The 72,089-nt window shown below is 41.7% G+C and overlaps 1 protein-coding gene across 1 annotated transcript; it reads right to left on the bottom strand.

The window, feature by feature from the left end:
- Positions 1-35,235: 35,235 nt before the first annotated feature.
- On the bottom strand, positions 35,236-60,913 carry LOC126089871 (uncharacterized). Its single transcript, XM_049906944.1, has 4 exons — positions 60,759-60,913; positions 44,179-44,295; positions 39,465-39,759; positions 35,236-35,365 (listed from the first exon to the last, which is right to left on the bottom strand). Exons 1-4 carry the CDS (start codon positions 60,820-60,822, stop codon positions 35,350-35,352), a joined length of 492 nt encoding a protein of 163 aa, XP_049762901.1. The 5' UTR covers positions 60,823-60,913; the 3' UTR covers positions 35,236-35,349.
- Between the last annotated feature and the right edge of the window lie 11,176 nt (positions 60,914-72,089).

Raw genomic sequence — 72,089 nt, 5'->3', positions numbered from 1 at the left:
CAAGCAGCTCGAAAGACGACTTGTGAAATGCTGCTCGCCAGATACAAAATAAAGTTGTTTCTCCATCGAATAGTGACAGGTGACGCAAAATGGATATATTTTGAGAATGCTAAGCAGTGATGGGTGAATCCAGGCAAACCATCGACATGCACTGAAAGACCAAATCGCTTTGGAAAGAAGACAGTGTTCTGTGTTTGATGGTATCAGAAGGATGTTATCTGTTATGAGCTGCTAAAACATGGGGAAACCGTTAACACTGATCGCTACCAACAGAAAACTATCGATTTAATCGAGCATTACGTGCAAAACGACCGGAATATGGAAAAAGGCAACACAAAATCTGATTGCTACATGATAAAGCCCCATCACACACGCAGCAAAACGGGTCAGGGAAACGATCGAGGCGTTCAGTTGGGAAATACTAGGTCATGCGGCTTATTCTCCAGGCTTGGCGCCGTCCGATTATCGTCTATTTGCATCACTGGGACACGCTCTCGCTGTATAACGCTTCAGTTCGTATGAAAATGTACGAAAGTGGCTCTTCAAAAGAAGAACTGGTTTTTTTTTCTTTTGACATGGTATTCACAGCCTGCCGCAGAGTTGGGAGAAATGCATCAATGGCAGTGTAGATTATTTTGAATGAAATATTGTTTCTCAAGTTTCAAACAACAGAAGGGTGTAATAATTGCAACCAAATTCCGTTTTCATATTTCTACGCCTGGTAGACTTGGGTAGAGGTATCTGCCTGTCACCAATCTTAAGAAAATTGATCTGATGTAGCACACTCATTTGCGATCGTGCCTCGCCAGCGATAAGGACAGAGTGAAATATCTACAACACTCCTCATATTTCATAAACAGTTTCAGATATTGAAATGAGACTGTAGAAATGATAGCACGCAGAGGGGAGGGTATTTAACCATATCGTATTATTCCAATGACTGCAGAATTTTTCTGTGAAAGAACGTAATTTTTAGGGGGCGCCAGTAAGTGGTGAAACGATTTTTTGTACTGCTTTTTCATAAGCTATTGACTTTACTTTTCCTCCGTTCATCACTTAATAAACGACTGTTTCAGAATTCTCTCGCATTTATGTCTGCACATGTTAGTGAGATGAGACTGTGTAAACTATGCTATATTTTCGCAAAAGAAGCAAATTTTGACATGGCAATCAGAGAAATGTGTAGGTTTTACTCAAAATTCGCCACTCGTGACGCTTCTCTGGAAGTTAAAAATGGTTAACAAGCCAGGCGAAAATAAATCGCTGCTTTTCCGGCGGAATCCGTTTTGGATACTAACGAAAGCAGAGATGACAACAGATCTTTTTTAATGGTCACCGTGCATGTGTGGGCGTGAAGGGGCCACACTTAATATTTACAAAACATGTGAGCATAGACTTCAGTCTAGAACGGCACTACCACCTCCAGCACACGACATTTCCCCTACAGCGCTCTGAGCGACCCCATCACTACCCCTGTCACCACGCTTCCCCAGATGACTGCGCATCTAATGGCCACGGCATTTTGCACGCACTGTATTTACTGCTTTGCACTTTTTAAAATAAAGATAGCTTAAAACCAGTACACTATATTAAAAGCTTCTAAGTTTTTACCTCTGAGGACGGTTGCAACAGGTATTACAACGGAAAATAGTAATAAGAAGCGCTGAAATTGAAAGAAGGAAAAAGGGGTAATGAAAGAGATTTATGAAAGGCTACTGAAACGAGTGTTGTGTCTATGTCAATTAAATACCACGTGTGTTTGTGAAGAGACGAGGGAATTCTATGTCTAGTTTCCCATTCGCACTATCGTCAGCCCTTTCTCGATCCGATACCAAGTGGACAGTTTACAACCAATATGTCTCTTCTATACAGTAAATCATTTCGGCACTGTGTTTGTAGAAACGTTCAGTTGCCTTCCTCTACGGCACGCCGTGATTCCTCTTAATTAAGATAACAGAAATGAATAGCAAAGAATGTCATTTAGCATGAGGTAGCAAATACAGCATGTGACAGCACTGTAATTATGACTTCACCCAGACTACTTATTCGATCTGAAAGCACCAGAGCACTTAATCCTTCCTTGCCTCAAATAATTTATTTCAGGAGACAGGTTGGTTGGTTGGTTGATTTGGGGTATAAAGGAACCAAACTACAGGGTCGTGAGTCTCCAGGAGTCAGGTCCTGAGCATACAGAGACGGACTGTTCGTAGGAAAAATAGCAGAACAGCGTCCACTTGTTTCTGATACTAGTGGAGATTATCGCGTCTTTAACAGAACGGCCAAGTCATCCACTTTACTACAGCAAATCGCTTACAGAAAGGTCAGACTCGCTGGTTGACTCAAGCTGCGCCTGTCCCCCTCTGCCTTGTCACGAACTTGAAGAGTAAAAGGCGGAGCAAAAAGCAGCAGAGAAGTGCTGGTTTACTCCAGGCTGTCGGAGACAATAACGGTAAATTGAGGTGGTGCCCTTTTGATCCGTGCCATGAGATTGCCGCAACCGCAAACCACCTTCTGCAGCAGATTTGCCTCGGTAAATGAGATTCCTGCCCGTTCATTCAACTTGTTTATAATGTGCTATTGTCTTGCCTGTAACGGTGCTTACCGCAACACAAACGGTATTGAGTGGAGATTCCCCTGAAAGTAGTCTTTAATTGCACATTACCGCCAGTGGAGAGATGTTACCTACAGAACGTTGGCAGTTCAAAATGGTTCAAATGGCTCTGAACACTATGGGACTTAACATCTATGGTCATCAGTCCCCTAGAACTTAGAACTACTTCCCCTGAAAGTAGTCTTTAATTGCACATTACCGCCAGTGGAGAGATGTTACCTACAGAACGTTGGCAGTTCAAAATGGTTCAAATGGCTCTGAGCACCATGTGACTTAACTTCTGAGGTATCAGTCCCCTAGAACTTAGAACTACTTAAACCTAACTAACCTAAGGACATCACACAACACCCAGTCATCAAACGTTGGCAGTAGTGAGAATATTTATCACTTGTTTTTAAAAACTGAGTATCTTTATTGTTACTGTGGATGAACAAATCAGCGTTTGAGTGTGTAAAACGAGTATTTATAGCGCATTGTCTCAGTCAACTGATAATAAAACCGTATTCTTAGGTGTGAATTGACGAGTAGAGAATTCAGACAGTTTCGAGTTTTGTAAGAGGCACTCTTCAAAAAATTAATATATGTACGACATTATTTGAATTAAAACAACATGTTTAACGACTGGTCGAAATATTTAGTTTCTCTCTTTCCTTTACAATCGCAGTGATTTGTTACAAGCAAACCTCTCATCTTCGTTCTTGAAAATGAATTGCAATGGGCCGCGAAATAATGTTGCTTGCATGACAGATTTCTAACACTAAATTTGTATATGTGTTACGTAAGGAACTTCAAGACTTGAAATCTGATAAACAAGAAACGTACAACATTGTTCTGCGAAGTGTTAGACTATACGTGATCGCAAGACATGACCTAAAATCTGAAGAATAAGTACTCAACATTGATTAAACTCATCACAGTGATAATAAACACCATATACAGGCACACAGATGCTGAACCTCATATGCACAAAGCTTACGTTGACAGATATTCAGAATAAGGAGAAAAAACATCGATTGGCCAAAATGGCTGAATGACTGTAGATCAGGAACAAACTAAAAATCGCTGCTGTGGACTGTCAAGAGGATACAAAAATTTGTCCGAATAATTTCTCTATATAAACCTATGTGGGTACTCTGCAAATCACATATAAGCGACTGGCAGAGAGTTCATCGAACCACCTCCACACTAGTGCTGTATTATTCTACTGATAAACAAAAATGGTTCAAATGGATCTAAGCACTATGGGACTTAACATCTAAGGTCATCAGTCCCCTAGACTTAGAACTACTTAAACTCAACTAGCCTAAGGACATCACACACATCCATGCCCGCGGCAGGATACGAACCTGCGACCGTAGTAGCGAAGCGGTTCCGGACTGAAGCGCCGAGAACCGCGCGGCCACAGCGGCCGGCTACTGATGAACAGCGCATGGAAAAAAAAATATCTATATAGAATGAAATTTTCACTCTACAGTGGAGTGTGCGCTGATATGAAACTTCCTGGCAGATTAAAACGGTGTGCCGGACCGAGACTCGAACTCGGGACCTTTGCCTTTCGCGGGCAAGTGCTCTACCAACTGAGCTACCCAAGCACGAGTCACGCCCCGTCCTCACTGGCGGAATTAAAGCTGTCAGGACGGGGGTATGAGTCGTGCTTAGGTAGCTCAGTTGGTAGAGCACTTGCCCGCGAAAGGTAAAGGTCCCGAGTTCGAGTCTCGGTCAGGCACACCGTTTTAATCTGCCAGGAAGTTTCAAATATCTATATCTTTCCCTATGAGTTCTGATTTCCCTTACTTTATCATGACGATCTTCGTATGTAGGTAGGCGTCGACAAAATGTTTTCGTATTCAGAGGAGAAAAGTGGTGATTGAAGTTTTGTGAGAAGATCCCGCCGCAACGGGAAACCCCTTTGTTTCAAATAGTTCAAATGACTCTGAGCACTATGGGACTTAACATCTGAAGTCATGTCCCCTAGATTTAGAACTACTTAAACCTAACTAACCTAAGGACATCACACACATCCATGCCCGAGGCACCCCTTTGTTTCACTGATGTCCACCACAAATACTGTATCACAAATCCTGTAACGGCAGAGGGCCTATAATACTACCTATGGGGACGCCAGAAATACTTGAGATTTACTCGATGACTTTCTGTCAAATACTACGGACTGTGACTTCTCTGATAGAAAGTCACGAATCCAGACTGAGACGATATTCCACAAGAACTTAATTTAATTACAAGCCTTTGGGGAATCTTGAAATACGGGATCAATCTGAAATCCCTTGTCGATAACACTCAGCATTTCGTGCGAGTGAAGAGTTAATTGTGTTTCACAAGAAGTATGTTTTCTATGTCCGTGTTAAATGTGTGACAATAGATCGTTCTCTTCGAGATAATTCATAATGTTCGAGCACAATATATGTTCAAAAATCCTGCTGCGTTTTGACGTTAGCAATATGGGCCTATAATTTAGTGGATCACTTTTACAACTTTTCTTTCCAAAATGGAAACCCGGTAAATGAAGATGCATACATTTCTCATTTTATACATAAGACTCCAGAAATAGCTGGCATTTAAAAGTTAGAGTGAACGGTAAAGACTACACTGGTATCTAGAAACCAATTTCCCACTGGAAACGACAACCAAAAACTAATAAACGTTCAATATGTTAAGAAATTACGATTCGAAATTTATATTGCACGTACGAGTCGAAACTGAGTTTTAATTTATCCTCTGAATAAGTTCGTGATGGATCTGGAAGAAATATTATTCTTTAAAAAAAATAATAATAAAGAACGGAGAATAATCATAACATACTGCTTCAAAAATTAGAAAATATGTAATAAGGTCCCTTCTTTTGCAAATGTGTAAGAGAACAGAGGCAGTTATGAACCCACAGCCACTATGGATCAGTCAAAACACAAAGGAATGAGCGACATTAGCCTCTAGTGGGCGTTGATTTAAATCTATGTGGAAAGCTGAAAATAGGTGTCTGACATGTCCACAAGGCTGGCTGATGTGGCCGAGAGGTTCTAGGCGCTTCAGTCTGGAACCGCGCCACCGCAACGGTCGCAGGTTCGAATCCTGGCTCGGGCATGGATGTGTGTGATGTCCTTAGGTTAGTTAGGTTTAAGTAGTTCTAAGTTCTAGCGGACTGATGACCTCAGATGTTAAGTCCCATAGTGCTCAGAGCCATTTGAGCCATGTCCGCAAGAACAAATACAGTAATGATCCTGCAGCCCCTATGAATCAATGAGGACGCAAATGAGTGATTGAAATTAGCTGATAGCGGACACTGATTTAAAACAATAGTAACAGTTGAAAATTTTTGCCGGACCGAAATTCGAATCCACGAGTAAGGAGGACAATGGGCAAGGGGCACTACATCTGTACTGAATGGATAAGTTGAGAACTTGGGTCTGACGGGAGACTTGCTAAGGTTGTCCGCGCATTGCTAGGACTACCGTGTTCGGATGGCGCAGTGGTCATCGCATCTGCCTAGCAACCATGAGACCTGGGTTCGAATACTGGTTTGGTACAAGTTTGCAACTTTTCCAATTGATTTAAATCAGTGCCCAAGTGTGTCATTAAGTCCTTTGTGTCTTAAAAATATTTATTTGTCAGACAAAATACTGTTACACAAACCATTTTGAATAACGTTTCAAACCATTGAACAATAGTTTTCTCTGAAAATGAAGACACTACAGTGAAAGAAGCATACAGTACAAATCATAAGCAAAAATAGTAGAGAAGAACCTTCAGCAATATATTATCGTTTATTATTTTGCGTCAACTATTTGATAACACATCTCAATATTCATTATACACTCTGTCTAAGCAACTTGGTCAGGGCAAATTTAGTTTACTTCTTTTATCTGAATATTCCGTGGACAATAAGTGCGATGCGTGCACACACACACACACACACACACACACACACACACACACATTATGCTCTTACACATTCATAAATTTTTCTACGCAGCTACAGGAGTTGTCGTCAGGTTTGATTTCCGTTTACGTTTGGAGCTAATTTTATTATCTACCGAATTATGCTTATGACAGTGCTAGAGGTCAAAGATTTTTTGCGTCTATAAACCTCACTTTTTCTGCGCCACACTAAGTCAAGTGTACTATAACTAACTTTATTCGTTTGTTTCATTTGGACTTCAGAGTGTAGTAACTCATCACTCTAACATTTTTTGTTGTTTTAGAGTTGTGGCTGATCATGGACAATCAATTTCGTATGGAAGAATTAAAGTATCGTGAGACTGTTGAAAGAATGTTCAACAGTCTACAAAGAGGTTCTTGAGTTGATATTACATTATCTTTATTACACGTTTCTATGCAGCAAACGCTTTGCGAGTCACCTCAGTTACATACAGAGCAATGTCAGCAAACAGGCTTATGATGAACATAGAAGACGTAAACGTTGTTAGTTAGTTACCTGTTCCATAGATAATTTGAAATATTTTTTATCCGAATGATAAGCAATGAGTCAGCTCACGGATGTATGTAAACATGATTAACTTCAGTGGATGGCTACATGCTGGCCATTTACACGTTCGTGAATGGCACAATGTCCTAATTTAAAATTAATGAACATATTATTTTTCGGTGCTACACATGCATCTACACTTACAGCTAGGTTTTTTCTACCGGCTACCATATCTTAAATAAAAAACAGAAGTTGTTTCAAGAACAGAAGTGGTTTCAAGTTTAATATAAAACTTGCTTTACTACTTTCAGACATTTTATGTTACTGGGAAAAATGATTATAAATTTTGTTGTTGCATACTGAGCTCCTTTCAAAGCAATTGACAGCTTTAATAATGACTAATAAAGGCCACTTTTTTCTAGTGTTTTACATATGGACATCCCTATTCTTGTCAATTTTTGCTTTATGTGTTAGAAACTTCAGTTATAGATGTTGTGAAGGTGCATTTAAAATACTTAACTGTTTGAGGAGGAATTTACTGGTAGACTTTAAGCTAAAGATAGCATAAGACAAAAACATTTAATGGAACTATTACAAAACTAATTACTTTAAACACCTGTCGAAAAGATATTACGGTGAATTTCTTAAAATTGTATTGGCACTGGTATTGGTACTTCTGGTGTGTGGCAGACAAGTGAGCGTCAGGAAGCGGTGAGTGGTAGGAGGCTCCATAGCAGTGGTTCCCAACCTGCAGGTGATTGCTCTTCTGAGGGGAACATTTAATTTCCTGAGCACTAAAAACAAAAGGATTCATTTGTGTTTCTATACAAAGCTTAACTATTTAAAAATATAATTATCATTATCACTACTTCATAAGACTAATACTGATTACATAAGTTCCCAAAACTGCGTTTTTTTTTTCAAATAGTAGCATTAACGTGAGACTCAATTTGGTTACATCTTTTAAAATTAATGTATGGACAAATCTCCCCAACATATCTACCCACTACACACAAACTTCGTGATCCGTATTTTCTGTTACAGTAAAACGGAGACGTATACCTCACATATCTTTAAATATCTCATCAAAATGACTGTTCCGTGTTGCAGGTAATTGCTGCAATGAGGGAGGGAAGAAATGAAGAAAGATTATGATTTAACGCCCCGTCGACAGTGCGGTCGTTAGAGATGGGCGGAAAGCTCGGATTGTTTCAAGGATGGGGAAGGAAATCTGCCATACCCCATCTCGGAATTTGTGGGGAGTGATTTAGGGAAATAATGGAAAACCGAAATCAGGACTGTCGGGCGCGGATTTGAACCGCCGTCAGCCAGAATGTGAGTCCAGTGTGCTAATCACTGGGGGGTATCGCTCGGTTTCCAGCAGTGGAGCAGATGTTGTTTCACTGTTCACTTCGCAACAGATGGACGATCTAATTGACAGTAATGCCTACTATACTGCTGTAGCGTTTACACTTATTATTATTATTAGTGGCAGTTCTCAGACTCAAACTATTGGTAGTTTGAAGTTTTCCAATGTCTGCCAGGTAAGAAGTAAAGAGTCTAGGCACCAAATGATGTACAAACAATAAGTTCTTCTTCTTCTTCTGTGGCGTTACAGTCCATGATGAACCTTGGCCTTCCCAACGAGCTTCCGCCATCCATCACAGTCACATGCTACCCTCCTCCAGTTTCTGCATCCGAGATTCCGTAGGTGTTCTTATACTCCATCCAGCCATCTTGCTCGAGGTAGACCTCGCCCTCTTTGTCCTCCTGGATTACCAAAGAGAATCTTCTTTATCAGCTCAGACTCCTCCATTCTTGCCACATGACCTGCCCATCTTATCCTTTCTGATCGTATGATTTTTGTTACAGGAGCATCAGAATATAAAGCGTACAGTTCTGCATTGTACCTTTTTCTACATTGTTCTCTCTCATACACAGAGCCAATTATTCTGCTCATAACTTTCCACTCAAATTCGTCGAGCAGCCTTCGTTACCGAATTATAAGTGAGAACTGGTCTAACAAGGGTTTTATAAATAGTGAACTTTGATGGGGGGCTGAGGAGTCTTGACTGGAATAAATTATTCACGGCGAAATATGCCTTTTTTGCTGATATCAGCGTAATCTTAATTTCAGTTGAGATGTCATTAAAGCAAGTGACTGTGGAATCAAGATACTTGAAGGTATCAACTCTTGTAAATGTGTATCCATTCACACTGAAAAGTGACGGAATATTAGGTTGATATGCTTTCCCACAGGACTTGTATTTAGTTTTATCTTCATTTATCATAAGACCAATCTTCCTACTTGCTTGACTTAGGCTGTAAAAGCTTCTTTCAGTGCTGGTACTGTCCGTGCTATGATGTCTACGTCATCTTCATATGCTAAAATCTGCACTGACTTGTAAAAGATAGTGTCCCTGGTCTGTAGGCCTGCTTCCCTAATCATCTTCTCGAGTGCTCCATTAAATAATTAGCATGCTAATGCATCTTATTGAGGCAGCCCAATTTTTATTTCCAGGGGGTCGGAGTAATTTCCTAGAACTCGAATGCAGCTTCTTACATCAGACATCATCATTTTAAGCATTCTCACGAGTTTTCCATGTATCCCCATCTACTGTAAGGCATGAAACAACGGGTTCTATTGATGCTGTAGTATGCAGCCTTAAAGTCAATAAAGAGGCGATGTGTTCCAATTCTGTATTCAACAGTTTTCTCCAAAATTTGGCGCAGGTTGAAAATCTGGCGTACTGTTGACCTGCCTCGTCGAAATCCACTTTGGTATATTCCACTTTCTTTATCCACCTATTGGAGTAACAGATCAAAAATAATATTAGATAATACCTGGTATCCCAAGTTCAGGAGGGTGATCCCACGGTGGTTTCTACACTCCATTTGGTCCCCCTTTTTACACTACGGGCCATTAAAATTGCTACACCAAGAAGAAATGCAGATGATAAACGGGTATTCATTGGACAAATATATTATACTAGAACTGACATGTGATTACATTTTTAAACAATTTGGGTGCATAGATCCTGAGAAATCAGTACCCAGAACAACTACCTCTGACCGTAATAACGGCCTCGATACACCTGGACATTGAGTCAAACAGAGGTTGGATGGCGTGTACAGGTACAGCTGCCCTTGCAGTTTCAACACGATACCACAGTTCATCAAGAGCAGTGACTGGCGTATTGTGACGAACCAGTTGCTCGACCACCATTGACCAGACGTTTTCATTTGGTGAGAGATCTGGAGAATGTGCTGGCCACGGCAACAGTCGAACATTTTCTGTATCCAGAAAGGCCCGTACAGGACCTGCAACATGCGGTCGTGCATCAACCTGCTGAAGTGTAAGGTTTGCGCGGGAATCGAATGAAGGTTAGAGCCTTGGGTCGTAACACATCTGGAATGTAACGTCCACTGTTCAAAGTGCCGTCAATGCGAACAAGAGGTGACCGAGACGTGTAATCAATGGCACCCCATACCATCACGCCGGGTGATACGCCAGTATGGCGATGACGAATACACGCTTCCAATATGCGTTCACCGCGATGTCGCCAAACACGGATGCGACAATCATGATGCTGTAAACAGAACCTGGATTCATCCGAAAAAATGACGTGTTGCCATTCGAGCACCCAGGTTCGTCGTTGAGTACACCATCGCAGGCGCTCCTGTCTGTGATACAGCGTCAAGGGTAACCTCGGCCATGGGCTCCGAGCTGATAGTCCATACTGCTGCAATCGTCGTCGAACTGTTCGTGAAGATGGTTGTTGTGTTGTAAACGTCCCCATCTGTTGACTCATGGCTGCACGATCCGTTACAGCCATGTGGATAAGATGTCTGTCATCTCGACTGCTAGTCATACGAGGCCGTTGGGATCCAGCACGGCGTTCTGTATTACCCTCCTGAACCCACCGATTCCATATTCTGCTAACAGTCATTGGATCTCGATCAACGCGAGCAGCAATGTCACGATACGATAAATCGCAATCGCGATAGGCTACAATCCGACCTTTATCAAAGTTGGAAACGTGATGGTACGCATTCCTCCTCCTTACACGGGGCATCACAACAACGTTTGACCAGGCAACGCCGGTCAACTGCTGTTTGTGTATGAGAAATCGGTTGGAAAGTGTCCCCATGTCAGCACATTGGTGTCGCCACCGGCGCGAACTATGTGTGAATGCTCTGAAAAGCTAATCATTTGCATATCACAGCATCTTCTTCCTGTCCAATTTCGCGTCTGTAGCACGTCATTTTCGTGGTGCAGCAATTTTAATGGCCAGTAGTGTACGTATGGACCATAATATTCCTACATTCCACTCATCTGGCATTCTTTCCTGTTCCTATATTGGAGTGACAAGTTCGAACAGCGACTTCTCCAATGTTGCTCCTCCACATGTTAGCAATTCTGCAGAAATGCTATCATTGCCGGGAGCCTTATTGTTCTTTAGTTTCCTTAAAGCTTTTTTAACGCTCTCTAACCCTGGGCCATACAGTGGCTGTTCATTACCCAATCCTTGCCCACAATCATTGGAAATATCCTCTGCTTGCTCTGTCTCTATATTCAGCAGGTCATGAAAGTATCTTCCCCATCTTTCCAGAGTCTGTTTACTGTCACTTATTAAGTTTCCTTCTTCACCTATAATCAAGATGGTTATTGGAGTAAATTGTCTTCTAGCATCCAGTGCACACATTTTAAGTTGTGTTGCTTTAAATGGGGGTGCAGATTATGGATGAACCAAGTGCCGCTAAGGAGAGAACTGGTGCAGAGAAAGAATATTTTGTAACAAGTGTCCACCGTAAATATGGGTAGTTAGCTTTCTTTTCTGGGGGGGGGGGGGGTTGTAGGTAGCAATCGTGATGCACTGAGATCTGCTTCATTATTCTAAAAGAAAAGTTTGTCAGATATAAGAGGGAGCAGTTGTCCCATTAATTCTTGGTTTAATCAAATGCGCACAAAACTAAATACCGTTTATCTTCGGTCATTTTAAAAATAGCTATGAAACTGAATTTAAAAATGGTGGTAAGTCGCGTAATTAACACAAATACAGATGATATTCAGTGCAACATTGAGCTCATGAAGCATTTCGGGCGTAGTCCATCAGATGATGACCAAGTAACAAATAATAAAGGGAAGTGAAAATAATGATATCACACAATACAGCTTCACCAAACAACTAAAAGTATATGAAACTCAAATGCAATTAAGAGGAGAACCAACATCGGCTTAAAAACATTGAAGACGACATGTCCATTTTCAATTCTGGTAATAAAGGTATAGTACAGGACGTTTTAGAAGACACTGAAATGTATGTGAGTAGTCAAGTAGACCCGTAACTTATAATAAATGAGGAGATTTCAAGCAGTCGTAAGTTCTTCTTTGATATTTCCAATAATTTACTCGTAGACAGGAAAAAAGAATAATGGCGTCCCTCCATCTATTCTTTATTTTATCTTTCTTAATGTTTTACGGAATTCTTAATGATAACTTGTTATTTTTTTAGCTAATTGTTTCCCTTAAGTAATATTGCAAACGTAAAGATGAATGTAACAGTGTGTCTGTTTTATAAAATCTGCACTACTGCACCGTGTTCTACGGTTGACTTTCTTGCACAACTATGGTGCTAAAAACGAAACAGTTACTTTAATTAATTTTGATTTATTGAAAAACTAGTGTCTTAAATAAATTTGTATTGGATCGGATGCCCTCTACTGAAATTATGAACAAATCATACAGAATGTGGTTCTGTACGACACTGTTGTAAGTGGAATGTCTTGTACTATTATACCGTTTTTCCAATCGACTTTCTTGCACATTAGTGCTGATTGAGTTTTTTATTACTTTACTTTAAATTTCTAATTTTATATGTCATCAGAAGTGCTGCCATCTAGCAATACGATATTTCTCTGGTAGCGGTGCACTGACTACTTCTTGCATACGACAGCAGATGTTTTGCTTGACATTTGGACGGTCAATATTCAGCGTCCTTTTCAGTGCATATAATGATCTTACATGGTATGTATGTACACTGATCAGCCAAAACATTATGACCACTGCCCATCACAACGTCGGATGCAGACACATGACGAGGTAACAGAAGCACGTAAACGGAGCTGACACGGACAGGGGATCACCCAACCGAAGATGTGGGCTACAAATTGGGAAATCAGTGGAAATAAGCAACTTTGGCAAAGGGTACGTTATTATTACGCAGAGCCCGTGGACGAGTATCTCCAAACCGGCGAAGCAGGTCGATGTTTACGTGAGCACCTACGGAAAGAGGTAGGATAGTGAAAGTACCATTGGCGCTATATGGTTGGACGTCCACTACTGTTCATAGAACGTGGGGTTCGAAGACTTGAGTGCTCCGTAAAGTGGGATAAATGGTTATCTTGGCATTTATACCGAAAGAGCGCAATGCCGCTGCACGACAAGTGTTTCGGAGCACCAAGTTCATAGTACATTGTTGAACATGGCTCTCCGCAGCATACCAAACCTACGTGTCCACATGTTGACCCAATGACGTCGTCAGTTACGTTTGCAGCGGGCACGGGACCATTGGGATTCGACCTTCGACCAATGGAAAGCTGTCGGGTCTAAGCTACATTAGATCGATGGTAGTCTCCATAAGCACCGTCACCGAGGTGAACGGGTGCTCGAAACGTGCAGCACGTCACGGACGTAAGCTGCTGGGAACAGTATTATGGGAGAAATTCTCCTGCTCCTGAACTATGACAGTTATCAGTGACACCCTGAGAGCTGCGAACCACCTGTATTCATTCATGCTTGATGTCTTCCACGACGGCGATGTGATCTTTCAGCAGAATAATAGTCCGTGTCTCGGAGCCAGAACCGTGCTACAGTGATATGAAGAGCATTATAGTGAAATCACGCCTATGTATAGGCGACTAAATCCGCATGATGTAAATCCTATGGAACCCATCTGGGTTGCTGTCGGGAGTCGTCACCTCATGCGCAAATCAGCGGCCCATTATTTACGCGAATTACATGACCTGCGAGTAGACGTCTAATACCACATACCTCCACAAACCTACCAACAAACTGTCAGATCCATGATACGCAGCATCGGTAATGTATTTCGTTCCATAGGCGGACAAGCAAGCTATCAAGGAGGTGGTCATAAAGTTTTGACTCATCACTGTACAGGCTCTTCAGAATTGTGCACTATTAATTTTATTTTAGATTTATATAAACTCATTTTTTAGTTGAAGCTGTATTGTATATGTTATTATACGCTCTTTATTATTCCTTACAAGCTCATCTGATGCTGGGATGTGCCCAAAACGCACCAAGAATGCAATAAAAGATTCGATACCATCTAGATCTATTTACTTTCTCGATTTAATAGCATTTTCCAATTTACTTTCATAGTTACTGTTTGAATATCAAGAGCCCAGATGGAAACACAGTTCTAAGCAAAGAAGGGAAAGCAGAAACATGGAAGGAGTATATAGAGGGTCTATACAAGGGCGATGTTCTTGAGGACAATATAATCTAAATGGAAGAGGATGTAGATGAAGATGTAATGGGAGATATGATACTGCGTGAAGAGCACTGAAAGACCTAAGTCGAAACAACGCCCTGGGAGTAGACAACATTCCATTAGAACTACTGATAGCCTTGGCAGAGCCAGCCCTTACAAAACTCTACCAACTGGTGAGAAAGATGTATGAGACAGGCGAAATACCCTCAGACTTCAAGAAGAATATAATAATTCCAATCCTAAAGAAAGCAGGTGTTGACAGATGTGAAAATTACCAAACTATCAGTTTAATAAGCCATGACTGCAAAATACTAACACGAATTCTTTACAGATGAATGGGAAAACTGGTAAAAGCCGACCTCGGGGAAGATCAGTTTGGATTCCGTAGAAATATGGGAACACGTGAGACAATACTGACCCTACGACTTATCTTAGAAGATAGATTAAGGAAAGGTACGTTTTGTAGTGCTACAACGATGAAAATTAATATTACGACGATGTCAAACCTTATTTTCATGATTTAAAGAAGTATTCATGATATTAAAAATGTAATTATAATTTCATTATTTTCATTTTTGTGCTCAGTGTATCAAAGACTTTCCAGTGCACGGAATAAATTAGCATTGTTTGTACTACGAAACTATATATGATTGTTACGGGTTAAGCATGTAATAATTCGATGTAAGACATTTTGTTGAGTCTAAATTTTGTTCTCGTACTGGTCGGTAGAGAAGGAAAAGTTCCTTAATCGATGTCAAGGTACAAAGGCTGTAAAAAGGAGAGAGAGAGAGAAGGTAAATACAAGTTATTCAAAACAAATCTCTCCTGTGTAACGTCTTGTGATTTCCTCTACCTAAAAATTGCAAGGTCTAATCTGAGCCTGTCCTGAATAACAGCGAAGAACATTTATGTTATCATATATTTTCTTCGTTTGATCACGGTTGTAATTCGCATGTTTGTTTTTATTACGCGACGTGTTATGAATATTTTCATTATACGCGCAAAGGTGCACACAGCCTTAGTCGAACCTGCGTCTTTCGGAAACGATAACTTTTAATCAGTACAATTACGCGAATACCGTCTAAAACGCAACCGTGATTGCAAAAGTGTTTCCTGGACCAAATAATTCTCATAAAATGTGTATTCTCCAAAGCGAGCAGCATTGCACTATCGCTGACTCGCAACAATCGAAAGAGTAAAATCAATGCTTAAATAAAATTGCCGCCTTTTAATAATTATTATTATTCCATTAAATAAATAAATAGCAATTCAGTGGCTATACAATCAATAAAAAGAGGGGGCAATTCAGTTTCTGACATTTGTAGACTTAGGGAAAGGTTTTGACAATGTTGATCGGAATACCCTGCATCAAATTCTGAAGGTGGCAGGGGTAAAATACAGAGAGCGAAAGGCTATTTACAATTTGTACAGAAACCATATTGCAGTTACAAGAGTCGAGGGGCATGAAAGGGAAGCAGTGGTTGGGAAGGGAGTGAGACAGGGTTGTAGCCTATCCTCGATATTATTCAATCTGTGTATTTAGCAAGCAGTAAAGGAAACAAAAGAAAAATTCGGAGTAGGCATTAAAATTCTTGGAGAAGATGTAAAAGCTTTGAGTTTCGCCGATGATATTGTAATTCTGTCAGAGACCGCAAAGGACCTGGAAGAGCAGCTGACCAGAGTGGACAGTGTCTTGAAAAGAGGATATAAGATGAACATCAACAAAAGGAAAACGAGGATAATGGAATGTAGTCGAATTAAGTCGGGTGATGTTGAGGGTATTAGATTAGGAAATGAGACACTTAAAGTAGTAAAGGAGTTTTGCTATTTGGGGAGCAAAATAACTGATGATGGTTGAAGTAGAGAGGATATAAAATGTAGACTGGCAATGGCAAGGAAAGAGTTTCTGAAGAAGAGAAATTTGTTAACATCGAGTATAGATTTAAGTGTCAGGAACTCGTTTCTGAAAGTATTTGTATGGAGTGAGCCATCTACATCTACATCTACATCTACATCTACATCTACATTTATACTCCGCAAGCCACCCAACGGTGTGTGGCGGAGGGCACTTTACGTGCCACTGTCATTACCTCCCTTTCCTGTTCCAGTCGCGTATGGTTCGCGGGAAGAACGGCTGTCTGAAAGCCTCCGTGCGCGCTCTAATCTCTCTAATTTTACATTCGTGATCTGTTCGGGAGGTATAAGTAGGGGGAAGCAATATATTGGATACCTTATTCAAAAACGCACCCTCTCGAAACCTGGCGAGCAAGCTACACCGCGATGCAGAGCGCCTCTCTTGCAGAGTCTGCCACTTGAGTTTGTTAAACATCTCCGTAACGCTATCACGGTTACCAAATAACCCTGTGACGAAACGCGCCGCTCTTCTTTGGATCTTCTCTATCTCCTCCGTCAACCCGATCTGGTACGGATCCAACACTGATGAGCAATACTCAAGCATAGGTCGAACGAGTGTTTTGTAAGCCACCTCCTTTGTTGATGGACTACATTTTCTAAGGACTCTCCCAATGAATCTCAACCTGATACCCGCCTTACCAACAATTAATTTTATATGATCATTCCACTGCAAATCGTTCCGCACGCATACTCCCAGATATTTTACAGAAGTAACTGCTACCAGTGTTTGTTCCGCTATCATATAATCATACAATAAAGGATCCTTCTTTCATGTATTCGCAATACATTACATTTGTCTATGTTAAGGGTCAGTTGCCACTCCCTGCACCAAGTGCCTATCCGCTGCAGATCTTCCTGCATATCGCTACAATTTTCTAATGCTGCAACTTCTCTGTATACTACAGCATCATCCGCGAAAAGCCGCATGGAACTTCCGACACTATCTACTAGGTCATTTATATATATTGTGAAAAGCAATGGTCCCATAACACTCCCCTGTGGCACGCCAGAGGTTACTTTAACGTCTGTAGACGTCTCTCCATTGATAACAACATGCAGTGTTCTGCTTGCTAAAAACTCTTCAATCCAGTCACACAGCTGGTCTGATATTCCGTAGGCTCTTACTTTGTTCATCAGGCGACAGTGCGGAACTGTAACGAACGCCTTTCGGAAGTCAAGAAAAATAACATCTACCTGGGAGCCTGTATCTAATATTTTCTGGGTCTCATGAACAAATAAAGCCAGTTGGGTCTTACACGATCGCTGTTTCCGGAATCCATGTTGATTCCTACATAGTAGATTCTGGTTTTCCAAAAACGACATGATACTCGAGCAAAAAACATTTTCTAAAATTCTACAATAGATCTACGTCAGAGATATAGGTCTATAGTTTAGCGCATCTGCTCGACGACCCTTCTTGAAGACTGGGACTACCTGTGCTCTTTTCCAATCATTAGGAACCTTCCGTTCCTCTAGAGACTTGCGGTACACGGCTGTTAGAAGGGGGGCAAGTTCTTTCGCGTACTCTGTGTAGAATCGAATTGGTATCCCGTCAGGTCCAGTGGACTTTCCTCTGTTGAGTGATTCCAGTTGCTTTTCTATTCCTTGGACACTTATTTCGATGTCAGCCATTTTTTCGTTTGTGCGAGGATTTAGAGAAGGAACTGCAGTGCGGTCTTCCTCTGTGAAACAGTCTTGGAAAAAGGTGTTTAGTATTTCAGCTTTACGCGTGTCATCCTCTGTTTCAATGCCATCATCATCCCGGAGTGTCTGGATATGCTGTTTCAAGCCACTTACTGATTTAACGTAAGACCAGAACTTCCTAGGATTTTCTGTCAAGTCGGTACATAGAATTTTACTATAGAATTCACTGAACGCTTCTCGCATAGCCCTCCTTACGCTAACTTTGACATCGTTTAGCTTCTGTTTGTCTGAGAGGTTTTGGCTGCGTTTAAACTTGGAGTGAAGTTGTCTTTGCTTTCGCAGTAGTTTCCTAACTTTGTTGTTGAACCACGGTGGGTTTTTGCCGTCCCTCACAGTTTTACTCGGCACGTACCTGTCTAAAACGCATTTTACGATTGCCTTGAACTTTTTCCATAAACACTCAACATTGTCAGTGTCGGAACAGAAATTTTCGTTTTGATGTGTTAGGTAGTCTGAAATCTGCCTTCTATTACTCTTGCTAAACAGATAAACCTTCCTCCCTTTTTTTATATTCCTATTAACTCCCATATTCAGGGATGCTGCAACGGCCTTATGATCACTGATTCCCTGTTCTGCACATACAGAGTCGAAAAGTTCGGGTCTGTTTGTTATCAGTAGGTCCAAGTTGTTATCTCCACGAGTCGGTTCTCTCTTTAATAGTTCGAGGTAATTTTCGGATAGTGCACTCAGTATAATGTCACTCGATGCTCTGTCCCTACCACCCGTCCTAAACATCTGAGTGTCCCAGTCTATATCTGGTAAATTAAAATCTCCACCTAAGACTATAACATGCTGAGAAAATTTATGTGAAATGTATTCCAAATTTTCTCTCAGTTGTTCTGCCACTAATGCTGCTGAGTCGGGAGGTCGGTAAAAGGAGCCAATTATTAACCTAGCTCGGTTGTTGAGTGTAACCTCCACCCGTAATAATTCACAGGAACTATCCACTTCTACTTCACTACAGGACAAACTACTACGAACAGCGACGAACACTCCACCACCGGTTGCATGCAATCTATTCTTTCTAAACACCGGCTGTACCTTTGTAAAAATTTCGGCAGAATTTATCTCTGGCTTCAGCCAGCATTCTGTACCTATAACGATTTCAGCTTCGGTGCTTTCTATCAGCGCTTGAAGTTCCGGTACTTTACCAATGCAGCTTCGACAGTTTACAATTACAATACCGATTGCTGCTTGGTCCCCGCATGTCCTGACTTTGTCCCGCACCCGTTGAGGCTGTTGTCCTTTCTGTACTTGCCCTAGGCCATCTAACCTAAAAAACCGCCCAGCCCACGCCACACGACCCCTGCTACGCGTGTAGCCGCTTGTTGCGTGTAGTGGACTCCTGACCTATCCAGCGGAACCCGAAACCCCACCACCCTATGGCGCAAGTCGAGGAATCTGCAGCCCACATGGTCGCAGAACCGTCTCAGCCTCTGATTCAGACCCTCCACTCGGCTCTGTACCAAAGGTCCGCTTAGAGCCATGTGTGGAAGTGAAACGTGGACGATAAATGGTTTAGACAAGAAGAGAATAGAAGCTTTCGATATGCGGTGCTACAGAAGAATGCTGAAGATTAGATGGGTAGATCACACAATTAACGAGGAGGTATTGAATAGAATAGGTGACAAGAGAAATTTGTGGCGCAACTTGACTAGAAGAAGGGATCATTTGGCAGGACATACTCTGAGGCATCAAGTGATCCCCAATTTAGTATTGGAGGGCAGGATGGAAGGTAAAAATTGTGGAGGGAGACCAAGAGATGAATACACAAAGCAGATACAGAAGGATGTAGGTTGCAGTAGGTACTGGGAGATGAATAAGCTTGCACAGGATAGAGTAGCATGGAGAGCTGCATCAAACCAGTCTCTGGACTGAAGACCAGAACAACAACAACAGATCACACCACTGAGCCAGTTGCTACGTATTACGTCTGTTTAACATTATAAAAATAATAGCTCTCAAGAAACTTCTTGATCATTTCAAAGTTCAGTTCAATGTTGATGACTGGGGGGAGGGTGGTGGGGCAAGGTCAGAGGGGATACTAGCAAACAAACTGACCGGTAATGGTCTCGTGTATGTGGGAATCACAGCCGTAGAGTGAAGCCTTTGTCGGCGCGGGAGGTGCCTCCAGCTGCGCCTAAGGTCACGGCCGCAGCTGAGGCGGCGAGTGAGGCAGGCGGCCTGGAAGTTCATCAGCCCCAGCCTTGGCCCTCCTCTCGCAGAGACCAGGGACCGTGGCCTCGCCGGCTCTCCGCGCCCGGCCGTCTACTGCTTGCGCGCGCAGCCTTGAGCTGACTGCGCGCAGCCCGGTAATCACGGAAGCTGCCGCGTAATTGCGAGGTGTGCCTACTGACGCGCAGGACCCTGTTCTTCCCCGCAATGGACTCATTTAATAAACGCGATAATAAACCGTGACTTGCACGAATCGGCCACTTTTTACCACACATCTGTAGCTCTTTCACGTTTTATTTTTGTTTCTTTTATTCAACTTTTTGTTTAACGATCTCATTCACCATCTCTCATGAAAACAGTACTCAGAACACCACTACTCTTGTTAATTTATCATACTAAAAGTGTGAAAAAGACATTATACAGGGTGGTCAGAAACAGTCTGGAAAGGTTGTAAGGGTATTCAGGATAGGGTGTGCTGAGACATACTTGTTAGGAAGTGAATTCTACACGTCGCGCCGTTTCCAAGTTATTTAGGGTTGAATTTAGCCAAGCAGGTCGTTACTTGCTCAAATTCAAGTGGCTCACCAGACACAGTGTCGATAAACGTTTTGTGTTCTGCGTTTGGTTTCCGAAAACCTAACAAGAAAAAAAAAGGTTCAAATGGCTCTGAGCACTATGGGACTTAACATCTGAGGTCATCAATCCCCTAGAACTTAGAACTACTTAAAGCTAACTAAACTAAAGACATCACACACATCCATGCCCTAGGCAGGATTCGAACCTGCGACCGTAGAGGTCGCGCGGTTCCAGACTGATGCGCCTAGAACCGCTCGCGTACTCCTGCCGGCCCTAACAAGAGAATGATACAAAAACACGACATGGGCAGTAATAAGGATCGAACCCCATAAGGATTCGAAGCCCGAGTCAAAAGCTGAGCAGTCTCTTGCGCTATCATTTATGCTATAAATAAAACACAATAAATGTACCGGGCGATCTGCTATAATTGGCGCACGTAACGGCCTGACTGGTCGACCTCAGTTCCAAAAGTCATGGGATACCTTCCAATATCGTTTCAGACCTCCTTTTGCCCGTCGTAGTGGGGCAACTGTATGTGGTGCGGACAGGTCGTTGGAAGACCCCTCCAAAAATACTGGATGCTGTCTCTACAGCCGTCCATAATTGCCAAAGTGCTGCCGGTACAGGATGTTGTGCAGGAACTGAGCCCTCGGTTACGTCCCATAAACGTTCAGTCTGATTCGTGTCGGTGATCTGGTTGGCTAGAACATTCGCTCGAAATGTAGTGCAGTCAGTGGCGTGATGGAATATAAGTGAAATGCGCTTTGTGTTAACAGTCGTTTAATGAACCAAGTAAGTCCATATGGACTATCAGACCAATTGTGTGATTGGATTGAAGAGTTCCTAAATAACAGAATGAAGCATGTAATTCTCAATGGAGAGAAGTCCTCCGAAGTAAGAGTGATTTCAGGTGTGCCACAAGGTAGTGTCAAAGGACCGTTGCTACTCACGATATACATAAATAACCTTGTGGATAACATCGAAAGTTCACTGAGGCTTTTTGCGGATGATGCTGTAGTATATCGGGAGGTTGTAACGATGGAAAATGTACTGAAATGTAGGAGGATTTGCAACCAATTGACGCATGGTGCAGGGAATGGCAATTGAATCTCAATGTAGACAAGTGTAATGTGCTGCGAATACATAGAAAGAATGGTCCTTTCTCATTTAGCTACAATATAGCAGGTCAAAAACTGGAAGCAGTTAATTCCATAAATTATCTGGGAGTAGGCTTTAGGAGTGATTTAAAATGGAATCATCATATAAAGTTGATAGTCGGTAAAGCAGATGCCAGACCGAGATTCATTGGAAGAATCCTAAGAAAATGGAATCCGAAAACAAAGGTGGTGGTTACAGTACACTTGTTCGCCCACTGCTTGAATATTTCTCACCAGTGTAGGATCCGTACGAGTTAGGGTTCATAGAAGAGATAGAGAAGATCCAACGGAGAGCAGCACGCTTCGTTACAGGATCATTTAGAAATCGCGAAAGCGTTACAGGGTTGATAGATAAACTCTAATGGAAGACTCTGCAGGAGAGATGCTCAGTAGATCGGTACAAGCTTTTGTTGTAGTTTCGAGAACATACCTTCACCGAGGAGTCAAGCAGTATACTGCTTCCTCCTAGGTATATCTCGCGAAGAGACCACGATGATAAAATCAGAGAGATTAGAGCCCACACAGAAGCATACCGACAGTCTTTCTTTCCACGAACAGTACGAGACCGGAATAGAAGGGAGAACCGACAGAGGTACTCAAGGTACCCTCCGCCGCACACGGTCAGGTGACTTGCGGAATATGGATGTAGATGTAGATGTAGAATGTCCAGAATGTTCTTCAAGCCAGCCACGAACATTTGGGATCCGGTTACATAGCGCATTGTCTTCCGTAAAAATTCCATCGTTGTCTGGAACATAATGTCCATGCAAGTAGCCAAACATCCAGAGCACCCAGTCCATTCCAAGGAAACAGCCTACAACCTTATGGATCACCACCAGCTTGCGTAGTGCCTTGTTAACAAGTTAGGACAACGGCTTCGAGCAGTCTCCGCCACACTCGAGTCCTACCATCAGCGCATACCAGCCGAAATAGAGGCACATCTGGCCAGGCCACGGTTTCCCAGTCGTCTAGGGTCCAACCGTTATGATCACGAGGCCAGAAGGGGTGCTGCCGGCGATGTCCTTGTGTTAGCAAAGGCACTCGCGTCGGTCATCTGCTGCCACAGCCTTTATCGCCGGATTTCACCACATTGTCTTGGGCTACGTTCGTCGCGCGTCTCATATTGATTTCTGCTGTTATTTTACACAGTGCCGCTCGTCTGTTAGCACTGACAACTCTACGCAAACGCTGCTGCCTCCGGTAGTTGCCGTGGTGAGAAGTACTACCTGAAATTCGGTATTCTCGGCACACTCTCTAGGGTGTGGCTCTCGGAATAAAGCATTCGCTAACGATTTCACAAATGAAATGCTCCATACGTCTAGCTCCAATTACCACTCCGCGTTCAAAGTCTGTTAATTCCCATCGTGCGATCATAAGCCTGTCGGAAACCTTTTCACATGAATCACCTGAGTACAAATGACAAATCCGCCATTGCACCGCCCTTTTATAGCCTACCCTGTGTACGCGATACTATCGCCATCTGTATATGTGCATATCGCTACCGTATGACTTTTTCCACCTCAGTGTGATTATATTTTAACATTATGTGTTTATAGCTAGCGCATGTTGCGAAAATGAAGAAAAGAAGATTATAACTTAGATTCCTGTCGACGTGGAGAGCGCTGGTGAAGCAGCACTAACTTAGTGGAAGGAAGAAAGCGTAGAAGTTAAGGCTTTGACGAACCGTCGACGATGTGGTCACTAGAGTATAAGCTAGAGTTCTTAAATTAAAAAAAAATATATTTTCATTTCCAATTCATGTATTACATTTTGAAAAAGTAATAAGCTGCAAAAACAAATAAAACAATGAAAAAAAATAAAGAGACTGAAACGAACAAAAACCTGGGCTCCACGTGGCGCAACACGGTCAACTGTGTGATCGGATGTGGGCGCCGCATGGAGCTGCCACTCAGTTCTACTCGGGTCCCATACACCGATCACTGCGGCTAAGAGGCAATAAATGACTCACCGTAAGTAGTTAGGTGGTGGGTCGGTAAAAATAAGCAGCAAGTGAAAAATAAAAAAAAGAGTTCGGACTGGGGAAGGATGAGGAACGAAACCTAAAGTGTCCTTTTCAATGAACCATTTGACCTTTGCGGTTTTGGAAAACCTAAACTAAGATGTAATTGAAAAATGTAAACTTCCGCTACCGAAAAATGTCACAATTAATAAAATATTCCGGACTGTTATGCCGTGGTCGAATGGATTTCACATTGAAACCTAATAATTCCTCCCCATCTGCGGAAGACATTTCCAAGGGAGATCATATCTTCTTTGAGTGTTTCACACCATTACTCGCTGTTGTGATATCGAGCCAGGGTGTGAATCGGACACTCAAATAAACGACAACCCCCCTAAAAAATGTGCTCAGCAGGTGAAGACGTTATGTTGGTTTATTACGCGTAATCCGTCCGACCACAGCAACGTAGCCCTGAATATTTCATTAAATGTGGCTAAATCAGGATGACTGAACGGGGTTTGAACTGCTTTCCTCTTGAATGTGAGTCCAGTGTCTTACCACAGCGATAGTTCGCTCGACTTGGACAAGAAGACTATTTCAACAAACAAATCGTTACTTGCTTTAGATGGTTTATACACCACCATATATGGAGGGGCATTTGAATCTTCCTTCTTGCAGAAACGAAAATCGAAAGGTTTTCTCGCCCTGTATCACATATTCCGGATGAGGGTTCAGAACATTTTCACCAGCAGAGGTCTTGGAAAGAATGAAGTAAAATGGTTAGAAGTTTTATACTTTCTATGATGATCTGCTGTTATCTCAACAGCAGCAGAAAATGGTATGTCGGGAGAAGGAATCGTTATGAATAGGAAGATAGGGCAGAGAATGGGTTACTGGGAACAGTTCTGTGATAGGGTTGTTTTCATCAGAATCGAAAGAAAACCAACACTGCCAACAACCGTTCAGGTATACGTAACAACATCGCAAAAAGAAGATGAAGAGATAGAGAAAGTACATGAGGATACTGAACAGCTAATTCAGTATAAAACCCAGTTGAAAATCTAATACTCATGGCAGATTAGAAAGCGATTGTAGGGACAAGAGTGGAAGAACGGGTTACGATGGAATATAAGCACAGAAGCAGGAATAAAGGGGACGAAGACTAATTGAATTCTGCAAAAAATTTCAGCTAGTAATACAAATACTCTCTTCAAGAACAACAAGAGGAGGAGGTTTACTTGTAACAAGCCTGAAGGTACGGGAAGCGTACAGTTACAGTTAGTTCTCTGAGGCTATAGATTTTACGATAGTGAACAGTTCAATGAGCATTTCAGTTGAAGAGGAATGGTCACGCCTAAAAAGAGCAGTCACAGAAGTTGGAAAGGAAAACATAGATTCAACGATGGTAGCTCAGAATAAACCTCGAGTAACAGAAAAACTGCTTCAGTTGATCGGTCAAAGAAGGAAGTACAATAATATTCAGGATATAGAAATACAAGTCACTTAGTAATGAAATAAACAACAAGTGCAGGGAAGCTAAGGCGAAATGGGAAAAAAAGGAAGTAATCGAAAACGAAATGACTGTCGGAAGAACTGACTCAGCATATAGAAAAGTCGAAACAACCTTGGGTGAGATTAAAAGCAAGGGAGGTAGCACTAATAGTGCATTGGAAATTCCTTGGTTAAATGCAGAGGAGAGAGTCGATAGGTGTAAAGAGTATAAAGAAGGTCTCTATGAGGGTCAAGACTTGTCTGATGACGTGATAGAAGAGGAAACAAGAGTTGATATAGAAAGGATAGTGGATCCAGTATTCGAATCTAAATTTAAAAGAGCTTTGCACGAATTAAGAACAAATAAGGCAGAAGGGACAAATAACATACGATCGAAATCTCGAAAATCGGGGGGGGGGGGGGGAATTAGCATAAAAAAGAAACGGCTATTCACGTTGGCTTGTAGAATGTGTGAGCTCGGTTGTATACCATCAGAATTTCGGAAAAACGCCATCCACACAATTCCGAAGATAGCAAGGGCCGAAAAATGCGAGAATTATCGCACAGTCAGCTTAACAGCTCACGCGTCCAAGTTGTAGACGAGAATAATATTCAGAAGAAAGGAAAAGATTTATGAAGATGTGTTAGAAGTCGATCAGTTTGATTTTAGGAAAGGTAAAGGCACCAGAGCAGCAGTTCTGACGTTGCGGTTGATTGTGGAAGCAAGATTGAAGAGAAATAAATATACCCCCCATGAACCATGGACCTTGCCGTTGGTGAGGAGGCTTGCGTGCCTCAGCTATACAAATAGTCGTACCGCAGGTGCAACCACAACGGGGGGTGGGAGGGGGGGTATCTGTTGAGAGGCCAGACAAACGTGTGGTTCCTGAAGAGGGGCAGCAGCCTTTTCAGAAAATCCCTGACCCCGCCGGGAATCGAACCCGGGAACCCGGGCGCGGGACGCGAGAACGCTACCGCACGACCACTAGCTGCGGACACCAGGAGAAAGACAACTGGCGTTCTACGGGTCGGAGCGTGGAATGTCAGATCCCTTAATCGGGCAGGTAGGTTAGAAAATTTAAAAAGGGAAATGGATAGGTTAAAGTTAGGTATAGTGGGATGTTGTGAAGTTCGGTGGCAGGAGGAACAAGACTTTTGGTCAGGTGATTACAGGGTTATAAATACAAAATCAAATAGGGGTAATGCAGGAGTAGGTTTAATAATGAATAAAAAAATAGGAGTGCGGGTTAGCTACTACAAACAGCATAGTGAACGCATTATTGTGGCCAAGATAGACACAAAGCCCATGCCTACTACAGTAGTACAAGTTTATATGCCAACTAGCTCTGCAGATGATGAAGAAATAGATGAAATGTATGACGAGATAAAAGAAATTATTCAGGTAGTGAAGGGAGACGAAAATTTAATAGTCATGGGTGACTGGAATTCGTCAGTAGGAAAAGGGAGAGAAGGAAACATAGTAGGTGAATATGGATTGGGGGGAAGGAATGAAAGAGGAAGCCGCCTTGTAGAATTTTGCACAGAGCGTAACTTAATCATAAGTAACACTTGGTTCAAGAATCATAAAGAAGGTTGTATACATGGAAGAAGCCTCAATATACTAACAGGTTTCAGATAGATTATATAATGGTCAGACAGAGATATAGGAACCAGGTTTTAAATTGTAGGACATTTCCAGGGGCAGATGTGCACTCTGACCACAATCTATTGGGCATGAAATGTAGATTAAAACTAAAGAAACTGCAAAAAGGTGAGAATTTAAGGAGATGGCACCTGGATAAACTGACAGAACCAGAGGCTGTAGAGAGTTTCAGAGAGAGCATTAGGAAACGGTTGACAAGAATGGGGGAAAGAAATACAGTAGAAGAAGAATGGGTAGCTTTCAGGGATGAAATAGTGAAGGCAGCAGAGTACCAAGTAGGTAAAAAAGACGAGTTCTAATAGAAATCCTTGGGTAACAGAAGAAATATTGAATTTAATTGATGAAAGGAGAAAATATAAAAATGCAGTTAATGAAGCAGGCAAAAAGGAATTCAAACGTCTCAAAAATGAGCTCGACAGGAAGTGCAAAATGGCTAAGCAGGGATGGCTAGAGGACAAGTGTAAGGATGTAGAGGCGTATATCACTAGAGGTAAGATAGATACTGCCTACAGGAAAATTAAAGACAGGAGAACCACTTGCATGAATATCAAGAGCTCAGATGGAAACACAGTTCTAAGCAAAGAAGGGAAAGCAAAAAGGTGGAAGGAGTATACAGAGGGTCTATACAAGGGCGATGTTCTTGAGGACAATATTATGGAAATGGAAGAGGATGTAGATGAAGATGAAATGGGAGATATGATACTGCGTGAAGAGTTTGACAGAGCACTGAAAGACCTGAGTCGAAACAAGGCCCCCGGAGTAGACAACATTCCATTGGAACTACTGACGGCCTTGGGAGAGCCAGTCTTGACAAAACTCTACCATCTGGTGAGCAAGATGTATGAGACAGGCGAAATACCCTCAGACTTCAAGAAGAATAGAATAATTCCAATCCCAAAGAAAGCAGGTGTTGACAGATGTGAAAATTACCGAACTTTCAGTTTAATAAGCCACGGCTGCAAAATACTAACACGAATTCTTTACAGAGGAATGGAAAAACGGGTAGAAGCCGTCCTCGCGGGAGATCAGTTTGGATTCCGTAGAAATGTTGGAACACGTGAGGCAATACTGACCCTACGACTTATCTTAAGAAAATATATTAAGGAAAAGCAAACCTACGTTTCTAGCATTTGTAAACTTAGGAAAAGCTTTTGACAATGTTGATCGGAATACTCTGCATCAAATTCTGAAGGTGGCAGGGGTAAAATACAGAGAGCGAAAGGCTATTTACAATTTGTACAGAAACCATATTGCAGCTATAAGAGTCGAGGGACACTAAACGGAAGCAGTGGTTGGGGAGGGAGTGAGACAGGGCTGTAGCCTGTCCCCGATGTTATTCAATCTGTATATTGAGCAAGCAGTAAAGGAAAGGAAAATTTGGAGTAGGAATTAAAATCCATGGGGAAGAAATTAAAACTTTGAGGATCACCGATGACATTGCAATTCTGTCAGAGACAGCAAAGGACCTGGAACAGCAGCTGAACGGCATTTACAGTGTCTTGAAAGGAGGATATAAGATGAACATCAACAAAAGCAAAACGAAAATAATGGAATGTACTCGAATTAAGTTAGGTGATGCTGAGGGAATTAGATTAGGAAATGAGACACTTAAAGTAGTAAAGGAGTTTTGCTATTTGGGGAGCAAAATAACTGATGATGGTCGAAGTAGAGAGGATATAAAATGTAGACTGGCAATGGCAAGGAAAGCGTTTCTGAAGAAGAGAAATTTGTCAACATCGAGTATAGATTTAAGTGTCAGGAATTCGTTTCTGAAAGTATTTGTATGGAGTATAGCCATGTATGGAAGTGAAATGTGGACGATAAATAGTTTAAACAAAAAGAGAATAGAAGCTTTCGAAATGTGGTGCTACAGAAGAATGCTGAATGTTAGATGGGTAGAGCACATAACTATTGTGGAGGTATTGAATAGAACTGGAGAGAAGAGAAATTTGTGAAATGGAAATGGCTCTGAGCACTATGGGACTTAACAGCTACGGTCATCAGTCCCCTAGAACTTAGAACTACTTAAACCTAACTAACCTAAGGACAGCACACAACACCCAGCCATCACGAGTGCTCTGAGCACTATGGGACTTAACAGCTACGGTCATCAGTCCCCTAGAACTTAGAACTACTTAAACCTAACTAACCTAAGGACAGCACACAACACCCAGCCATCACGAGGAGGAGAAACTCCCTGACCACGCCGGGAATCGAACCCGGGAACCCGGGCGTGGGAAGCGAGAACGCTACCGCACGACCACGAGATGCGGGCAGAAATTTGTGGCACAACTTGACTAGAAGAAGGGGTCGGTTGTTAGGACATATTCTGAGGCATCAAGGGATTACCAATTTAGTATTGGAGGGCAGCGCGGAGGGTAAAAATCGTAGAGGGAGACCAAGAGATGAATATACTAAACAGATTCAGAAGGATGTAGGTTGCAGTAGGTACTGGGAGATGAAGAAGCTTGCACAGGATAGAGTAGCATGCAGAGCTGCATCAAACCTGTCTCTGCACTGAAGACCACAACAACAATAACAACAGGGTCTATAGATGTGGAGAAAGCGTTTGAGAATGTAAAGTGATGTAAGAAGTTCAAAATTCTGGAAAATTGGCATTAGCTGTAGGAAAAGACGGGTAATATAAAATATGTAGGAGTACTGAGAGGAAACAATAAGACTGGAAGACCAAGAATTATGTGCTCGGATTAAAACGTGTGTAAGACATGTATGTAGTCTTTCACCCGTACTGTTTAAACTATAAACCTTAGTTGTCATGTCAGAAATAAAAGAAAGTTGCGTGAAAGGATATCAATGACATGATTCGCTGATCACTGCTATCCTTAGTGAAAGTGAAGAAAAATTGCGGAATCTGTTGAATGGAATGAACAGTCTAATGAGTACAGAATATAGACTGAGAGTAAATCGAAGAAAGATGAATGCAATGAGAAGTTGCAGAAATGAGAACAGCGAGAAACTTAATACCAGAATAATGATCACGAAGTAGACAGGTAAAGGCTACTCATGAAGCAAAATAACTTATGATTGATGGAGGAAGGAGAACATAATAAGCAGAATAGGCTGGTGAAAAGGGCACTCCTGTCCGAGAGAAGGCTGTTAGCACCAAACACAGACCTTAATTTGAGGAGCTATTCCTGATAGTGCCCGCTTGGGGCAGAGCTTTGTATGACAGTGACGCATGTATTATAGGAAAACCGGAACAGAAGAGAATCGAAGCATCTGAGATGTGATGCTACAGAAGAATGTTGAAAATTGGTGGACTGATACGGTAAAGAATGAGGAGGTTCTCCGCAGAATTGGCGAGGAATGGAATACATGGAAAAGACTGACAAGAAGAATGGTGAGCATATGATAGGTCATCTGTTAAGACATCAGGCAATAAGTTTCATGGTACTAGAAGGAGATGTAGAGGGTAAAAACTGTGAAGAAAAACAGAGATTTGAATACATCGAGTAAATAATTGAGTACATAGGGTGCAAGCTCTACTCTGAGAAGGTTGCCACTGGAGAGGAATTCTTGGGAGTCGCATTAAATTAGTCAGGAATCTGATGACTCAAAAAAATTATGATCTTATTGTTGAATGTTTACATGGTGAAAATGAACTCTAAGAGCGTAAGGAACTTCAGGGATATGAGCCGTGGTGGAGATTTAAGACTTACCTTTGATTATTTTGATGTAGAAAACAGCCATTGTTGTAAAATTCCTTTGTTTATTTAATTGATGACTAGTTTCGGGTTAATTAAATAAGTAAAAAGTAATGAAACAGAAAGCTAAATTTTGAAACCTTTTCTGTTTTCTAAGTCAAACTAGATAATACAAGTTCCTGTCCCATTATCAACCCAGCGTGCTGGAATTCCATTTTATTTGATTGATCCCTACATAAAGAGTAATGCAATAGATGCCAACAAAGAACCATCATTGGTGCTACAGAAAGTATCGTAAATGTTTTAAAAAGACAGAACGCAGTTAATTAGATAACAAGACAATATATTTTTGCAGTAGTGACTGTAAGACGGATATGGGCAGCTCCATTTCTGCGCGCATTGCCTTAAAATACTCTAGAAGCTTCTCGATAAATTTGATGGTCAAAGACGAAAGAAAAATTAGAAAACCATGATCTTAAATTATTCATTTAAAATTGAGTTTTTATAGGGAGCTTGTACATGCATACCACCATTTGACAACCGCTTACTTCTCCAATGTACAAGAGTGAAATTATGAACTCCCGTATTAATAATGGTGAGTATGATGGCATACACGATGATAGACACTTAGAGCATTATTTTAGGTTTTATACCGAATAGTCTGGAAAATTATTGCAATTATTGCTTCGTAATTATGGTGATTTTCTACACTCGGGCTAATCGTGAAAATAACGGGAAGCAGATCCCATTTGAGAAGAGTAAAACAACAGATGCTCATGTTTACAGACCAGTATTGCAATATTATTGAGAATAAACCAAAGAAAAACTAAAATAACGGAAAAATGGAATTAGTGATAAAAACACATCAGATCTTGAGACAATGTAGTAGACAGAATGAAGGAATTCTTCCACTTTGGAAGAAAAATTGCGCATGATAGACGAATCACGAAATAGATAAGAAACTGACTAGCACTAGTAAAAAAAAGCATTTCGCGCTAAAAGAAATCACTGCTATCGAGCATAGGCCTGAATTTGAAGAAATTTCTGATACTGTACTCCCGGAGCACAGAATTTTATGGCAATGAATCATGGGTCATAGCAAAACCGGAAAAGAGAATACTCTAAATGCTGGAGATTAAGTGTTACAGAAAGGTGATCAATATTAAGTGGAGTGGTCTGATAGGAAATGAGGAGCTATTTCGCTATATGGTGGATGTGTGGATACCACTATCAGGAAGAAGGAACGTGGTGATATGACATGTGATAAGGTCTCACAGTTCAGTACCACAGAAAGCTGCAAAAGATAAAGAGTGTATAACTATAAAGGACGTTGGATGCAGATTCTTCTCGGAGATGCAGAGGTTGTCACAGCAGAGGAAGTCGTCGCGGACCACATTCAGATGTAAAAAGATGCAAGACTGTCAAACGTTTTCTAGACTGGATGCCAATGACGTTCGCCGAGTAGGAAGAAGATTGTCCCCCAAAATTAAGCATCGATTCGGAACCCAACACGTTCCGTATACGAATGCTTCTCTATCCCGAACAGAGGTGTAAATGTACTTCATGTTGGTCTATATTTCCGAACGCCTTCGGTAAGATATCACTCTATCGATTGCTAACGAAGCTGCGTTTGTATGGAGATCTTCCAAGCACGTGAGACTGAACACGTTCGCCAGATGCCAAGGCAACGTTTTGTTGCTCCTAGAAAACTCCATGGGGCCTGTGATAATCTGCATGTAAGTAAGATGTTGTCAGGAAGTATTTCCGCTTGAAATTGTTTTCCGACGCTACTGCTTCTGCTGAAACAGAATCTCCATTTCCGGAATGTGCCTTTTAACAGGCGTACGAGAACTGGATTGATTTATTGATAGGAGGGCACTCTTAAAGTCAAAAGCACGTATGAACGGTGTGAAAGCGTGTATTTCTTTGTGTGTCTAAGTGTAAAATCGATGACCTCTTCGATGTCTGTTGCAATATGCCTACCAAAACCACGGAAGATTTCAGTGAAAAAATGAAGTATGTCTGCAAGTAGGAGAGCCTTAAAACCACTTTGACGATTCAAAAGCGAACATAATAAGTGCGACAACGTATCGTTTGCTACTTTAATTTTCGTTAGCTTGTAGACCTTTGGTTATAGCGTAAATCAAAAATTTCCTGTTAAAAAAATTCCGCTTGAACCCTCTGTGTCTAAAAAAAATGTTTCTCGAAAAGTTCTTAAAACAAGATCGTATCCGAAGTGTAAAATTAGGGATGGCTTCAATACTTGTTCTGAACATAGAGCTAGTAACTGTGTACGTGACAGCTGCTTTCTATTATTAAATCAGTTGCAAACAATACAAGTTTTAACATAAATAACACCGAAATATTCATACACACTAGCCATAAGATTTATGAAATTCAAAACGGTTATGCGTTTTTTACACAGTTTTGCATACATTAAGTTGGTTACCCAAGAAACAGCTCTGAAGCTGCTAAAAGAAACAGAAAATAAATATTGTCTTGGTAAATGTTCATAAAGTTGAGAGGTGTTAAAAGATTCTTTTTGTGCAAAACTGTAAGGCAGCTCTGAAGAATTTCAAAATTGTAATCACGTCACCACGAGAAACCTGTTGTGTGGACAATACTCCTTGTTGGCAATTATTTTGGATCACGCTGTCGCCTTCTGAGCAACGTAGATCATCAAAAGAGCAATTACGTGCGCAGAAAGTTCCTTGGAGATAAGTACGAACAAGTAAGTCGTGTGATACATTAAATTTTGGGAGTACATTCACAGATAATTTATTTATTCTTCTAATATTTCGATCGTATACATCTAGTCCATCTTCAGAATGAGCGGACAATTGACGCTTTCCTTCATTTTAAACCAAAGATACACAAGCGCCAGAGACGTTAATCCGTGGAAAAGACTCGTATGCATAAACTGAATCTGAGGCTGTGTGGTCGATCCCTATTGGGATATCGATGTTTGATCTGTAGGGTAATGTTTGTGAGGTTATTAAAGGAAGTGCTGGGTTCCATGATTTGCGATTCCAGGATTTACCTAGGTTTGAAATCTCTATCTCTGTTAATTAAATTCGTCATCAAAAGGAATTAAACTGCTTCCTTCACCACTGAGTTTCAAGAAGATGAAGACGGTTCTATAATTTCCACGTTATAGTCAGGATATAGCTCTTTTAAAGTCCAGTATAAAGAGGCTTGACCGGAAACCTGATGCAGCCAGTAGAATGCAGTATGATTTCGTGCCAGCATATTAATATAATACGCACCCGGCATCAGTAGTTTCGGAGTTACGTTAACTCCCTTTGTTGTCGGCTTACTTTGAAGACGAAAGAAATTATGCGGCCAAAATATTAGAAGAAGAAATAGTTTCTGCGAACGTTCAGCGAAAATATGATGATGCACGTAAAGCAAGTGACGCGTCTACCGTAGTGGGTATAATAGTTCGTCTATCACGAGAATAATCAATACTTATCAGCAAACAAAGAATTCAAGTGACTGGATCAGTCAGAGTTACGCCCTGACTCTAAAATTCCTATCAATTACAACGCTAATATTAAAATTTGTAGTGGAAAAACGTGCTAAAACACACGTAAATTATTACGCTTCGTCTAATGCAAATCTGTGTAAAATCTGTGTAAGATCGGAATTAGAACCCAGACTTCCCGCTTTTCTTTGACATCTTAAACAGTAGCACGGTCACCGATGCCTCCATTTGTTACATTGGAACAAACGCAGGTGGTTCTGCATACTGGAAATGCATTTAATTCAATTAATACTCACCGTTTCCATCAATTGCATGTCGGTAACTTCAGTTCATTTCAGACAAGTTTATTTCTATACATTACCTAAATTTAATATCATCATTTGCACAGCAAAAGTCGAGATGCATACTTCACACATCTTGTAGGTTAGTTTTCTGATATCTAACGACTTTTTGAGAATAATAGGTGAAAGCCTTACGTACCAGTCATCACTATCTATCTACTTCAGATTAGTATATATTTTGTACCTGGGTACATTGACGACTTTACTTAGCAAGCACCGTGTTGAGGAAATGTCATTGCGTTTGCGACTGAAATTCTGATCGAGCAATTGTGGAAAGTACACTTTTGTAACAGTGTAATATTTTTATAATTAATGTTGAATTTGCACGAGACTTTCAAGCATCTGTGTTATCAAATTTAGTGTTCACATTTTCTGCTGAATGGGTGGCTTTCCATTCGTTTTTAGTACTTTTTTGTCAGATTACACTGTATACGATTTTAATTTTTCAAAAGCTTAGTATATATAATTCTTCGTTTTACCATTATATATCCAGAAATATGCTTTTGACTTTTCTTATATGATTAAATATGCAACAATGAAAAGTAGATATTTTTATTTTTATATGTTACAAACACATGTAAAACAATGATGCACTGGGATGACATCCAGGAGAGGTCGTGTCTGGTAAGCTGCGTTCCATGACAGACGTCTTATCTCCTGCGACCCCTGAGGAAAAAAAATACGTTATTGATTCATTTTAATACTGGGTTTTAATTGTTTACATGAAATGCCCTTGTAAATGGAGATGTAGCGGTCGGTTATTCTATTTTTTTTATGTTTTCAGGCAAATAAATTAGAGTTGTTTTTGAACCCACTCTCCATAGTGATAGCAAATCCTGAGATATTTCGCAGAAGAACAGAGAAGACTGGCCATTTTACTATAGGGTACACACAAATTATACAGACATTCCACAGAAATTACCATATATGTGTGTGTGTGTGTGTGTGTGTGTGTGTGTGTGAGAGAGAGAGAGAGAGAGAGAGAGAGAGAGAGAGAGGGAGAGGGAGAGAGAGAGACAACGAGAGAGAGAGAGAGAGAGAGAGAGAGAGACGTCGAAAAATAGGGAATTAAAAAGATTAAAAAGCGAAACTGTAAAAGCACCTCATATGTGGTACAGAGAGAAGGCGAAAGAACAGACACCACATGTATCTGTTGGTAGTATCGACACACTGGTCCACCTGTTGTTGTGCTCAAAGGTGCATGACCACTGGATTCCTCGCTGCATAACATAAGATCATAAAGAGCATCGAAGGACCATCTGTGTGGAATAGCTTGCTATTTACGCTGGTGATTGTGACAATTTTTTGTCGAAAATCGTCACCGCCCATGAAAGATGGGTACATTAGCTCGAAATGGAAACAAAACACAAATCCATGGAGTACCGTCACGCACCTCTGCTGCGAAGAAACTGAACCACACCATCAGCAGGTAATGTCATGGTGACGGTCTTCTAGGACTCTCAAGGGGCAAGGGGCTATTCTGTTTCTTCCCATACGGTGCAACGATAAACTCTGAAGTGTGTTGTGCTACCCTCAGAAAACTGGAAAAAAGACTTCAGTGTGTTCGGCACCCACGAAACTGCAGACGACCTTCTCCATAACAACACAAAGCGTCACACAGGTCTGGACACGCGAGAAGAGCTCACAAAATTTCATGGGACTGCTTTTCCTTATCCATGTTACACCCAAAACATTCTGAGTTTTATCTGTTTGCCCAATGAAGGATGCACTCCGCGGGAAGCAGTGCATGTATGTTGGGGAGGTTACTGACGCAGCAAGGCGTAGGGTGGTACGATGTGGGCATACAGGCCGTCCCAGTAAGGTGGCATAAGACCGTCGCTCTGAAAGGAGATTATGTTGAAAAATAAAATTTTGTAGCCAAAAGAATGGGAAACAATAAGGTGCATAGGAATACTGAGTAAATCCAACCTGCTTTCAGAAAAAGAAAATCAAAATCTGGTAACTGTTGAACGTCCCTCGTACAACTGCCTACATGGTGCAACGGTAAGAACTGTAGAGGCAAAATTAGACTCGTTACAGAGCTCACAGAAACATTTATGCCATCATTCGTCCCGTGGCCGTACGCGAATGGAGTGGAGAAAAGCGTAATAAGTTGTACAGTGGGAAGTGCACTCTGGCAAAGCACATGATTGTGGTTTTCAGAGTGTAAATGTAGTTACTCACTGCTGTTTATGGAATTCTTTCTTCTGCTCCAGAAAAGGCCACTCAACTTTAAACATTGTAGGTACCTGAGGCTGCTGCCGCTTGATTGGTGAGAGTAGAGTTGCGCTCTACGAGAACTAAGGTTCGATAGTTTTAGTACAGTACATAAATGACGTAGTAAATGGTAGGATTACTGGTTGCACTGTTAACATAGGTAGGGAGAGAAGCACAAGTGAATATACGAGAGAGAAACTGGGAGCCGACGAGTTCTGTTTGCTTTTTGTTTACTTGTATGTCTTGCACATAATTATAATCGCACGTTGTTCAGTGTTACTCCATTGTGTGTTATATATCTCTTTATAACTAAGGAAAATTAGCTCAACGCTTAACTTACGCGATTTCATTCAACAAAAGTAATTACTTTTAATGCAAGTACAGTTTACACTTAAAAACATAAAAAATCTTTATAATTACTGTTGTTATTTTGTACTCATAGGAACGTTCTTCATCATGGTCAAAGAAAGAGTTACTTGTTCTTATTGATAAGTGTGAATGTTGTTTATGTTTATCAGAAACAAGTTTTAGGAGGGCTATTCGGAAAGTAAGGAACGATAGGTCGCGAAATGGAAACCACAGTGAAAATCAAAACTGTTTTATTTCCAACGGTTAGCTACACCTTCCAGCTTCTTCTCTACACAGTCGCCGCTCAGACTTAGACATCTGTCATAACGTTGTACTAACTTCTCAGTTCCCTCGTTATAGAAGACAACCGCCAGTGCTTTTCGACAATTTTCTACTCTGGACTGCATCTCGTTGTGTGTGTCAAAATATTGTCTTCGTAGCCAGCGGTTCATTTGAGCAGAGATGAACTTCAGGGGTAGCCAATTACGGGGTATATTGCGGGTGATCAGACACTTCCCATCGAAAACGCTGCAGGAGCATCTTCATTGCCCCTGCAGAATGCGGCCAAGAACTGTTGTGTAGAACGAACCTCATGACAGTTATGTTATGTGGATTGCATAGCTTCAGGCGAAATATTTCGCCAGGTGGGAGACGCTAATTTCAAGCCATCTTTACGTTCTCACTGTGAGCTCAGAACTGAAAAGAGCGACATAATGTAATCGAGGGATGTACTAGACTCAGTGCCCAAAGCATCTGTGCATTGCTTCATCAGATTTTCACTGTATTTTCCATTTCGCGACCGATCGTTCCTTACTTTCCGAATAATCCTAGTTATAAGCTCAGGGAGTATTGAAGCAGTTTGATATGTTTTCCGAATCTCTAACTTTTTTGCTTCACGTTACAAATCAACAGTTTTTGAATAAAACCAGAACTAAATATACACAATTTCAATACAGAGCGAGTCAAAAGTCGTTGGACACCTTCATAAGTTGGAAGATTAAAGGGAAAATGGAAATCTGATGATGGGAACATAGATTTGACGTGGGGCTGCAACTTTTGAAGTGAATCTCATTCATGGCCGCCATCTTGAAATCCGCAATTTTGGATTCAAGTCATTTTTTCAATGGGAAAGGGGGTGTATGATACAACAAATAACACTCGCTTGAGCTCTGGAATTTAGTGGTGTTATTTGTTTTTGTCTATCTTGTACAGTTTAGAGGGAAAATTGAAATATGGTGATGGGAACATAGGTCTGACATGGGGCTGCAACTTTTGGAGTGAATGTCATTCATGGCCGCCATCTTGAAATCCGCCATTTTGGATTCAAGTCATTTTTTTTAATGGGAAGCGGGGTTTATGACAAATCAAATAACACTCCAGGTGACATCTTAAGCAGATAGTGTATGCTGAGAGCATCTGTTATTTGAGACACCTGGAGTCACGCATACAACACGCCTGTGACCAAATTGCAGGAGACACTCTCCCCTGTGTGCAGTCAGAGTCGTTGCGGCGACTACAGTTATGCTTTGCATGGGATGGGCAACACGTAGAACCTGTGTTGTAGCAGTCGGTATGAAGGTAGTTTCCCAACTTTGAACATTAATAACCTATAAACTGTACAAGATAGACAAAAACAAATAACACCACTAAATTCCAGAGCTCAAGCGAGTGTTATTTGATTTGTCATAAACCCCGCTTCCCATTAAAAAAAAAATGACTTGAATCCAAAATGGCGGATTTCAAGATGGCGGCTATGAATGACATTCACTCCAAAAGTTGCAGCCCCATGTCAGACCTATGTTCCCATCACCACATTTCAATTTTCCCTTTAATCTTCCAACTTATGAAGGTGTCCAAGGACTTTTGACTCGCCCTGTATTGCAGTAAATACTGTTTATTTTTAAGTAACATACAGGGAGATAACTGTGTAGAGCAAAATCGTTCCATAGACTACGCGGCGCTTTATATATTCTCACTTTGTTCAAGATGGTTCCACTGTCCCAGTTTCTTGGGGAATCTAGTTAAGACATTGCTCGCATACGCAGATAAAGCGATCGAAAGGAGGCAAAGCCCGATAGGTACGCAACACACCTAACATGCGGGTAGGACCTTATATGGCCAAGTCGACTGACAAAACTACCGTTGTCTACGCTTACTGTATTACTACTTATTATTCGGTAGCTAGGTGGGAGAGACCTACCAGCCGACAGAGCCACTGGAGGACTGGCTGGAAGCCTGGCTGGAGGACTGGCTGTAGGAGCCTCCGTAGCTGGGGTAGCCGCCGTAGCCGCCGCCGCCGCCGCAGGTGTTGCAGCCGCCTCCGTAGCCGCCGACAGGGTAGCCTCCACCGTGGCCTCCGTAGCCGCCGACGGGGTAGCCTCCGCCGTAGCCGCCGTAGCCACCACCCTTGCCGCCGAAGCCACCGATGCCGCCGAACTTGTACTTGGTCGGCGAGCGAACAACACGGACATGACTGCTTTCAGGGGCCGCGACAACTGCAAGAGGGCAACATTTGTGTCAAGTGGATGCGTAACAGCTAACTTGAGAAAGGGAATGAAGAGCCTGGAAATCTTGAACTGGTGCTTTCTGTAAAACTGCAGACATAATGAAACACCGTACCGGATCAGGAATCATTTTCTTTCAGTTTAATTGTTCCCTTGTTCTTCTGCTCCTGATTCTGATCCCCCACTATGATGTTGAACGAGTCAGCTTTAGAAATACAGAACACTTTCTCAACACATACACACGCACAGACTATACACATACTCACGCAAACACGTACCATGTCTTCACTCAGAAAGTTTCCTTTATGGTGTGAAAGGATTTATCAAGAAGATCCGATTTCAGTTTGCGTTTTATATGACGTTAATCGTATTTCTCACAGCTCGTTTGCGAGAACCATCTCTCAGGAAGTGAGACAATGGTATCCTTTCATATTTAATACATACATAGATGACGTCTTAAAGAAATGACAGAATAAAGTGGTGTACAGTTGTAAGCTGAACAACGACATTATAAAACACTCCTGTTGATATATGATCAAATAATTTTTGGGGCTCGGCAGATAAATTACATAGAGAAATTTGGTCCCTGTGTGAGGTAGCAAATGATTATACTAATAATATGACAATATCTAAAGATGAAAATACCATAGTGACTCTCCATTGTAAGGAGCATTTAAGAGCAAAAATAACAATTGATGATAAACCTCTGGAACAAATGAATACTATTAAATACTTGAGATGTGAGTTTTCATATATTACGTCTAATGATCAAGAATCAAGTTACAAAAATTTCGCCGGCCGATGGTGGCCGAGCGGTTCTGGGCGCTACAGTCTGGAACCGCGCGACCGCTACGGTCGCAGGTTCGAATCCTGTCTCGGGCATGGATGTGTGTGTTGTCCTTAGGTTAGTTAGGTTTAAGTAGTTCTAAGTTCTAGGGGACTGATGACCTGAGATGTTAAGTCCCATAGTGCTCAGAGCCATTTGAACCATTTGAACAAAAATTTCAACAGTTGTTACAAACCATAACCGTACTCGCCTCAAAATTTAGGAAAGAGACGGTGCTACAATTCTATAACGTGACGGCAGTACCACTGCTATCGTATGGTTCAGAGACTAGAACTGTAACCGCCAGTCAACGAAGGAGGACTGAAACAGCACAGAGGAGTCTCCTAAAATCACTAGCTGGTCACAGATTCACAGGTCGGAGAAAAGAATAGCTTAATTAAAAATGAGCTGGGTGTCAAAAGCGCACTTCAGAAATTAAGAGGAAAAAGAAAGGGTATGAACGTATTCAAATGATGGAAAACGAAAGAATACGTAAATTGATGTATAGATACACATCTTAAGGGAAAGGAAATGTTCTGTGCCCTAAGAACAGATGGAAGCATCGATAGGTGTCTGCTTGAAATTGGAACAGGTAAGGATGCCTAAACCAAAACTGGATGTGATGATGATGAGTAAATCCTTTACATCACTGGATAAGCGGTCAAAATTGTTGTATGGCTGGATAGTCTAAAGCTGAGAGCTGGATGAAGTAAGTTATTTCTCTGTCTAGAATCATATTAATGAATATTACTGATGTTTAACTATGACCGATTTATCACCACAATTCTCATAAGGCTGTGGGGTTGTAAATATGCCCCTTTCTTTAAAAAGCTTTCAGTAAGAGATTCTATAGTGGAAACCACTTATTATCGTTATTCTCTCCTAACGATGAAATACTCCGTAAAACAGGAAGTGAACGTATTGGCATTTGCTTCTAAGAAAATCTAATGTTATCAGTAACAGGAGATTTCCACAACTTAAAGGCTCAAGAATATCTGTAACATGCAACTTCGATTTCAGTTTATACAACAATCAACAAAATTTAAACTTTTTCTGCATCTGATTTGTAAATTGCTGGATTTACCAAATTTTGGGGTGCTGAATTCACCGGTAAAATCATTTTTTTCTCTATCACGTCACGTTTCCTACATAAGTAACAAAATGAAAATAGTACTGGCAAACGTTAAGAAATTAAAACAAACAAGAAATTTATATTCACAAATGTGGAACTCAATACTACTTAATATGCACATATCGGCATGACACCAATAGACGGTTTAAATTAGTTCACAACATATATTTAACTGCAGTATTCTTTGGTACTTGAAAAATGTGACAACCATACTTTTCTTTCGTTTGCCGTTACATCACTTTCCGTATCAGGACCCCAGCAGTAGTCACCCAGAATCGTAGAGTTCAAGTAACTTTGATAATAGTGTTCCATCGTGGGTATATCTTAGGGAAATCATTCAATCTGATCATCGCTTACGGCTCCCAAATTTTCTATAAAGAAATCAAAGTCGGAGTTTTACGAGACATCCTAACACCATACTCTTGTAGGCGTGTAACAGATCATTACAATGGAAACGTAGCTATCATCTCCTCTGTTGCCCAAAAGGCTCTTCACAGTTTATCTGAAAGAGGACCAAGCAGTTATTTCTGAGTCTGCTACCGTGGCTTCATCTCGGAACACAGGAAATTGCACTGTTGACATATTTCGATATTTTATCTCATGTCTGCTTCTGTTTGAATTCCATGAAGTATTTATGAAACAGAAGTAACATTTTGAAATATGATCTTTAGGCTCACACTACACCACTGAAATAGCAAATGGTAAGGGTCGGCGTTTTCCTTTCAACCATTCGGTTAAAGTGGTAGTACAGGCTATACAGACAGTGTCAGGCACAAAACTCTTAGTTTATCAACAACAGTCCAATCAAAATACAGTATATGTCCCTTCTTAACTAAATCAGTGAGTGGTTTTCTTTGATTAGTTTTCCACACACGTAATAAAATCTGATGGGATGGTTTATAACAACTAAGATGTTCGCCAGTTGTCCTTTTTCCAAATTGTAGTTTTTAGACTCCACAAAGTTCATCTACATCTACATCTACATTTATACTCCGCAAGCCATCCAACGGTGTGTGGCGGAGGGCACTTTACGTGCCAATGCCATTAGCTCCCTTCCTGTTCCAGTCGCGTATGGTTCGCGGGAAGAACGACTGCCGGAAGGCCTCCGTACGCGCTCGAATCTCTCTAATTTTACATTCTTGATCTCGTCGGGAGGTATAAGTAGGGAGAAGCAATATATTCGATACCGCATCCAGAAACGCACCCTCTCGAAACCTGAACAGCAAGCTACACCGCCATGCAGAGCGCCTCTCTTGCAGAGTCTGCCACTTGAGTTTGCTAAACATCTCCGTAACACTGTCACGCTTAGCAAATAACCCTGTGACGAAACGCGCCGCTCTCCTTTGGATCTTCTCTATCCCCTCTGTCGAGCGACCTGGTACGGATACCACACTGATGAGCAATACTCAAGTATAGGTCGAACGAGTGTTTTGTAAGCCACCGCCTTTGTTGATGGACTACATTTTCTAAGGACTCTCCCAATGAATCTCAACCTGGCACCTGCCTTACCAACAATTAATTTTATATGATCATTCCATTTCAAATCGTTCCGCACGCATACTCCCAGATATTTTACAGAAGTAACTGCTACCAGTGTCTGTTCCGCTATCGTATAATCATACAACAAAGAATCCTTCTTTCTATGTATTCGCAATACATTAAATTTTTTATGTAATGTGTTTCTTGAGAAACACTCACTGAGGTAACAAAAACCAGGAGTATACTGCTGGGTCGCGATAAGCTAGTATCCTTAGAACTGCACCTCGAACGTTTCAACATGAACTAGATCATAAGTATTTTTGGCACTATGGATTATCTTGACATGAGATGAACTATGTTTAGAATATTTATCGCATCTTCCATCTTGTGTCTTTAGTAGACATCCAAACGAAAGAACAGTAAACAGCACCTTACGTAAAATAAAAAATTAAAAAGAAAAAGCTTTCAAAATCTAAGAAACCTTAGGTGCTGGTACATTTTGAAAGTTAGATTCGGATATTTCACACCAAAATACGAACCAATTGATGTATGACATCCCGGATGCAAAATGACTGTTGAGTAGTGTTGTACATACGAACAGCGAAGAATTTAGAACATTCTCTTTCATTTATTGAGCTACCCACACGCATTATTTTTAATTTTCAGGTCACGCCTTGCTCAGTACAGAATAGAATTTTTTGTGTTGTATCTAATTTCAGAGACATTCCACCTACATTTTCAACAGCTGACGATTCCCCATTGCCTCGTTAGCAAACAGAACGATTTCTATTTCTTGGATGTGTGACGGAACATTACTTACACATAACAAGAACGTAATCGGACCCAAATGCGATACTTGTGGAATACTTATTCAGAAGCTACATCACAGCGTTTCGCGGACAGCGCGCTTCCCATCTGAGCTGTCGGAACACACGAATTAAAGACTTCCATATGTACTTTATAAGGCACTCACCTTGTGCAGGGTACAGCGAGTGCAGCAGGAACGGCCCCTGCGGTTGCTCCCTCACGCTGCGCAGCTCCACGTGATGATGGGCCGGCTCCGCCACTGGCTGGTAGACGAGAGCGGCGCCTGCAAGCAAGGCACCTCCCACTCACACCTCTCTCACTGCCAGGCTACTCTTATAGGCCTAGTAGTGACACTGCGGCAGCTCTACACTTCTCTGATACCCTAAACATGGAGATCAGCACGACTGGCCGTAGACTCAGGTACGAACTTGCAAAGTTCGCAGAGAGCAATACAACACCCAGTGAATACACGTAATGTCTCAAAGAACTTCACTTATATCGTTACATAAATTGTAAGTAGGCTGTTTAGGTTTTTATATTGGTAACGCCACGTAGCGCTCTGTATGAAAATCACTGGCTGTGCTGTGCGCAGTCTGTGGCTAGTTTGCATTGTTGTCTGCCATTGTAGTGTTGTGCATTTGGCTGTTAACAGCGCGTAGCGTTGCGCAGTTGGAGGTGAGCCGCCAGCAGTGGTGGATGTGGGGAGAGAAATGGCGAAGTTTTGAAATTTGTAAGACTATATGTCATGAACTGATATATATATTATGACTATTAAGGTAAATAAATTGTTTGTTCTCTATTAAAATCTTTCATTTGCTAACTATGCCTATCAGTAGTTAGTGCCTTCCGTAGTTTGAATCTTTTATTTAGCTGGCAGTAGTGGCGCTCGCTGTATTGCAGTAGTTCGAGTAATGAAGATTTATGTGAGGTAAGTGATTTGTGAAAGGTATAGGTTAATGTTAGTCAGGGCCATTCTTTTGTAGGGATTTTTGAAAGTCAGATTGCGTTGCCCTAAAAATATTGTGTGAGAAACTAACTATGATGGATTGGAAGAAATGCATTGAGAAGCTATAAGAAAATGGTTTGGCCAAAAAAGTATTTTGAAAGAGGATATGAGCAAAAAAGTAGGGTTTAGGGACAACAGGTTTAGGTAGGATTTTCTTGGAAATAAATGATGAGGTAAGATAACGGCAATTAAATAATGAGGTAAGAAATATGTGAACATATAAATACAGAAAGCATGCTTGGATAGGATTTTTTTGGTGGAAACAAATGTTGAAATAAGACGAAAGATCTATGGAATGAAGTTTTAGGTTGGACTGCAGTACCAAATGTCACACTTAAAACAAACCCTGTCCTGTATTTTTGTGTTATTACACTATGTGAATTTGTGTTTTTCCTGTATTAATGTGTTTAGCTAATAAGAGTTATGTTGTAGAATTTTTCTAATAATATGTTATTTACTTTGTAAAGATGTTTAAACATTATTTATTCTGTTTTGTTGCTCATATGTGAAGGTGATGTTTCGAAAGTTATTCTGATCTTTTATGTATGTACTCATGTCATAATTCCTGTAACACTGATGTATATGTTATTTCGATTCTTTTGTAAAGCCTGTACTACAAATGTCATCTGTATTGTTTTGTACCTTTGTAATTGTGTTCTTATGTTATAAAATTGTAATTGACACCAGTTCATCATATTATTAACTTGTAAGTTCCATTTCACTGCACACGTTTCTGTTGGTCATAGTATATGGACAATATGTGAGAAGTACGGACTGTTAGTGTTTGCACGTGTGTTAGTAATTCAGCAAGGGACTGGATAACAGCATTGCTGGTTCTAAGGACAATTCAAAAACATTGTGAGTCACAAGTGGTGGTTTATGGACTTGCTATATTATCCGCAAGACTCTTCGATGGTGATTGTGCACCTGCACAGTCACAACAAATGGCTGCTGGCCATCTCTACAAGGACTACAGTGGGTCTACACCTTTGCACAGTCATGTATAATTTTTCTAAGGGGACGTTTCAAAATGCTAAGGTACAAATACTGTGGAAATTTCTCGTGAAATCCATATAATTCAGGACTGAAGGAGACTATTCACCGAAAAGCAGAACCGTTGAGTTGTCGATAAATCTAGATGCACCATACAGGGGCAAAGGTTTGTGTATATTTATGAGTATGTATGTATGTGTGTGTGTGTGTGTGTGTGTGTGTGTGTGTGTGGGTATGTGTATGTGTGTTTATCTTACTCTAGCTCGTCACAGTGTAACTCCGAAAGCTAGCAAACTTTCCTTCTTTTATGTGACCCCGTCGATAACTCAACGCTTCTGCTTTTCGGTCAATGGTCTCCTGATAAGGTACAAAGGTAGTATTTATGCATTTAAATATCACTCATACTATTCTTGCTCAGGTGAGCCGGTGGGTTTCTGGCGCCAGGCGATATCGATTCTTACTTCCATCTTTGATCGTCGTCCCTGTGCCTTGTTCTCTTTGCGTCTTTGAGGCAGGCTATTTATGGTGGCGCGCGTGCGCAAGTCGAGGAGAGTGGGTCCGCGCATGAGCCGAGTCAGTCTGTGACGGACGTGCTTCCGATATTGTCGTTGTAGGGAGTTGGTGACACCGTATCACGTGGCACGGCCGTATGCAGTGAGGACCAGTTGAGTTGGAGCAACGAATGACCATGGGCCGCTGCCGGAAAGTATTAAAGTTGTATTGACGCGGCTGGCCAGTGGCGACCGGGATTTTCTAATACCTCGAGAGCTATGTGGATTGATGGCGTGTGAATTTCACATGAAGAAGAAAAAATTAATCGACAAGCTTTCGTGGTGGGTTCCTCCTATATATAGTGAATATTACTGTGTACTTAAGGTCTGTTGACTGTTGCAGTTGCTCGCGCTAGTGCGCAGCAAAACATTCACTGCAGTGGTGTCGAGGCGAGATATGTTCTGCAACGGCCATGAAATTATGTTACTGAAGTGGCTAGAAATAGCGCCTCGCATTTGTAAGTTTGGATTTGGTACTTAGTGGCACGCTGAAGATAGCTCGTTCACTTCAACATCATTTCTTAATTTAGTTATAGATTTAGAATTTTCTAGTTTTACCAATTAGTGGTAGTTGTTGTTTCTTAATTATTTCTCGTGTATATGGATTGTCCCGTTAGGTACTTAGTATTTAGGTGGTTTTTTTTTTTTTTTGGATCAAAGGAAACCAAGCTTCTTAATTCTGTTCAGGGGTTAACTTGTAATATGTTTATATTAAGGTGTTGTCTTTCTATATATATATATATATATATATATATATATATATATATATATATATGTGTGTGTGTGTGTGTGTGTGTGTGTGTGTGTAGCTTGTACATACTACAGTGTGTCTGCCGCTCATGTTGCCTGTTTTCAGAAACTTGTATAGTGGGCGACGCGAGCAAACATCGTCCTGTGAGCTTGCAGTGTGACGGAAATCTCAGGATTTGAATTCAGGGCCGTCCGGACCCCGTTAACGCGCGATTTCTCTATTCCATTCAACGAGAGGCTTGCTTTAGGCAGAAGATTTTCTACTGCCCAAAGTTGAGTATAAGTTCACCCTTTGGATCGTTTGTTTGTGGAATCGTAATAGATTAATGTTTGCTCGCGTCCATCACATGTTCATCAAACCGATTTTTTTGCCTTAAGATTGCATAAGTGTAAAACTGAGTGATAATAAAAAGTCAGTAAATTTATAAACATAAACACACACAAAGGTCAAATTATACCCTGGTTGTGCCTATCCCTAAGTTGCATATTTAAAGTAATTTTAGATTTGGTCCTATTGCACTATGGCTATGGCAAGACTGAAATAGCCTATGTTTGCAAGTTAATTTAAGTTACTGCTTCCATTACATCGAAAAGTTTCATCCCTGAATAACATTTTTAAGTGACTATATATTTGAAGATGTTTCTGTGCTCTACAATTCTTTATACTCATTTTGTGCATTTTAAATACTAATTCTGGATAAGGCCTTGATATGCAAATGTTGTTAATTCGTTATTACTGCTGATCAATTCACGAGTATGTGTAATCAATAAAGAAGTGTTCCAACTACAAACTGGTTGCGTAATCGCCACACCATCAGAGACTGAATAAATTATGTACAAGCAGTCTTCGAATTTATTTCATATTATTGTAGGGTTGGGTTGTTTTCTCCACTTTTGTGGAAGTTTACGAGTTCGCATCTGCTCGAATGTACGTATGGAACAGTTCTTCCTCAGCAGCTGGAACACTGATATTTTCTTATTTATTAATCTGTTTCGTGGCGAGCGGTCTCACGTATGATGAGTACTGGAGACTGAAATAGTTCGTGTCGAAACTAGTTATGAAATAACGTAGAACGCATAGCCTAAAACATATTTATGTTTGAGAGGTGCTGACACTGGTTTCTATGCACACAGATACAGAAACGCTGGCTAGCTATTAATAATTAATATTTGTTTAAGGCGCTGATAATGGCCAGGATTCAATGAGCGGACTCTGTAGTCTCAACTAGGAAAAACTAAAGTTAAGAGGAGCATTTATTTGATTTATGTATTTTTGTTATCAATCCTGCGACTGGTCTGTTGGGAACCGCCCTGATTTCCTCTCCTCAGCCAGTCTCTTCATCTAACATTAATGCTTGCTCTGAAAGTCCTCAGTTATTTGTTGTGTACATTCGAATGTCTCGGCATCTTCTTTACAATAGACAGGACAGCCATAACTTTTTTCTACAAAGACAACGTTCTTCCAAGTAAGCTGAAATATTTATTAAGGTCTTTATTAAGCTTCTTTCGAGGGATAAAGAGGAGCGAAGTGACATACAGAACAAAGTTGCATTCCCACAGAATGTTTCAGGTGTCTTAAGCACGGCACTACCTTTCTCTGTTATGTGGTTGGAATGGGGAAACAACCAAAAATTTGGCTAGATGAGTACAGAAAATTTCTACAAAACCCATTCACGATTCTTCGTTTGATAGACCGTCCGACCATAACCCGGTGTGCGGGGTCGATCCCCTGCGTGTTAATCTACATGAGCAGAGGTTGGATGACCAATAGGCTATTACAATAGCACGAAAAGTGTTTTTGGCATTTCAGTAGAATGAAATCGAAACAAGAAAGAGCGAAGTTGTGTCTTCAGTCTTTTTTATTTTATAATTTTTATTACGTTTGTTGCGGACGTAATTCACTTTCCATGTAACTTGTGTTCTTCCGTTAGAAATGAAGAGAAAATTTAAGTACCCAATAGAATCAAAGGATATGTGATTTCATTACACTTAGTGTGAATTATTCGAATCAAATCTAAAAATAACCTGTAAGTATGACCTCACTTATCAGCATGATGTTACACGCACTGATTCGGTTGAGAAGGGTGTCCCAAAGTCGTTGTACCCTCTCGTGGGGCAAGATGGCCGACGAATGTAACTGGTCTTTGATATCCTGGTTCCTGACATAGGGACTGAGTTCATGTCCGAGGTGGTACCATACTTGTTCTATCAGGGACATATCTGCTTACCCTGCTCGTGACTGGAGTACCTCAACATCACACAGACAGTGTAGACCAGCATGGGAGGTAACACCTGAGGGCGCAGTATGTCCCCTGACGTTCCGCTGTGCTGTCAGTCTTCCCTCAATCACTACCAGTCGTGACATGGAGTCGTACCCCACGGCTCTCCACAACGTGATGCCAGGACGAAAAGCGCTGTTCCCCTCCAAAACTTTGGAACAATGTGACCACTTCCCAGAGTACGATACGATACAATATCGCAATTATCTACGGACATCAGTAAAAGACTTTCGAGCACAATGTCTCCCCTGTACGGCAATATATGTAATGGATGTACTAGTTGTAGACACATGGTTGACGACATACGGATGTTTGGGTCTGGCCTTGAGTCGTGCTCGGATAGCCATGATAAGGAGACCGCTTGCGATAATCGGGAAATACGGGTTCGAGTCCCTGTCCGGCACAAATTTTGGTTCTCACCGTTCCATTATACAGTTGATGGTTGTTCATATTCGCAACTGCGAATACATTTAATGTCTTCCCAGAGAGTCACAAACTCGCCGACGATCGTCATCCTTGATAATACAAGGCCGCGATTCATCTATGCGACACTATCCAGCATCGGTCCATACTATTGGGCACGTTGCCCGGTCACCGCACCACTCAAATAGCTGTTTTGTATGTTGTGGCGTTAATTACAGTCACTCATGAGATGGCAACTCCCTAGTCTGATTGCTGTCTCCGATCATAGGAGTGTTATGATAGTACCAGGATTGCTCAGAAAGTAATGTACCGCATTTTTTTCCTCAGCCGAAAACAATGCTACGAATGCGAAACGTTACGTATGTATTACTTGAAGTCTCCTGAGTGAGCGCGCCAAGTCACTTTCGACGGATAGCGTAGCTGCAGGACAGTTTCAAAATGGCGTCTGTAGGTGATGTAAGTTACAATCAACGTGCCATAATTGAATTTCTCTCTGCAGGGAAATAAACAGTGGGGAATATTCACAAAACGCTTGTGAAAAGTCTATGGAGCATCTACTGTCGAGGACAGTTCGGCTGGGCTCCACGATTTGCAGCGGTCAGGGAGACCATCCACGACTATCACACCTGACATGTTGCAACGAGCTGATGGCATTCGTGAGTACATATTCATTACGACTTGGCAGTTGGCATTGCGTCTGTCAATGAGCAAAGTAAGTGTGGGTGCAATTATCCGCACTCTTGGATATTCAAACGTGTGTGCAAGATCGGTCGCACGGTGTCTAATGGTTGATCACAAACCGCACAGAAAAAACATTTGCCTTGATTTGTTGCAACGTTTTGAAGCTGATGAGGAGGTCGTCTTGTTCCGGATTGTGACAGGTGATGAAACTTAGGTTCACCATTTTGGGCCCTAAACAACACACAGTAGATGCAATGGGGCCATTCCCACTCCCCACAGAAGAAAAAACGCAAAGCAATTGCTTCCGCCGGTAAGGTCATGATCACCGTCTTCTGGGAAGATGAAGGTGTAATTATCATCATTAATTCAAAAGCATATGTCAACACCTTAATAAAACTCAAGACGCACTTCCGGCGACTTCGGTGCCACAGCAACCCAGGAGATGTTTTGCTGCAACACGATAACGCTTGGCTCCACACAAGTATGAGGACTGCTGAATACATCGCAAAACAGGTTTTGACATTGTGACCCTATCCACCTTACAGCTCTGACCTAGCCCTCTCGGACTTCCACTTGTTTGGGCCATTAAAGGATGTCATTCCTGGAAGTCATTTTGCGGACGATGAGGATGAGATTCACACAGTGAAGCACTGGCTCCGCCACCAGGACGAGGATTGGTACCGACAGGGCATACACTCCCTTGTTTTCCTCCGCAGGAAGGCCATAGAACGGTATGGAGAGTACGTGGAAAAATAGAGTGTGTAGACAAAACGCAATTATTTCCTGTGTGTAATTCTCATTATGTTCATTAAAGAATTTTTGAAGAAAAAAATGCGGTGCATTACTTTCTCAGCAACTCTCCTATGTTTCAAGGAGTCCATTACGTGTTCTCGGATGACAGGAGCACGTGTAAAGGGTTACGATATTCTTGATATACAATATGACCATCTTCCCTCGTGGTGACCCGATATGGTCGACTATACCTGCCCTCACGTTCTCATGCAGGCCAACATCATTCGCTATCACCTCCGAATGGCCCCCAGATCTAGATACTGCACAATTCGACCAGCTGGCCAAGTATGGGCACAAAATGAGGCCCCTATCAAACGCTCCCCCAGACGGGTTTGCATCACCTCCCTCACAGTGGTTACTCAACTCAACATCTGACACTTTTCACTCCCGGCGCGCGATCTGAGGCGCCTTGCCACGGTCCGTGCGACTCCCCCCTTCGGAGGTTCGAGTCCTCCTTCGGGATTGGGTGTGTGTGTTGTCCATAGCGGAAGTTAGTTTAAGTTAGGTTACGTAGTGTGTAGGCTTAGGGACCGGTGACCTCAGCAATTTGGTCCCATAAGACCTTACCACAACTTTCCAAATTTCACTCCCCTTACACACCTTAACAGTGCTGGTAACAGCACTAAACACGAACAACTCTAATATACTCTGGTAGCCATTCCATCTGCCATGGAGAATTGCAGCTCTAATCGTTTACGTAACCACTAATGGTGTGTAGCTGTACGAAGTTACGTTGACATCCAACCGCGCCTTCTATGTGCTTTTTCTCAGATAGTGTTTTCACCGTTGTCAGCTAGTCGATCTTGCTGTTATACCTTTAACACTCTTCTTGTCGTTCTCTCCACAGACGTTTAAGTTGTTTGTAGACTTACTATTCTTTAGGTCGTAAGTTACTACTGATATTCTCCTAGCAACAACCGTTCGTTTTTTAAAGTACTGTTTGCTTCATAGACGTGTTATGCTGAACTTACACAGGTAGTATGTAGTTTCTGCAAAGCTCTTAGCGTCAAGATAAATGTAAGTAACTCACTGTTAATCATAACTTTGCTACAGAAAGCGAGCCACATCTCATCCTCCAGCAGAGTGCAACTAACTGCGCGCGTAACATGTGGTAATAGTGTGGCAACTGTAGTATTGTTTACATTACCTGATACTGCTGAATACGATGTTAGAAGTTTGAAGTAACATAATCATTTGTAAATATATTCTCAAAACATTCACCTGTCACGTCGTAAACGTAGCGGAAGCCAAGGGAAATACTATCTTGACATGCACAGTGAAACACCGCTGGAAATAGCTGCGCGACAGGATTTACGTCACCTGCTTGAAATTCTAAGGACGGCGCGATTTTGGATTCCGCACATTCGTGGGGCTCACAAGAGAAGAACCTCATGTCAGTAAGTGGCTGAAGTGTCTATTAGCCACTGGAAGATACTACGTGAGCAACTGATTCACTATACTCCTCTCGTCTGTATTTAGTTCACAGACGAAAAAAGGTAAAAATAAGTAAGTGATCTTAATGGTAACACAGACACAGTTTCAAGCAGAACAATGTGCGATTGCCAACTGGACTTCGAAACTGTTTGGTGTTTTTCATCCATTAATTTATTAGTAATTTAATAAATATGTTAACTGCCATTGCACCCCTTTGACTCCTGTTGTACAATAACGCATAGTGTACAAGTTTGTATTTTTTTACAACAGCCAGTGGTTTACAGATGCCTTATTTTGATAGCATTAGTTTACTCGTTCTACCCATTTATTTTTCCATTAAGACCTATACAAGGCTAGTTTCAATTCCGAATGTAGGGAGGTCCCTAATATCTAACACAATGGTGCTCTATCTAATCTGAATTAATAAATACATAACTAAATCAGCAACGCTGTACAAAGTACCTATCTGACGAACACTACTGAGCAATTAATGCAATTAAAATTGATCAAAAGATTTGTACGTATTTATAAGAAAGAAAAAGGTTATTACGTAAATGAACGGTGCAGGAAAACAATCTCATTCGTATGAAATTCCACTGCACTATGCAGTAGAACAACTCATTTCTACTGCAGAGTTTCAGTTTATTCACTATGACAGATCTGTGGATTAAGAACGATTCCCAAGACGTATGGCAGAGAGCATTTCGAACTTCAGAAGCTACTGGAAAATGAAAAATTAAAGCCCTGTGTGAATGGTCCTACATGAAGGGTATTTTGGATTCACATATCGTACAGAATACTCATATTTGTATGATGATAATTACAGGGTTTCTTTTCTTATGGAGTTTATTTAGACAGCAGCTTTAATTTTCTTTCATAGACTGCTGTAACTAAATGCACGACACCGGTACTGCGAAGAAACACCTATAGAAGTATTCAGTGTCATGCTGGGTACTCTCTGTGCCAACAACGAAAAAGGAAGGAAGATTATTAATTTAACGCAAGCTCTAACTGTGCAGGGAAGTGGATGGAAGTAGACCATGTTCATTCGGCTTGCAACCATTCCGGAAATTGCCTTAAGAAATTTAGGGAAACCACAGGAAACCTAAACCGTAGACTGGATGATAAATTGAACTCCAGTCCACTTGAATGCGAGTCCACTGCGCCACATTACTCGGTAACGGCTTAGATTTAGCGCTACAGAAACATTAGTAATATTCGGCGATACTGAAAGTGATATTGGGGCAGAATGAATACTTGAAACAGCTGTTATTATATATAAACCAGTTTCACTTGCGTCTTTCCACACTTACGAAATATTTTATTTTTACATGAAACTTCAGTGTTGCTTGTGGTTTAGATGTTTGCAAACAATACAAAAAAGGCGTGTGACAAGGGCCTCCCGTCTGGTAGACCGCCCGCCTGGTGCAAGTCTTTCGATTTGACGCCACTGCGGCTACTTGCGCATCGATGGGGATGAAATGTTGATGATTAGGACAACACAACACCCAGTCCCTGAGCGGAGAAAATCTCCGACCCAGCCGGGAATCGAACCCGGACCCTTACGCTACAGTCTGGAACCGCACGACCGCTACGGCCGCAGGTTCGAATCCTGCCTCGGGCATGGATGTGTGTGATGTCCTTAGGTTAGTTAGGTTTAAGTAGTTCTACGTTCTAGGGGACTTATGACCACAGCAGTTGAGTCCCATAGTGCTCAGAGCCATTTGAACCCGGACCCTTAGGATTGACAGTCCGTCGCGCTGCCCACTTTTTTTTTTTAATCTTATTTTGTTCGGTATTGTTCATTGCGTTTGTTCGGGGCGGATGTCCCATAACACCCATTGAAGTTCATCGTTGATCAATTTACTTAGCTTTTTTATTACAGAGGGCAGCTAACCCTCTGACCGAACACGCTGAGCTACCGTGCTGGCTACCACTCAGCTACCGGGGACGGACTTTGCAAACAATATGAAGTATGTTGGCTTTAAAGGATCACGAAGCTGCATTCTATTTTATGAGAATCTATCAAATGCCAGAGAGTACAAAACTTCCTCGGAGATTAATTCTTGCGGCTTTTCTACGAAAAACCTCTGCTCCGTTCCCACAGGGTGTATGCTGTAGTACTGGTGCTTGCAGAATAAACATTAAGTCTTTCTGCCTCGCGAAAGTATTAGTTGTCGTTGTCATTGTGGTCTTCAGTGACTGGCTCGACGAAGTTCTTCATGGTAGCCTGTCTTACGCATGTCTCTTCATCTTTACGCAAGTACTGCAACATACAACCATATGTAGTCGCTTACTGTGTTCAAGTCTTGTTCTCCCTCCACAATTTTTATCCATATATTTCTTTCCATTACCAAATTCCTTGATGCCTCACTATGTGGTATATCAACTAATCTCTTCTTTTAGTCAAGTTGTGTCATAATTTTTTCTCCAATTCAGTTCAGTTCAGTTCAGTATTTGATATATCCACCTAATCCTCAGCATTCTTATGTAACACCACATATCGAAGACTCCTATTCTCTCCTTGTCTGAATCGTTTGCCGTCAACGTTTCACTTGCGTACAACGTTATAGCTATTAGCTTTAAATGCAAACTCTTCATCTCATGAGAGAGACTTGAATAGCCGACTGGGCTGGTAGTGGCGTCCTACTCAATCACAAGCTATCCTAGTACGTTCACAAAAAATCGAAACAGACCAAAATTCCTAACATCAAAGCTTTGGCTAGTTTTCTCACTCGGGCACCCAGAGTTTTTAAAGAACTGGCTTCAAGACGTATGTTTCTACAGGTAAGTTTATTGGTTCGTTCGAGACTTCCACATTGGAAGGGTAGAATAAGAATTCAGTATGTCAAGATTTGATTAATCTGAAACTTTGGGACGGGCAGTACGAGTTTGAAATGTCACCATATGAAACGATGTAGATAATAGTTTTTAATACTAAAAGTACAATTAGTAGTTCAAATTCAAATGGCTCTGAGCACTATGGGACTCAACTGCTGAGGTCATTAGCCCCCTAGAACTTAGAACTAGGTAAACCTAACTAACCTAAGGACATCACAAACATCCATGCCCGAGGCAGGATTCGAACCTGCGACCGTAGCGGTCTTGCGGTTCCAGACTGAATTAGTAGTCATTTCTCAGTTTTATTCACTCTACATACCAGACAGATATGTCGAGTATTGATACTTGATATGTTTATGTGATGTATTTTCCACAAAGTTATTCTAGAGTAACTGAAATTTTCAAACTTTTCCGTTCAGTATAACATTTTGAATCCCTCGAAAACGATTTCTACTGAGCGGCAGACGTGCAGTATTTGTTAGCAACACAATTTAAAGACAATAATGTCAACAAGCAGAACAAAGTTTTAGAATCATCACTTTCAGCACTGTCTGATCCTTTTTATAGCACTCGTTATTTATTCGCCCGTGCTCCTAAGAGCGTTTTATCTCTTGAACGCCACGAGAACGTTACGTAATGTTCTGTCTGCACAGAAGTTGTAACGGTAAGTTCTCGTCATGTAGGATACCATGGTGTGCGCTATAATGCCAAAAAAGATCATATCTTTAGGGTTTAATAGTGTGTTTCAATGACATTGTTACAAAAATGGAGTAAACACATGGGAGAACGTACTTCTTTTCATTTGTGTGTTTGTTTACTTCAGCTTTTACACGTAAATAAACAAAAGAGGTAATTTCGTTGTTTCTCACTGATTAAAGTAACCATAATTTCCAGTAGCTACAGTTTTGCACCCAACGGGTAACACAACGGAGGTTTCTCACAACTGGGGCTTTGGTGAAGATACCGTTCTTTTTTTTTTTCTACATGTACACAGGCAGTTAACACACACACACAACTCTCAAGCGACGAAGCTGCTCATGTAAATATACACGCATAAATGTAATGGAAACTAAGTCAATGATGAGGCATGTTTTCTCCATCCATGGACCGCTATGGGTTAGCCTGAAGGGGAACAATCGGAGAATAAACATGAAACTGGGTCCTTAATTCAGAGGGAGCTGGCTGCTGTCTCGGGGAATATTGGTGCTTCTCCTGTAGTTGTGATCTACTGATACGATCCTGTTCATTCGATACTCTAATTCTGCGCTTTGCCTAGGGCAGCCAAAAATCTTACAGAAACTTTCTAGCAGATTAAAACATTGTGCCGGAGCAGGACAGGAACTTGGAACCTTTGCTCTCCCGACTGAGCTATAGAGACGATTAAATCACGCCATCACATCTCTACTCTCCCTTAACTTCAAAACGTCACATAAATTCTCCTGTATGCTCTGCGAGATTAGTACTTTCAGAAGAAAGCTTCGCCACAGCTCAGGGCTTTACGCAAAACCATGCCAGAAATGTGGTAAAACGGAAAGGTAAGCCGGCCGGAGTAGGCCTTGTAGCTCTCAGATCAGGCTCCGACATTGTATAAACTCTTTCGATTCTGTATTTGCTTCCATCATAACTGTTTACTTACACGTCAGGAGGTACGCATATTAAGAAATAGTACTCATAAGCTGCTTCTGATGCGCTATAAGTTGGCATATAGTTCCCACGCAGCCGTGTTTACACTGCAAAGCATTACATCAATATATCGTGGCTTCGAGTAGTGTCGAATACTTTGTAAAACACTATATTGTTCCATTAAAAAAGGTCTCAATGTCTCGGTTGCTGCAAGAGTTATGAGGCTTAGATATTCAACATTACGAGCCGCCCACTGCGTACTATAATTTTCCGAAAGCCTCGTTTCGGTATTTTGAATTTTTGCCGAAATAAAATGGCTGTTAGCTTTACATGACTCCGGTTTCAAAATTTCGCAGATTTCTCACAGATATTTTCTGAATATTTTAGTATGGGGGAGCCGTGGTCTCCTTAATGAGGTACTCCATTTCGTTCCATTTCGTACTTCCACTTCCTATATGCTCTGGAAACATCTGCACTACTGTGTAAATGTCCAAGGCATGTACTACGTATCTTGCTTGGAAACAAACCCGGGTAACTTCCTACACTTGGCGTTGTCGACATTAATGCACACTTTATTCCTTGTCCTTAAGCTTGCATTCAGTACAGCTCGGGTCCGTCTGGAGTTTATTTTTCCGACAGTGTTAATTGTACAAAAACAATGACATGCAACAATATGGACAGGTTTACTACTCAACCACGATATTACTGCTGTTGGGCGTTATCGGAAACGCCCAGTGACGCTACAGTACCTAAATACAGTGACGACTAAGGAAAACGCATCGCACTGCCAGTTCTTAGGTCAGCTGATGATATACCATCTTTCTGTACTACGTGCTGACTCACAATTAGCCAGCCGAAGTAGTCTCAGTCCCAGGTGGAATAATATTGTGGTCGAATAATACTCGTGAAGAGTTGTCCAGTATGCAACGCGTGCGTGGTTTCACTGAGTGCAACAGAAAGGCTGTACAGCGAAGCTTCACTGAGCTGTTCCAGCAGGAACGGGGAGCGCGCCACGCTGCCACTCCATCTGTAAATAGGCGCCTACGAGGAATCGGATCATTCTTTGTGCATATTTCAGGCTTTTCCACTACTGCGAAAGTATTCTCACGGAAACAATGATGACTGTGGTAGAAAGCCAAACAAACCGCAGGCAATTCCCTTATTGCTCTGTAACGAGGCACTAGAGAGCACGGGGCCCGTACACCAAAATACGAGGCCACCCGGGTAACTGGATTTTTGTAGTTTTTTATATTAAGTTCAGTACTTAATCATCAGGCAGCTGAAACAGTTCGATGCAACTCTCAAATATTATGGAGAAAATCGACTTTGAAGTTTGTGAAGGAGATACATTTCACCAAAGAAAAGGCTGCGTGGGTCACTCGGTAGCGTTGGAGATGCGTAGATGGTTAATCAATGGATCACTGGTTCCAACGTCTCTATGGTCTTTTTCTTTACGTTTCATTCTTTCCGTTCAATTCGAATACCTACATCATTTAAATATAAAATTCATCAAATGCTAGTTAACACATATATAATTATCATTTTTTATAAAAAATGCACGTTTTCGTGTTTATAATAACACTTTGCACGCATTGGAAATATAAATTCTTAATTATCGATATTCTTTAAACTATTATCAAAAAATTGTAATGGTTTTTAATTTAAGCAGTCTTTGTTAATAAGAAAACTATTGACCTTCTATACGATATTGTTAATAAGTTTTTATAAAATTGGATGTTTTTTAGTTTAAACAATCTTTTTTAAAATATCAGTAATTAAGAATTTATATTGGCAATGAAAACTTTAACTGCGGCAATATCGAATTAGAAACGAGAATATGTATATTTAAAAAAATGACGGTTAAGTATATATTAATTGACATGTAATTTATTAATTTTATATTTAAATAATGGTTAATTGTTTGTAATCGGATTATTCTCCAACGCTACCGACAGAGCCACGCGGCCAACCCTGAAAATTGCTTTATCTATAGTGAATTATAATTCCTCATAAAACTTCAAAGTCGATGTACTCTAGAATTTTTGGGAGTTGAGTCGAGCTGCTTTTGGTGATTAATAGTAGAGCTCTGAACTTGGCGCATCATATATGTAAAAAATTACAAGAATCCGATTGCCTGTTGGTCTCCTCACCAGAAATTCTCTCTGAAAAACGTCTGATCCATACACACAAAAGATGAACGAAATTCGTACACACAGACGTCACAGCGTGATACCTTGCACGCTAACAGTACAAAAATGTCTCTTACAAAAATTCCGTCCCGTACGTATTTCGGCAGCAAATTAAGGTAAAAGGAAGACAAACTGGCGAGACTAGTCACTTGTCCGACAATAATATTAGTACAACAAAAAAAAAAGACTGCATGACATCGTATCTGATTTCTTTGATTTTGTACTACGGCAATTGTACTACAACTATCAGCTCGTATACAAAAGACGTGCAATTATTTAGTGCTAACACAAAGATGAGAGTTCAATCGTTAACATTTTCCCACTTAAGTGTGATCTGCAGTGAATCCATGAAGAGTTCTCCATCGGTCTCGGGCGCTGCCGTCATGGACTGTGCAGCTAGTCCCGGCGGGACTGATGACCTTAGCAGTTAAGTCCCATAAGATTTCACACACATTTGAACATTTTGAACATGAAGAGTTCAGATAAACATGATCCAGCGAGTCGCTATTAATTTGGAGATCCGGGGTGGTCGCATTGAGCATTTGCTCTGCATGGTACGTATGTGTTATGAAAGAACGTGCTGCGACTGACAGTCTGTTTAAAATATTAAAACCAGTCGCTCTCACCGAATGAAGTAAGTACGTTTAACATCTCAACATTCATAAGTTTCGTAACTACTTCTGAGCTATGAGAGTTACCATTTTTGACTGATTAATAGTCTTCACGTTTATATCTGACATGTCCAAACAGTAATTGGTATGTTCAACACTAACATTAAGATCTAGTTGCAGGATACATACCGTTTAGTAAACTGTGTGTACTACGCAGATAAATATTAGACAATAAAAATTTTCTCATGCATCCGGACTCGAATTCGTGAACGCGAGAGTTGTAACGCAAGAGCCTACCCACTGGACTAGATTGGTAGCGTGCCTGTATTTATAGAATGAAGATTCTTCTCGGACATGGGATTAGAGTATTCTTTTTTTGTTCCGAAAATATTGTGAGAGACGTTCACTTATCGTAAATTTGAAAGGGATCGCGCTGTGGTATCCGAGTGCGAGAATTTCGTTTAATAAACCAATCGGAAACGGCAGTAGCATCGAGCTGGAGTTGGTTGAGTTAGAGAAATTGTCTGAAGCTTACAAAATGATATTCTTTGAGAAGAGAGCGAACTGACTAACCTGCCATCTCTAGGACGAAGAGGCCGAGGGCCAGAGCGGCGACCACTCCTTGGAGACTTGCCATCGCTGCTATGTCCGCCGTGTGTTCCCACGTGCGTGTGTGCCGCGGCCATCCGCCGGCTGCCTTTATACCGCCTCACCGCCGACCCGCTACCGGTTGGGGGCGGTACAGTGGAGCGAGCGCCCTGCCCCCAGGTTACGGTCGTCGGCCACGGCTGCGCCGGTTCTTGACGCCGGCCATCTTCAGGAGATGGCTACAGTTCCTGACCTTGTAGTCGGCGTGGAGACGCCTCCGGCCGTGACGTCATACGAACCCGCAGTGTGTTTGGCGGTCTGCATGTGTGACCACCGAGACCGCTATGACGTGGAAGGCTGCAAAGCTGACGGGTACTCCTAGGGAATTCCAGGAAATAGACGGAATGTCTGAGTCTCTGCCAGAACCTCTGACAGTACGACCGTTTCCCACCAACACAATGGACAATTTTTTTGTCCGTACGTGAACTTAGAGCCAACGAAGCTAGCGTGGCAGTTGTTGCAGAGTATCACAAGGACTGAGTGGTAAGCATCTTTCACTGTCAAGTGGAAAGCCGTCGTTCGACCCCCGCGCTAGTAAGTGATACAACTTTGTCAGTTTCTCGTTTCTTTTGTTTTCCTGCAGATATACGAATCTGTTATCTACACTATTGGCCATTAAAATTGCTACACCACGAAGATGACGTGCTACACACGCGAAATTTAACCGACAGGAAGAAGATGCTGTGATATGCAAATGATTAGCTTTTCAGAGCATTCATACTAGGTTGGCGCCGGTGGCGACACCTACAACGTGCTGACATGAGGAAAGTTTCCAACCGATTTCTCATATACAAACTACAGTTGAACGGCGATGCTGGTGAAACGTTGTTGTGATGCCTCGTGTAAGAAGGAGGAATGCGTACCATCACGTTTCCGACTTTGATAAAGGTCGGATTGTAGCCCATCGCGATTGCGGTTTATCGTATCGCGACATTGCTGCTCGCGTTGGTCGAGATCCAATGACTGTTAGCAGAATATGGAATCGGTGGGTTCAGGAGCGTAATACGGAACTCCGTGCTGGATCCCAACGGCCTCGTATAGCTAGCAGTCGAGATGACAGGCATCTTATCGGCATGACTGTAACGGATCGTGCAGCCACGTCTCGATCCCTGAGTCAACCGATGGGGACGTTTGCAAGACAACAACCATCTGCACGAACAGTTCGACGACGTTTGCAGCAGCATGGACTGTCAGCTCGGAGACCATGGCTGCGTTTACCCTTGACGCTGCATCACAGACAGGAGCGCCTGCGATGGTGCACTCAACGACAAACCTGGGTGCACGAATGGCAAAACGTCATTTTTTCGGATGATCCAGGTTCTGTTTACAGCATCATGATGGTCGTATCCGTGTTTGGCGACATCGCAGTGAACGCACCTTGGAAGCGTGTATTCGTCATCGCCATACTGGCGTATCACCAGGCATGATGGTATGGGGTGTCACTGGTTACACGTCTCGGTCACCTTATGTTCGCATTGACGGCACTTTGAACATTTTAGATATGTTACGACCCGTGGCTCTACCCTTCATTCGATCCCTGCGAAATCCTACATTTCAGCAGGATAATGCACGACCGCATGTTGCAGGTCCTGTACGGACCTTTCTGGATACAGAAAATGTTCGACTGCCGCCCTGGCCAGCACATTCTCCAGATCTCTCACCAACTGGAAACGTCTGGTCAGTGGTGGCTGAACAACTGGCTCATCACAATACGCCAGTCACTACTGTTGATGAAATGTGGTATCGTGTTGAAGCTGCATGCGCAGCTGTACCTGTACACTCCATCCAAGCTCTGTTTGACTCAATGCCCAGGCGTAACAAGGCCGTTATTACGGCCAGAGGTGGTTGCTCAGGGTACTGAGTTCTCAGGATCTATGCACCCAAATTGCGTGAAAATGTAATCAAATGTCAGTTCTAGTATAATATATTTGTCCAACGAATAGGCGTTTATCATCTTCATTTCTTCTTGGTGTAGTGTATTATTATGGTGTACTGGAACCCCGGGTGAAACTAAGCTGCGGTCAGAAAAAAAAGTGTTGCATTACTTACTGAACCCTCCTTGGAAAACGGGTCATTAGTTTTCCTTTCTTAATAACACTAAACAGAAATATTCACAACAGTCGCAAGCTAAAACGTGGATGAAAGCAAATTCAACCGTTATGATCTCGTTCCGATTTTAAGTCACTTACTTAGACGATCCTTTTGAAAATGTGACAGCCGATTTCCTTCCAATGACTGAGGGCTTGTGTTTCCCCTCTGACGATCCTGTCGACAGCACATTAAACCCTAATTTCGTTTATATTCTTTTCCTCCGCTCCTTCACAGAAATCCAAACTACTTACTGGGCAATTAGCTACAAAGGAAAAAGGCAACACAGCAATTCCTTCACCTCGTGGCTGAAATTCACTTTCTGTCCTTGTCTGCTTCCTAATATATAATTATGGAAACACAATTCTCACTTGAGCAAGCGCCAATGTCTTGATGTTGAGAAGAATTTGTGTTTGCTTAATGGGCAGAACCGTATCTGCACAATTATAAAATAATATATATAAATGGAAATAATCGGTAGAAACAGAAAAGGACATGGACTCAGTCGGATGTAAGTAACGTGGGAAGGCATCATATTGTCGAAAGACATCATGTCACTCCCCAGCAAGGGTCTTTTTGATGGCTGGTCATAAGAAATAAGAATTACTAAGACAGTGCCTACTTCACTGTAGCTGGTAAATTTGTAGAAGCGATACAACTCTGTGGTTACTTGTTATGTCACGTCTCGAACCATGTAATTGTAACTTAATCGCATGTTATATACTACTACAGTAAAAGGCGCTTCCCGCTTTCATAGTCACTAAATAGTCGATAGTTTAAAAACTTGTTTGCAATGAACACTTGCGTGTTACCACAGACATGGTAATAAGCTGCTACAGAGACTGTGATGCGTGACGCCGTCAATTGCCCAAGTCGACAGTTAGTGACGAAGTTGTGAAATGCAAACGTGAATGAATAAGAACAGCTAAACCGAGACCAATCAGGCCTCAAGTACACCCGAACAGGGAACGTCGAGCATTGGGAAGAGCGGCTGTAAAACTCTTGCAGTCAGCGGAAGGAATTACCACTCATGTTTCTCAGTGTTACCAGTAGTCCACCTAGCACAAAGACGGTGCGCATTGACGCAGGGGGTTAATAAAGACTCGAGCGAGGTTACGGACGACACTGAACTCGCAATCGGGAGAACGACGGCTCAAATCCGTGTCCGATCATCCTGATTTAGCTTTTTCGTGATTTCCATAAATCGGTTCAGGTAAATGCCGGGATGTTTCTTTTGAAAGATCACGGAGACTTCGTTCCCCAGCCTTCCCTAATTCGAGATTGTGCTCCAGTGACCTCGTTGTCGACGGGACGTTAAATACCAAGCTTTCCTCCTCCTCTTTGGCCAGTGCCTAGATTCCGAAAGTACCGATTATTCGAAATCCAACTTGTGCATTCTCACATGACATCCCGAAAGTCAAGGGTCGACCTAGTCAGGTAGATGCAGTACGTCTTGACTTTCGAAAAACCATTTGGATCGGTACCACAGCAGGGCTTATTAAGGAAAGTGCTGTCATATAAGGTCTAAAACGAAATTTACTATTGGATATTCAGTCAATACACAAATAAGTGTGTGTAACAATTTTCAAGGATATGAAAGGGTTCATTGGCATGTTACTGGTAAAATTCAGGCAATCCAAGAAAAACACTGCTTAAAAAACAGTTGGGCCTCCCATCTTAGTATACTGTTCAAGTCGGACCTATACCAAATAGGATACTGGACGTAGACAGAGAGGGGCGTTACGAATGATCACAGGTTTCTTTTCCTCGTGGCAGAGCGACACAAATATGTTGAAACACTTAAATTGGCAGACCCTTTAAGGCAGATGATAGTATCTCACAAAAGCCAGCTTATAAAGTACAAAGAACCAGTATTAAGTGAAGAATTGTAGATATTCTTCAGTCCTACGCTAAGCTTTCTCATAGGAACACTAAGACTAATTAGAGCAGGCACAGAAATGTTTAAGCACACATTTGTCTCATCCTGCGTACACAAATGGAAATAGAAGAAACTCTTGCATGTGGAACCATGCCAAGTATCTTCTGCTTTGCACTTTAAATTCATTTGCAGAGTATGTACGTACACATAGACGTAAATAGCATCTTTGTACTGTTATTCATTGTGTCCTGCAACCACGAACACGAGGTGCATATCGGGCAAGACCGCATAACTAAACATTTCGACACTACACTTTTGTTCACACACGACTAATAACGTTAGAGATTAGACCTGGAGCATGACTTAAGGAGAAAGAATGTAGATCAGACTTTACTTTTCTGTCGAAGCCATCTTATTGGATAAGTATCACATGCTAGCATTGGGCCAATATGGAAAAAGTAAGCAGACGTGCCCTTGTTTAAGGAACGGATCAAGCGTCGGTTCTTAGTGATTTACGGAAAACGCGAAATACCAGAAACTGGCTGCCCACATGAAAATAGGTCACACTCAGCAGCGTTCCTCTAACACCTCATCATCGCATAATACGCTCCTGATTATCTGTCGGAGAGGCGAAATGCAAGCGGAAGTCCTTGGCGCCATTACGTTGCGTTTATCAGTGAGGCGTGTAGCAAGAGAGAGAAATATGTCTAAGTGTATTAGGTCGTCGTTTAGGAAACCATAAATTAAAAATGGAGGTAGATTTTAGGTGTCTTTTGCAATACTGGAAAGAGCAAGGTTTATCCAGCGTATCCTTTATTCCTTCTCACCACACCAGAAATATGTGCACATCTAGCAGAACAACCACCGACATCGAGGTGATAGAGATGATATGTGTCTAGGAGAGCCTCACGGATGAAAAACTCGTCCCACGCCACAATTCTCATTTTTGTGTGGCAAACGAGTCAGCTGTAGTCGCTCTTCCTGTGGATTACGTAAACAGAGCCTCAAGTAGCGAATGTGATGCACATGCACGCCGTATCTGCCAGCCGTGTGGTTTTTATTTAACTGCAGAAGGTGTTTCCTGACATCACTACCTCGTTCTCGAGTGCACACTTTTTGTAGTAGTTTATGTACCACCTCGTATTTTTCTGTAGAATGTCATGCATGTTGTGAAAACATTTGTACCCACAAAACCACAAAACCACAATATCTTTAGTACGGTTGCGTGTAGTAACACTTTTCAAGATCAGTATGAACTTCTTGGTTACAGAATTGTGTGCGTAGAAGTACAGAAATGTATTCCATAACTGACCATATCTGCTGCTCATTTTGTTATACGAATTATAGGTGGCAGCGTTGGTAACCACTGAAATGAAGTATATATAAAAAAACTGTCATCAACATGTAAATGTTTTAGGGCACCTCTGATTCCGTTCTTGTTCTTCCTCCTCTGTTTCTAAAATTTTTATGAAACATAAAGTCCGCTTGACAATAAGGCATAGCCATTCCAGAAAAGATTCATGTTCTATTCAATTATGGCCTTTCTGAGCCACCTGAAAGTAGGCCCGAAATAATCTAAAACGCAGAAAAACTAGTATCCCCCAACACAGCGATGATACATCAGTCGCCGTAGCCATCACCTGCCTGGCAGGAAGGCGTTATCTGCGACAGTGGACCTTCCACAAGTGGCCAACTTCAAGAAGTGATATAGCTAACGTGTGTGACTGGTAGGGCTCACCTTTACTGCGCTGCTGAAGCCTGAGAACGGGTACACACCTACACACGGCCACACGCCCTCCTGACTCCACAATCACTGCTTCCTTTGTAAGACAATTACGATTCTGACTGCACTGCACCTGCTAATCAACGTCTAATTGGTTATGAAAGTGGATTTGGCTTTCTTCGCTAGAAATGCAGCCAGTGAAATGACAGGACAGCTCCGGTATGACAATTCCGCTATGGTCATGGACTTGGCTATTTTCTTCTCAGGAATCGTTCGTAGTAGTTCGACAATGAATAATTTTCCCTGAAATCTGCGTGTTGTACGCGTACTACAGAAGTTAATAGCAATGATCTTAAACGCGTTGTTCCTGGACGTTGGTAGCAGCACGAATTCTACTGGAAGTCTCATTAACTAAATGGCGCTATAATGGGAAGGACCCACATCTTGTGTACGGCTTGTAGTTACGTACGCCAGTGGTAGGGGATAGCAAATAACAGGAGTTTTAAGTTCACTTGAGTACATGTCCTACTGATAAACACATAGATGTTTAACAGCGTTGTCTGTCTAGTGTCTTGAAACACACGGAATACGTGGTCTTCATTGGATCGTTTCAGGAGCATTCCTTCGGTCTGTCGCAGTGGTTAACACACTGGACTCGCATTCGCGAGGACGACGGTTCAACCCCGTGTCCGGCCATCCTGATTTACGTTTTTCGTGATTTCCCTAAATCGCTCCAGGTAAATGCCGGGATGGTTCTTCTGAAAGGGCACGGACGACTTCCTTCCCCTTCCTTCCCTAATCCGATGAGACCGATGACCTTGCTGTTTGGTCTCTTCCCCCAAACAACCCAACCCAACCCAACCTTAGGTCTGTAAACCTGAGACCTGTAAACCTCGATGATTCACACACGCGTGGCGAGGCCTTAGTGTACCTTTCGACCAGACCTTACAAAGAAAGAGTACTGAATTACTCAATGAATTAAAATTAAATCACAGATTGGTATAGAACGGGAAATTACGAATACAATGACTACGATTTGTGTTTGACTCCGTCGTATTAAATGACATGGAAAACTTGATATGAACATTTCTCTTACAAAATAAATTTTGCTCGGGGTTCTGGATCCAGCAATGTGTTACTGTGGTATATGGCCATTGGATGATGAGGCCGGATTAACTTTTATAGGCGCTAAGCAAAGTATTAGAAAAAAGTCCCAAGATGCAGTGGCGCCTCAAGGAAACAGCCGCTTAATTCAAACTGACTTCTTGGCTCCGCTGGCACGAAGGAAGACCATTTTTCCCGGTGTGCTCGAGTGATGACACTTGAGAATGAACAGCTTAACGGGGCTTGAAGTCGCTCCCAACCCCACCGCAGCTGGAGAGTTCGGCGCAGCCTCTACTGGTTGACTGGCTGCGCGGTTTTACTGGTGGAGGGGCATCACCTTTGCAGTGAGGGTAGCGGAGACACCCCCTCAAGTCCTTGCTGACGCAGGCGCTCGTCGATGCCGTCTGGTTTTGGAGCGTTCCTTTTTCTTTTTGCATCCTTCCCTTATAACATCACAAATCGCGGAAGGAAGCGAGTCCTACAGACAATTCGGTGTCGTGGCTTAGTGCTGTCTCAGCGGGAGGAAGTTATAGTTAGGACAGTAGGTACAATAGTCATCATAAATACTATTCAACCGCTTCATTTTGCCGACACTTTAACGTGATTCTATTGAGACATACTAACCTTCCATTCATTTAATAATCGCCTCTTGAGTTACCGACACAGAAATTCCAATGACCTACACTATGTGATCAAAAGTATCCGGACACCCCAAAAACATACGTTTTACATATTTTGCTCTTTGTGCTGCCACCTACTGCCAGGTACTCCATATCAGCGACCTCAGTAGTCATTAAAAATTGTGAGAGTGCAGAATGGGGTGCTCCGCAGAACTCACGTACTTCGAACGTGGTCAGGTGACTGGGTGTCACTTGTGTCATACGTCTGTACGCGAGATTTCCACACTCCTAAACATCCCTAGATCCACTGTTTCCGATGTGATACTGAAGTGGAAACGTGAAGGGACACGTACAGCACAAAAGAATACAGGCCGATCTCGTCTGTTGACTAACAGAGACCACCGTCTGTTCAAGAGCATAGTAATGTGTAATACGCAGACATCTATCCAGACCATCACACAGAAATTCCAAAGTGCATCAGGATCCACTGCAAGCACTATGACAGGCGGGAGGTGATCAAACCTGGATTTGATGGTAGAGCGGCTGCTCATCAGCCACACATCACGCCGGTAAATGCCAAACGACAACTCGCTTGATGTAAGAAGCGTAAACATTGGACGATGGAACAGTGTAAAAACGTTGTGTGGAGTGACGAATCACGGTACACAATGTGGCGATCCAGTGGCAGGGTGTGGGTATGGCGAATGCCCGGCGAACGTCATCTGCCAGCGTGTTTAGTGTCAACAGTAAAATTCGGAGGCGGTGGTGTTATGGTGTGGTAGTTTTTTTCATGGAGGGGCCTTGCACTCCTTGTTGTTTTGCGTGGCACAATCACAGCACAGGCCTACATTGATGTTTTATGCACCTTCTTGCTTCCCACTGTTGAAGAGCAATTCGGGGATGGCGTTGCATCTTTCAACACGTTTGAGTACCTGTTCATAATGCACGGCCCGTGGCGGAGTGGTTACACGACAATAACATCCCTGTAATGGACTGCCCTGCACCGAGTCCCGACCTAAACCACATAGAACACCTTTGGGATATTTAGGAACGCGGAATTCGTGCCAGGAGTCACCGACCGAAATCGATATCTGTCCTCAGTGCAGCACTCCATGAAGAATGGGCTACCATTCCCCAAGAAACCTTCCAACACTTGATTGAACGTATTCCTGCGAGAGAGGAAGATGTCATCAAGACTAAGGGTGGGCCAATACCATACTGAATTTCCGCATTGTAAGTCATTTTCAGCCTGGTGTTCGGATACTTTTGATCACAAGGTGTATTTTTGCCACCACCAGGTACTGAACTCTGAACTTCATGCTTTTTGGGTCAGAATTAGGTTTTAAGGGACATCATTCGTTGGGGCACTGCATAAGCTAGTTCAGTGTCCGAAATCTCCGTCCTGTTAACAGTATTCATACCTAAAGTATGATGGTTCTTGTAAATAGATCGCTAATGTCGGACCACTGTCTGTATAGTCTTCATTATCCCTTTATATGACTTTCCTGAATTTGAAGCTACACTCCGTAAACGCCTTATTTCTATCACGGTATATTGATAATTTTTACTTATGGACCGCCTGACAGCAACTGAATAAAACACAATTTTAGGGCCATACGCTTTTCGCCTTTATTTTGTGCAAGGCAACATCAGTGGCAGGTTGCGTGGACAGTTTCTTACATGTTACGCTCCAGTTGCATTTTTGGTGTTGTTGTTCTTCTTATGAATGCCAATTTGCGGCTTTTTTCCCACATTCCACAGCACTATGAACTGAACGCTTGTTTCAATGCAATGTTTTGGTTTCTGTTCTTACTTACATAGAAGGCTATACCGAACACAAGTGCCTACAGAAAACATTTCCTCATAGCTAATTTATGATCGTTGTTAACAAATTCTTATTTTTCAAAAATTATTTTCTTGCTATTGCTAGTCTGAATTTTATAACCTCCCTACTTCTGCCATCAACGTTTATTTTGTTTCCCAAATATCAAAACCCGTCGAGTAGTTTCAATATCTAATTTCCTAATTTAGTTCTCTCAGCATCATCTGATTTAATTCAACTACATTCCACTAATCTTGTTTAGCGTTGTTGATCTTCTTCTTATAAGTTCTTCTCAAAATAGTATCCATTCCGTTCAATTGATCTTCGAGGTTATTTAGCGTCCTTGAGAGAATTACAACGTCGACGGCAAACTTCGGAGTTTTTATTCTTCTCCCTGAACATCAATTCCAATTTCGATTTATTTATTTACAGCTTGTTCAATATACAGACCGATTTACATCGGGGACAGACTACAGCGCTGTTACACTTCCTTCTCAACAACTGCTAGCCTTTCATGTTCTTCGACATTTATAAGTGCAGTCTGGTTTCTACACCAGTTGTAAATGACTTTCTCCTCATTTTATTTCATCCCAGCTACCTACAGAATTTCAGGAAGTGTATTCCAGTCAATACTGTTAAAAGATTTCTCTAAATATACAAATGTTATAAATGTGAGTTTGCCTTTCTTCAAGCTATATATGTTAATATACATCGTAGGGCCAGCATTGTTTCACACGTCCCTCTACTGCTCCGGAGCCCAGAGTGATCTTCCCCTCGGTAGGCTTCTAACAGGTGTTCCATTCTTCTGGAAATAACTCTGTCAGTTTTTCCCAACCACGATTTGTTAAACTGAAGGCTCGGTGGTATCATACATGTCAGCAACTGTTTTCCTTGAAACTGGATCTATTACATCCTTGTTGTAGCCTGAAGGTATTTCGCCCGCCTCTCATCTCTTCCACGCCAGGTGGAATAGTTATATCGAGGCTGGCTTTCCCAACGGTTTCAACAATTCTGAAGGAATGTCGTCTACTCCGTGAGCCTTGTATAGATTTAAGTTTGTCAATTCTCTGTTCAATTCTTCTTGCTGTATAGTATCTCCTTTTTCTATAACATTGGGTACATTTCCCATGTGTATGCCTCCTACATATTCTTTCCACCTTTCTGCTTTGTCTTCTTTGTTTACTACTGGCTTGTTGCCTGAGCTATGGATATTCTTACAGCTCCTTGTTTTTTCTCCTGACGTATTTTGTTTTTGCCACGTGCACAATCTATCTCTCCTCTATTCAAGCATACCTTCACACATAATACACGTTTTCGGCACCGGTTTTAAGAATTATTTCATTTGGCGGTACGTTGATGATCTTTAATTGTAACATTTTTGGTGTCAAGTATGTAGTCTTTTCTGACTTATAGAGACAGTGTTTAGGGAAGCAATCATATACAACCGCTCGCTCACCGAATGATCTGTACCGACAGATTGGAAAATTGCGCAGGTCGCACCAGTGTTTAAGAAGGGTAGTAGGAGTAATCCATCGAACTACAGGCCTATACCATTGACGTCGGTTTACAGTAGGGTTTTGGAGCATATACTGTATTCAAACATTATGAATCACCTCGAAGTGAACGATCTATTGATACGTAATCAGCATGGCTTCAGAAAACATCGTTCTTATGCAACGCAGCTAGCTCTTTATTCGCACGAAGTAATGGCCGCTATCGACAGGGGATCTCAAGTTGATTCCGTATTTCTAGATTTCCGGAAAGCTTTTGACACCGTTCCTCACAAGCGACTTCTAATCAAGCTGCGGGCCTACGGTGTATCGTCTCAGTTGTGTGACTGGATTCATGATTTCCCGTCAGGAAGGTCGCAGTTCGTAGTAATAGACGGCAAATCATCGAGTAAAACTGAAGTGATATCAGGTGTTACCCAGGGAAGCGTCCTGGGACCTCTGCTGTTACTGATCTATATAAATGACCTGGGTGACAATCTTAGCAGTTGTCTTAGGTTGTTCGCAGATGA

The sequence above is a fragment of the Schistocerca cancellata genome, chromosome 1 (assembly GCF_023864275.1).
Source record: "Schistocerca cancellata isolate TAMUIC-IGC-003103 chromosome 1, iqSchCanc2.1, whole genome shotgun sequence".
Lineage (NCBI taxonomy): Eukaryota > Metazoa > Arthropoda > Insecta > Orthoptera > Acrididae > Schistocerca > Schistocerca cancellata.
Note: the sequence above shows the minus strand (reverse complement) of the source record. Positions and strands in the feature narration are given on the sequence as shown.

Excerpts from the sequence above, each read along its gene's own strand:
- LOC126089871 (XM_049906944.1), bottom strand. The coding sequence starts at position 60,822 with ATGGCAAGTCTCCAAGGAGTGGTCGCCGCTCTGGCCCTCGGCCTCTTC. Across the intron at positions 44,296-60,758 it reads CTTCGTCCTAGAGATGGCAG|GCGCCGCTCTCGTCTACCAG; the intron begins GTTAGTCAGTTC and ends CCTTGCTTGCAG. Across the intron at positions 39,760-44,178 it reads CTCGCTGTACCCTGCACAAG|TTGTCGCGGCCCCTGAAAGC; the intron begins GTGAGTGCCTTA and ends GCCCTCTTGCAG.